The sequence below is a fragment of the Talpa europaea genome, assembly GCF_964194135.1.
Source record: "Talpa europaea genome assembly, chromosome: 4".
NCBI classification, from domain to species: domain Eukaryota; kingdom Metazoa; phylum Chordata; class Mammalia; order Eulipotyphla; family Talpidae; genus Talpa; species Talpa europaea.
This window is the reverse complement of record NC_140070.1, coordinates 145807877-145875666: the sequence shown is the minus strand read 5'-3', so window position 1 is coordinate 145875666 and position 67790 is coordinate 145807877. Positions and strand designations below refer to the sequence as shown.

The window sequence follows — 67790 nt, the reverse complement described above, 5'->3', positions numbered from 1 at the left end:
TCCGTCTCCGCGCGCCGTCCGGTCTCTCGGCGCGGTTGGCGGAGGCCCCGTTGCCATGACGGCGTCGCTGCGCGCGCTGCCTCCCCGCCCCGCCCCCGGTCTCCATGGCGACCGAGCACGCGGCGGCGGCGGCGGCGGGACCCACCCGCGGCAGCCGGGGTCGGCCGTGGGGCTCGCGGCAGGGGCGCGGCCATGTCGGACCTGGGCTCGGAGGAGCTGGAGGAGGAGGGAGAGAACGATCTCGGGGTGAGGCCCGGGCGGCGGGGCTTCCCGGGCGCGGGGGCGGGGGGCCGGGGCGCGCCCTGGGGCCCGGCGGCGGGGACCGCTGGCCGGCGACGCCCGCGCCTCCTCGCCGGGCTCCCCGCGGCCCGGCCCGGCCCGGCCCGCCCGCTACGGGCAGGACCTCCGTGAGCGGGCGCCGCGGGGAGAGGGACGCCCCCCTCAACCCCGCACCCCAGGCCCCTGAGGCGGGCGGCTCCCCTGAGGGCGCTCGGCGTCGCCCTCCCGGGCCGGGCCCCGGGCCCCCTGGCCATGCCCGTCTCGCCCAGGAGTACGAGGGGGAGCGCAACGAGGCGGGGGAGCGCCACGGGCGCGGGAAGGCCAGGCTGCCCAACGGGGACACCTACGAAGGGGACTACGCGCAGGGCAAGCGGCACGGCCAGGTGGGCCCGGCGGGGCGGGGCAGGGGGGGGGTCCCCGCTGGGTGCCCCGCGCGGCCTGACGCGCGCGGCGTGTTTCAGGGCGTCTACAAATTTAAAAACGGCGCTCGGTACACCGGGGAGTACGTGATGAACAAGAAGCACGGCCAGGGCACCTTCATCTACCCGGACGGCTCGAGGTACGAAGGTAAAGTGTCACCACAGCCGCCCCGGGGGTCCGGGGGGCTGGAGGGGGCTGCACCCAGGCTTGGGACGCCCGCAGCGGGTCTCCGTGAAGCTGCGGTGGCGCTTTCCCACTCCTGACCCACGCCCCGAAGCTCGCCGGCCTCTGCTGCTGGCTCCTCCCCGGCCTCCGCAGAGGGGCCTTCTGGCCAGGGCCGCCTCTCCGGCCTCATGCTGGTGCTCACGCTGCCTTCGGAAGGTGTGGATGCCTCGTGTCCAGGCCCCTCCCAACGCTGCCCCTGGGTCCAGTGTCTCATCCCAAGGAGGACAGACAGGTGATTCGAACCTGGGGCGCGCATGAGCGGCAATGATGAGAAAGTGTAGGGTTAGGGCAGAAAGTCCTTTGCGAAGTTAAGTGCAAATGGAAAGCCTCCGTGACAAGTTTCTAAATGACTGCGTGACAGGCCCCGCCAGAGGAAACACACTCAAGGCTGCCGAGGGTCTGGTCCAGCGGCGCTTCCTCTCGGCAACGGTCTGGAGGTGCAGGGGCGGGGTTGGGGGGCAGGGATCACAAAGAGCACTTGCTGCCCAGTCTTCACCAACTTGGGGTCTAGTGCATTGTGTTGCCACACTGCCCTGAGGTCAGCTGTGTGCTGGGCACGGGAGGCTGTGATCCCTTGTCTGGATTTTGCTGGGAAGGGGCCGAAGACACAGGCTTCCGCCCGAGCTCCCTGCCCGCTGCCCAGGTCAGCTCGCACAAGCCAGTCTGTACCTACAGAACCAACACCCTTGGTGTTCCCAGCTGGACACTTAGGTGAAAATGGACTCGGGGGGATATTTATACCAGGGAATGTGACCCCCGCTACAGATCAGGCCGCTTCTTTGTGCTCCTCCAACTGTTAATTCACCAGGACACCACTGCCCCCCGAATCCGGACCAGCCCTCTGAGGCCTCGCCCACACTGCCTGTCCCGGGGCTGCGTTGGGCGGCAGCCCCAGGCGGTGCTCACTGTCCCTGGCTCACGCCACACGCCTCGTTGCTGCAACTGCCCCTTCCTTCTCTTTGTGACTTTTGGGCAAACCTGCCCTTTGCTGCCCTGCTGCCCACTGGCTGGAGGGCCACGCGCTGCTCTCCTGGAGCCTGAGTGCTGAGGCCCCCGTGTCTGTGCTGCCCCCCAGCGTGGGGCATGCTTCTCCAGTGCACCCCCAATACTTGAACAGCTGCTCCCCTCACTGCAGAGAGCGCTCAGGACGCCGTAGGGGTGATGGGGCAGCCGTGTAGGAAATCCTTGTAGATGAATGTTGGGGTGCAGTCACGTGAACACACACTTCTTGCACAATTATCGTGTCCTTACCATGCCGCGTGTTCCCTGTCCTCGTGAGAGGTGGATCCAGGTCTTTCGTGTAAGCAAGATGCTTCTGAGGGCTTGGGGGCCTCTCTCAGAAAACGAACACAACGGTGGCGTGTGGATTTTTATTGGTAGTGAGAAATCAAAATAAATAAAAAGCTTAAAAATACTAAAAACACCATTCGAAGAGTGACAGGACGTTTTAAAAGTGCTTGACGCCCCCCAGCCGGCTCCCGCCTCTGCTGGCGCTGGTGGAATCTTCGCTGCTTCCGTATCAATTCACTTTCTGTAGAGAAAAGTCGTCTTTTGGAGGGGTCTCTTCGCGTCCATCGACAAATTGAAATCAGTTTTTCAAATGCTGGTCCAGAAAAGCGTCATCCAGCTTAACGTTACGTTCCTGGCAAGGCCGTGTGCATTTCGGGGAGTTGCTGACGCTGGAAACTTCTCTTAAGCTCCTTCACGGGGGAGCTGCCAGACTTGAGGACACTTGAGTAGTTAAGGTGGGGCTCCGTCTTCAACCCCCTTTGCCGATGGCATCCCTTGACTCATTTGTGCCGCGGCAGGGGAGCTTGGCCGGTTTCCGGGCTTCCTGTCACGTCAGTGAGGAGCGAGCGGGCGGCGGCCCGGGGGAGAGCGGCAGGGCAGAGGCAGGCGCCACGCCGGCCGCGTCCACTCTTGCGGGGTGTTTGTGGCTGCCCGCGGGGAGGCTGGAGCCGGGGGCGCGGTGGGGAGGGGCAGGGCGCTGGCAGCAGTGGAGGAGAGATGCTCCCACCTGCAGGTGCGCTGCGTGCTGTGAGCCACGGAGAGACGTCGGCTTTGCGCGGGCTGCTGGCCGGGAGGCAGGAGGGTGCCCAGGACCTGAAAAAGGGAATGAGGTGGCGCGGGCTTTGGAGGCCGGGGCTGAGAGGAAAGGAATGACATTGATTGGCTCAGGGGCGGGTTGGGCACAGAAATGTGGACTTGGCTGAAGGTCTCTGGGGGTCATGAGGCCACGGGGTGGTTCTGACCTGGACGTGTGTGCACAGGCTTCCCCCCAAATCACTGGCATTCAGGGCCCTCACCTCTGGGGGGCCCCTCCCCTGTGGTTGCACCTCCAGACACCAGACAGCACCGGGGCTCAGCTCACAGGCTCAGCTTGCACCGCGGTCGGCCCCCAGCTCTGCTGCAGCGAGTCTGCAAAGCCTCCGGGAGGCCCAGATACGTTTCCCTCGCGCTGAGGCCCGAGAGCAGTTTAACCATCTAACCTCAGCGACAGGACGGCTCCCCGCACCCCCGGCGAGACGAGTGTGGGAGCGAGGGGAGCCCAGCCACGGGGCAGCGGGCCCTGCTTTGAGTCCCGCCAACCCCGACCTGCTGTCCGCACTGCGACCGGGAGACCTGCACGCCAGGCCTGTCCGGCGAGCCCCCTCAGCCTCCCTCAGCCGCCCCTCCGGGTCACCTGCCCCAGAGGCGAGGACAAGGGGAGTCGGCCCCCCTCTTCTCAGCCATCTTCCTGTGCCCGCAGGAGAGTGGGCAGACGACTTCCGGCACGGCCAGGGCGTGTACTACTACGTCAACAACGACACCTACACGGGGGACTGGTTTGCCCACCAAAGGTGCGGCTTCGCGCCTCCCTGGGGGAGGCGGGGCGGGGCGGGGGTGTGGGCGAGGGTGGCGCCCTCAGGCTCCCAATGGTGACAGAAGCCACCAGCTCGCCCGGCCCAGCCTTGCACGGCCTGCAGGGAGTGTCCGGGCGACGCAGGCTCCCGCCCCCACTCGAACCAGCTGCCATGCAGGGCGGTTGCCGCCCAGCAGGTGATGCCCGTCTCAGGCTTGGGCATGGCCAGTGGGCACAGCCAGGGGGAGGCACGCTTTGACCGCGCACATCCCGGCGCCAAGCGCACGGCTCAGCACCCCCGGCTCGACCGTCTGTCTCACGGGCCTGGAGGGGCTTCGCCGTGGTGGGCAAACGCACCGCGCTTGTCTCGCACAGGCACGGGCAGGGCACCTACTTCTACGCGGAGACGGGCAGCAAGTATGTGGGCACCTGGGTGAACGGACAGCAGGAGGGCGCGGCCGAGCTCATCCACCTGAACCACAGGTACCAGGGCAAGTTCCTGAACAAAAATGTAAGTTTGCGGGAAGCAACCCTCGCCCCAGCCTGGCAGACGTGTGGGTGAACGTGCTGAGGACTCGGGGGCCCCCCATCCCATCTGACTCCGGGAGCAGGACGGCTCTGAGTCTCCTGGAGCCTCTCTGAGCCCACAGACGCCCCGGGTGGCCTGGTTATCCGCATCTCGGTGGACCCCTCCTTCCAGCCATGTCCCCCAACTTGATGACCATGGGGGGTGGGGCTTCCTGACCCCCGTGTGCCGCCCCTCACGGCAACATAGACGTAGACAAGAGACCGGCCACTCGCGTGGAGGGGAGGACAGAGGACCTTCTGAGCGAAGCGAAGGAAACGCCAGTAGCTTTAGGCCGGTGTAGACTAGACAAGGTGTAGACAAGAGCGAGGGGGTCAGTGACAAGCGGGTTAGGGGAGCTGCAACACGGCACAGATAAAGCACCAGGCCCAGTGGGGCGATGTCGCCGTCAGAGCCTCAGCGGCTGCTCGTGGCAACAACGTCACCATACCCGGCTGGCGGGTTCTGCGCCCTGCCTGCCGGCCGTACCCCTGGGTTTTTAAGTCTTGGCAGAACGCCAGGCTCACTACCCTGGAGAGACGCCTTGAGGCGCGACGCCCTGAGGGAGGCGCGGGTGTTAGGACCAGGGCTCAGAGGTGGTGACGCGGGGATGAGAATCTCGAGAGCCTCCTCTGGTTACCGCAGACGCGTGCCGTGCACACACCCCACACATGCATGCTGCACACACACACCGCACAACTGCGCGCGCACTGTGCGTGCTGACCAGACGAGGCAGCACATACGCTCTTACACGTGTGCAGTGTGCGCGTGGCGCCTGTGTGTGCGCGTGGTGCCCGTGTGTGCGCGCGCCTGCACGTTTCCAGCATCTACTTCTAGCGTCCGGGGACATGTCCTGCGGGAGCACGTGATCTGACTAGAGTGCTGACGGCGCTTTGTCAGAGAGCGGCGCCCCGAATTCAAGCCTGGGAAATGCGTGACGCGGCCCATGGTTCACCAGGGAGAGGAGGCCGGCCCTGCGGGCAGGCACGGCCAGGCCTGTGCAAGCTGGGGCGGGTCGGCCGCGGGTCCGAGGCGCCTGAGCCTGCTAGTGGCGTCCGTCTCAGCCAGTTTGTCCTCGGGTGTGTGACTCGGGTGTCGGATTAAATAAGTTACTTTCATAGAGAAACAAAATGTAGCCGAGGGCCCTGCAGTCTGCAGCCTGCAGCTCACAGGCGTTAGGTGGGGGTGACCCCACAGGGTTGGCGTGGGCTCTCTGGAGTCCGGTGGGGGTGACGGGGCGGGTTCTCTGCACCTGGTGGGGGGACCCCGCGGGGTTGGGGCGGGCTCTCTGGCTCATGCCGGCCCACGCTGAGGCGCCCGCCCCGCTGCAGCCCGTCGGGCCCGGGAAGTACGTGTTTGACATCGGGTGCGAGCAGCACGGCGAGTACCGCCTGACCGACGTGGTGAGTCGGGGCCCCGCTTCCTGACACGCAAGCTGGAGGCACATGGGAGGCTCGGGGCCATGGCCAAGTGGGTCCCCTCGCTCACTCCAAACGTGACGTTGCCAAATGCCTGACTCTTGCTAAAAAACGAGGCCCCTCCAAGGTGAAATATGTGGAATGTGAAAGTCTGACTGTTTGGGACGTGTCAGGCCTGGAGGCTGAGCTGGTCTGGGCCGTCCACCTGCTCTCGTTCCCCCCCCACCCGGCCGTGTCCGACCCTCGGCTCACACCCTGGAGAGCCCCTCAAGGGAGAGCTCAGCACCCCCCCCCATGTTAAAGTCCCCCCGAGGGCGGGGGGGGGCTGGCTGATGACATACCTCTCTAGGGGTGTGAACCCGACCCCCAAGTCGTATAGGATGCTGTCAGTCAGCGGTCCCTCGACCATAATCAGAGCAAAACGCGCACCCCACGCCCGGTTTGCACACGTGACGTCTGACAACTTGAAACAGGAACGGGGAGAAGAGGAGGAGGAGGAGGAGACGGTCGCCACCGTCCTCCCCAAGTGGAGAGCCACCAAGATCACCGAGCTGGCCCTGTGGACGCCCACCCTCCCCGAGGAGCAGGCCCCCGCCGAGGGCGCTGACCAGGAGGAGGGGCCCGCGGCTGAGGGTGGGTGTGGGGGGCAGCCCGGAGGGGGGCTGCTGCCAGGGCGGGTGCTGGGGCAGCGGGCTCCTGTGTAGGATGTTAGGGAGAGCCCCGGCGGATCCCTGGGGGCGGCAGGAGGGCGCGGCCCCTCAGCGGTCTTGGTGGGCCCCAGGGGACCCCTCTGGCCGGTCACCACTCCCGGGGCCGGCAGAGGGGGCGAAGGGGCCCGGCGCCCTGCTCCAGCAGGCGAGTGGGCCTGGAGAGGGAGTGGGGTGGGGGAGGCTGGGCTGCCAGGCCTGGCGCTGACTTGCTGGAGGGGTGGCGGCCCCCCGGCCCGGCTGGACCAGGCTCCCCGCCGGTCTCTGCTCTCCAGGCCCCGGCGGGCCCTCTGGGCGCCAGTGTCCGAGCCTCAGTGACAACCCCTGCGGGGGGGGGGGCGCGGGCGAGAGCGTCTCCCCCCGAGCCCGGGCGCTGGGCACAGGCTGCGGCCTGCAAACCCGCTGTGCGCGCGAGGCCCGGCAGGCGGGCGGGGGTGCAGGGCGGGCGGGGGTGCAGGGCGGCGGGCCTGGAGAGGGGGCGCCCCGGGAGCGGCCCGTCCAGCAGCCTCACAGCCCCGCGCCCTGCATCCCCGCAGGGGGGGCCGCGCCGGCGGAGGAGGCGCAGGGCCCGGGCGACCTCTCCGAGGCGGAGACCGAGTCCCTGAGGCCCGGGGAGGACGACGAGGCCCCCAAGGACGACGGTCGCTTCGACGGCCGCGAGGACCTGCGCGACGACGGCGCGGACCCCGGTGCGGACCCCGGGGCGGGGCGGGGCGGGGCGGGGCGGGGCGCGGGGCTCCCCTGAGGGCCCCCGGGACCCGCGCAGATGGGCGCGCGCTGCCCGCCTCCCCCCACTCCAGACGGGCCTGCCCGGGGCCGGCACCGACACGCGCCCCGCCGCTCCCGCAGGGAACCCCGGCTTCGACGAGGAGGAGGCCGGGCAGTGGGACACGCCCGAGTGACCGCGGCCGCCCCGCGCCCCCCGCGCCCCCCGCACCCCGCCCCGCGCCCCGCCCGCGCCCCCCGCCCCGCCCCAGGCTGGCGAATAAACGGTCTTGCCGCAAACGCGTCGCCCCGTCCCGCCCGCAGGGCCGCGGCTCGGCCGGCAGAGGGCGCCCGCGGGTCGTCCCGGGCGGCCTTGGGGCTCCCCGCGCCCCGGCCGGGCCCCGCCCCCCGCCGCCCCCGCGGCCCCTCCCCGCCGCTGAGGGGGGCGGCCTCCCGCCTCTGCCCGGTGCCCGTGCGGCGTGCGGGGCGCCCCGCCGTGGGACCAGGCCCGCGCCCCCCCCCCCCCCGCGCCCCTCCGCGCCCCCCGCCGGAGCCGCGAGCGGGTGGGGAGCAGCGCGCGCTCCCCCAGGCCCGAGCGGCCGCAGCTGCCCTTGGCGCGGCCCTTTTCAGGCCATTTCAAAAAAACTTTGCACCCAAGAGCCGGGGCGCAGGCGGGAGGTGCGGGGCGACAGCACCCACCGAGACGGGGGGCGGGGCAGGCGGACGGACGGACACACTGCCGGGGGCGCCCCGTGGGCAGCTCCCGGCCCAGCCGAGCTCAGGCCGCAGCGGGGCAGCCCGAGCCCGACCCCTGGGCCGCCAGGGGGGCCCGCGGGCCGTTCCCCAGCCTCTGTCCCCCGCATTCTGAGCGAAACAGACCGTCCCCTGACCGTGGGCTCCAACGCGGCATCCAGCAACACAGACAGCTGCTTCAGGCCTTCGCGCCCAGCCCCGGCCCCTGCTGCCTTGGCCCTCGCAGAGGTGGCACCCCTGGCAGGTGTCCTCGCCCTCCGTCCTGCCCCGGCCAGGAGGGAGCGCTGGGGAGGCCTCGAGGGGATCAGTCCCAGGACAGGGGCAGGAGGCCAGACGCCACCTCCAGGCCCCGCGGGGACGGCCGCAGCTTGGACTTACGCGTCTTCCCAAGTCAGCGCCAGAGCGTCCTGCGGGCCACTGACCCACTGACCGGGCCGGCTCCTTGCCAGCTGCAGCCACCCGCGCCGCCCCCAGAGGCCGCAGACAGCCCCGAGGCCTCCAGCTCCGTCCTGCTCTGGGCTCTAGGTTTGCAGGGCGGACGAGGGCAGCGCTTGGCCAGCCAGACCTCTGCTGCCCTCCCCTCCTGCGGGTCCTGCTGGTCCCAGGGCTTCCCACCCCAGCTGAGACGCGTCTGCTCTGAACGAGGAGCAGCTGGTGCAGTTTCTGTCTCAATAGGCCACGGGGCACTGGCCACGCTTGGCTCACCTGCGGCACTTGAGGCCGGCGGTCTCGAGACTCCTGTGCCCCGGCTCCCGGGAGCGTGGGCGTCCTCCCACGTGGGCGGCTGCTCTGCGGGCTGGGGCTGTGGTGTCAGAGATCACCTGCCGCGGTGGGGCTGGGAGGGCTGCACCCCCACCCTGCAACCCCACCCCTCCCGGGCAGACCACCCACACTGCAGCTGCTTGACCGGCAGGCCCGAGGCGTGGAGTGGGCTGGGGGCGCAGGCCTGGCTCTGGCTGCTCTGCGTGGTCCAGGGGTTCCGGGGCCCCACTCCTGGGCTGCTCAGGGTGCCAGGCTCTCGCTGAGCCCAGTGGCAGTGACTGGGGAGGTACCCCGCCCGGTGACAGAGGGCGGCAACTTTCCTCAAATTTGAGAAGATGCCCCCACTGGCTGGACCAGCCTCTTCAGCATCAGAGGCTCTGCTGCAGGGCCACCTGGCAGCCCCCCGTTTTGCTCCTGTGAATTGGGGCAGCAGCAGTGGCTGTGTCTGCAAAGGCCCCTGCACCATCCGTGATTAAGAGACACCGGAGAAGCCACAAAAGACCTGTGCCGGGCGCTCTCAAGCCTGTACACCTGTCCCTCTACCTGCGGCTTGGAAGGACTTGGGTGAGGGGCAGAGAGTGACCTCTGCAGCCCAATCCCACGACTTGTGACCGTGGCCCCACATGCAAAGGGCCTCCCTGCGGGTGCGTCTGCATTGATGGGGAGCGCCTGCGCCCCGCACCATCCCCGTGGAGGCAGAGGGCGGAGAGCCCTAGCAAGGAGGGGCGGAGACACGCACTGCCCTGTGGGAGGCAGGGAGGAGGGCAGCTGTGCTCCCCTTGGGCCCTGGAGGCACGGAGCCTGCAGACTCTTTCCCAAGGGCTCCCCTCCGGACAGTACAGCACGTGTGTGCGGAGAATGCGTCTTGGTCACGATCGCTCCTTCGCAGCAGCAAGGAGGCCGCACGGGCGTGGACACGGTGCAGGGCCCGGCCTCTGCAGGGAGGTGATTTGCTGGTGGCCGGGTGACCACGGCAGCGCTTGGGCCTGTGCGTGCAGAGCCGGAAGCCACGGATGGACGGAGCAGATGGGGCGGACGTGTGTACTTGAGCAAGAACGGGAGCGCAAAGTGGACAGACACCGTGGGGTGTGTGGTGGGTCTTTAATTCCTGCAAACGAAGTCCGGCTCCGCACATCCCTGTGGGCCCCTCGGCGTCCACCTGCACCGGGAGGCCCTGCCCAGCCGCCACCGCACTGCAGCCGGGCTTTGCCCAGCCCCGTGGCCTCAAAGGGGCCTTTCGGGAACAGGAAAGTGCGCTGTGCTCCTCCAGGTCACGCAAGGCCAGCCCAGACGCCGTGGACAGAGCTGCCTCTTGCAGCCTCCGCGACAGCGTCGCCGCCGCCGGCCCCTGGCAGGACTCAGGGCCCCGGGATCCAGTCCCTCCAGTTAAACGCGGAGTTGGCGCCGTGGGTCAGCGTCTTCACGGGGGGCGTCGCCAGCTCCCACCTCCCGTTCTCCTTGTTTTCTTCACAGAAGCACATCCCCAGCGATGGGATCTAGAACAAAGCACACGGGGGCTCAGAACAGACCGGCGTGGGCTCTGGAGCACAGGCCGAGGGGATCGAGAACACACGGCACAGGGATCCGGAGCACGAGACGAGGGCATCCGGAATGTAACAAGAGGGACCTAGAACGTAGCGTGCCGCCGGGATCTAGAGCACAGGCCGAGGGAAGCCGGGACGGAACTCAGAGGGCGTCTAGAGCGTGACATGGCGTCGGGCTCTGGGGCACAAGGCGTTTTGTTCCCGGTCCGTTCATGGTAGAAGCTGACCGGCAGGCGTCTCTGCCCCCTGGCTGGTGCTGCTGCCCTCACTGCAAAAGCTGCAGTTCCCAATGGGGCATCCCCTCCCACTGCCTCCTCCCACCCCTGTGCCCACGAGACAATGCCTGAGACCCTGACGCCACCACTGGGGTACCAGCCTACAGTGCGTGGGGTGGCTCCACAGCAGGGCACTTGACGCCCCAGATGCTAACGGGCCTCGCCGAGAGCCCCCGGGTGCCCGGGAGAGGCTGACGTCCCGGAATCTGGCATCACACAACGATGCAGGGGCTGGGGTGTCAGACCCAAGGGGGGCGCTGACGGGGGCTGCCGGCCTCGCTTCCTCCACCTGTGGAGTTGGGGTGCTGGAGGCCCTCGTCTGTACGGCTTTACGTGCGTGTCTGCTCCCCTTGTCATCCCTTCTTTCTAGTGTCTAGAAATTTCTCGGGCAGATGAAATTTGCAAAAATTCCAACATGCAGGGGGTGCAGGTGCAGGGGGGCCCGACTCGGCAGTTCCCTCCTGCGCAGAAAGATGCGCACGGATGCGAGGGAAGATGGCTGGGGGGGGCGTCTGTGCTCCACACATGGCGCTGGACACTGGCTTCCGCTCCCGCCGGCCGCCTGACTTGGTGACCCGGGGGGCAGTGGGGCGCACCTTCCTCACGAGCTGGGTGAAGTCTCCGCACTCCCTGGGGGGCAGTCCGAGCAGGGGCCGCGTGCAGGAGTCCAGCGCCGAGCCGTGGGCCACGATGAGGATGACGCCGCCCGCTGCAGCGGAAAGAACACCAAGGTCAAAGCAGGCGCGGAGAGGCCGTGAGATGGGGGTGGGGATCCCCACTGCTGGGGCGGGACCAGCGGGCTTGGGTGCCAGGGTCAGAGCCGGCGGGTGTCAGGCTCAGTGATGCTCACAGCGCCACTCCCCCAGCCTCGGGGCGCAGCAGATGGCACACTCGGGGGCCTGGGGGTGGCAGCGCAGGCCGCGAGCTTCAGAGAGGGGGTCACCCTTGAGCTGAGCCCCAACCCGCACCCACCCACCCAGCCGGTGGAGGCTGCCCTTGCCGGCTGCATTAACGTGAGGACCATCGTGGCTCGCTGACGCCCAGGAGCATCCCAGGACCGTGGGGTCGCGGGTGCCTGGAGGCGGGCAGCCAAGCTGGGGGTCAGGCGTGGGGCTGACGTCCAGTCCTCAAGCTGACTTAGGTTTTTGTCAGGTTGACAGAGACGGGCCTCCTCGGCAGGGTTACGGCCACCCCGGCCCGCTCCAGAGCGCGCCTCAGACCCCATCTACAGTGAGAAGGGCTTTTCCTGCCCCCCATCCCGACCTGCCCTGTGCCTTTGCGCCCCCAACCCCAGCGCCCTCACAACGTTTAGCAGAGTCCACTAGTCACGTTTCGCTTTGTCCAAGTGTCCTTCGGAAGCATCCAGTGTCTGCCTTGTCCTGACTTGCTCGACTGCGTGGTCCCCCGAGTTTCCTGCCCTTCCCATGAGCGGCAGCATCTCATCTTTCCTTCGGCTGGTCAGCACCCCACGGCAGGGAGGGACCCCTCGTCCTGACCCCTTGTCCACTGACGCGGCTGTCTCGGCCCCGGCCGCTGCGGGCCTCGCCGGGCCTCCGCTCTGACATAACCGCCGGTCACCCCAGGCCGCGCCAATTTCACGCATTTCTTAACTCCCACGCCCCACGTTCCAGGTCCTCTACCGGCCTCCAGGCTGCTCAGGCGGGGCTGTGGTGGGCCCGGCTCTCGGCTCTGTCCCCGGGAAGGGGCGCGGGTGGCGTGTGTCCTGGTCCCACCCGCTCTCGGCCTGGATCTGGCCCCGGGCGGGCGGTGGGGGGAAGGCCTGGTCTCCGCAGCCCCGGGGGCTGTGGCAGGCAGTGGGGGGAGGGGCCCCCTGTGCCCAGCGCCGCTGTGGGCCTGCCCGCGTCCCAAGGCCGGCGGCACTCACCGTCTGCCGGGCAGGAGCTCACGATGCGCCGCATGCTCACTGCGCACCGGTCCACGTACTCCTCATAGCTCTCGGCCGGCAGGAGGGACGAGAGGGGCAGCGCGGGCCTGGAGGAGGACAGGGGAGTGGCCGCCCCGCCTGCGTGGCCAGCAGGGCTCACGGGCCGGGCAAGACTCTGCCCGTGCTCCGAGCGCCCCTTCCAGCAGGCACGGTACCGGGAGCTGCTGGAACCCCAAGACTCACCCCAACGCCAGAGCCCTGACGGCTGAAGTCCCCAAAGATACAGACCCCAACGATCACAGTCCTGAGGTGCGCACACCCTGACCAAAGGCCCCCAAGCCTCTGGGCTAAGAGGGTGCAGCGTCGCCTTGGGAGGTGGGGGGAAGGGAGGGTTGGGGTAGAGGGGGTCAGAGAGATGGTTCTGGCCAGATGCTGCATGAGAGGGTCTTCCTCCCACTTCACCCTCTGGCCAGACCCCACACTAGGCCACGGGGGAGAGACCCAAGCCACTGCCCCTCCCTGGAGGCCGCAGGAACCGGGTGGGCCTCACGGGAAGGGGAGTGGCGACAGGAGGGTCTGGTCCGTGTTGCGGCATCACATGGGCTCCCTGTGACCCCAGGCTTTCCAGGGGACACCTCTGAGCTCTGCCGCTGCCCTCCCCGCCCCAGGGAACACGCCCTTCAAAAGGAAATCCCGGTGAGAATTGGGGGTTGTGTCTTTTGTGTATATTTTCAGGGCTTGGCTCTTTCAGGATTTCCTGCTTAGGGGCCTGTAGGTCAAGATGCTGGGGTTGGGGTGATGTCTTCAGGACCGTGACCCAGCCCCGTCCTGCCTGAACCCCAGAAAGGCTTTGAGGCGAGAAAGATTCGGGGTGGGGGAAGAGAAGGACAGACGCTACTCGGGCCCTGCGGGCCATCCTGGTGGAGTCAGGTTTGGCAGGAGTCCTGCGAAGTCGGCTCCGCCGGTGCCCCCGCCCCCACCGTGTGAAGGGGCAGCTCCTGGCCCTGGCCAGCCCTCAGCAGGGGCCTACGGGTCACTTCAGACAGAACCACCTGCCTGCCTCTGCTTCCCGGCCGCAGAACCCGCTCTCCCCGCCGTGGCCGTGCACCCTGGAACTGAGCGTGGCTACCCACCCGGGGTGCGGGAGGGACGCCCCGTGACGTGCCCAGCCTGGCCGCCGCGCCCACCTGTACTCGGTGCTGACGTTGAAGCCGGCTTCCTTCAGCTCCTCGGGGGTCATGAGGGCCGGGGCCGTTCTGCCGGCCTCCCACTTGGTCCACTCGAAGAGCCCGGGCTCCACCCGGATCTTCATTTTCTTCTCCAGCCTGAGCTCTGCGGGCGCCAGCACGTCGGCATGTTCAGGGGCCGCCAGGTTTCCCGGACAGACGCCCCTCCAGGGTGCGGGGAACATGTCCCGGGCACTGGGCCTCCGGGGCCAGCATCGCTCCGTGAGGGCTCAGTTGTGCCGTTTCAGAGACAAGGCCCCCGCCCGTCCCCAGGAGCAGGAGGGGCCCCTGCAGCAGCTCCCCAGCCCCCCAACCCAGAGCGGCGCCTCCTGGGTTCCTGGAGTCCCCTCCCCGAGTGTGTTTTGTTTCTTTACAAAGCGCACAGCAGAGCAGGCGAGGCGGACGGTGACACAGGCCTCCGGCTGCCCCCCCAAACACCGCCCGTCCGCTCGAGAGGCTGGAGGGCCTCCCTGACGACTCAGGACTGGACGGGGCGTTTGTTACCACCCTCCCAGCCGCCGGCTTCCCTTGCCTCACGAATAGCCCAGGGCCCGTGGGCACCTCACCCACCTTCCAGGATGTGCGTGGCTGTCTGCACGCAGCGGAGGGCCGGGGAGGAGAAGACCGAGGCGATCTGGACACTGCTGTCCAGCAGCGCCTCCCCTGCGGGGAGCAGACGGGCGTCTTTTCACAACGGCGGCCTCTGTGTGGCCACGGACTGCCTGGGACGGCCAGGATCTGTGGCGTCCCCAAGAGCCCCTCGGGTGCACGCCTGCAGGATCGCCTGAGTGGGGGGGCCAGCCACCAGGAGGAGCCAGCACCCCCACTTGGCACCCCCCAGAGCAGGTGCTCTGGCTCAGCGAGCCAGCAAAAGCGGAGGTTTTTTCTGTCCAGTCACAGGAGAGGACAGAGGCTCAGAGGACAGAGACTGGCCGTGCCGGAATTCCCGGTGCTGGACCCCAGCTGCGGGGCGGCAGGCTGCACTCCCCTGAGCCGGCCAGCACCCACGTCGGGGGTCCCCCTGCAGCCCCGACAGCTGCCCAGTAAACGCTGACCCCGCGCGGGAGGCAGGAGGGCCGGCTGTGAGCGAGGGAGCCTGGGCTCCAGCTTCTGCACTCATAGACCGAAGGCCGCGCGCCCTAGTGACCTCTGTGCTCCCAAAGCCAATCACGGGGAGCCGGAATCTCAGACATTGAACAAAAACCCAAAGTGACAAATTTTGACATAAAATCAAAGGCAGGATGTGGTTTTTTGTTTTCTAAGTGACTTCCCCGGTGCAGGCCGTGGTCACCGGCTCTCCCTCCCCGGCCACCGCCCCAGGCTGCCGTTGTCCCCGCTGGCCCGCCGGCCCAGGGCAAGCCCCGCCATGCGGTGCCAGGACTCGGGGTGCCGCCCCCTCTCGCGCCCCTCAACCGGCGCCCCCCCGCGCGCTCACCCGCCGTCCTGGACTGGAACACCCCGCACGACGACAGCGGCGGGTCGCTCTCGAAGTCCTTGGTGCCGCCGGCGCGCCGGGGCAGGCTGGCCGGGAAGTTCAGGTCCGGCCGGTGGTACTTCCCTGGGGGGCGGCGCCGTCAGTCCCGCTGCGCTGGCCCCCCAGGGCCTGCCCGAGGATGCCTGGGCCTTCCTCTGCACCCCGGGAGCCGGTTGGGGGCAGCCTGGCAACCCGGCCAGGAGCCAGCGGCCCCGGTCCTGTCCGAACCCCCACGTAGCACTCGCCTCCTTCCTGCACCGACTGAGCCAATCCCGGCCGGACCGGTCGGCGCTGGTCACCCGGGCACGCACGCACTGTCTACACACCCCACTCCGCACGCACGCACCGTCTACACGCCCCACTCTGCACACATGCACCGTCTACACGCCCCACTCCGCACACACGCACCGTCTACACGCCCCACTCCCCACGCACGCACCGTCTACACGCCCCACTCCGCACGCACGCACCGTCTACATGCCCCACTCCGCACGCACGCACCGTCTACACGCCCCACTCCAGCACTGCACACGCAGTCGCTCCACGGGAGGCCCGGGGAGGAGAGGACCCGGGAGGGGAGGCCCAGGGAGGGGAGCCCCGGGGCTGGCCGTGCGCCCCTGCCCGGCCTACCGTCGGCGGTGGAGCTCTGTTGCAGCCAGGCCTTCCCGAAGACCTGGTCCACGCGCTCGCCGTGGCGCACCACCAGCACGCTCCTCCTCGCGATCGAGTCCTGGGGGGCGGGTGGAGACCGCGCCGTGAGCCCATCTGGCGCCCTCACCGGCCGCAGGGAGCCCCTCCCTGCTCACGGGGACCTGGCACCCTGACGCCTGCTGCTTTCTAGCCGCCACCACTGTGCCGGGATGGGGGGGTGCACAGCAGCAGCCCAGGGCTCTGCACCCCTGCGCTTCCCTGGCCCCAGGGCTGGGTCCACCTGTGGCTGCCACAGACCCCGCAGCCGGCCAATGGGCGGCCCACGTCCGGGGCTCCTGGAACAGTCTGGCCAGGTCCCTCCCTGCGTCTTGCTGGGCCTCAGGGCGGAGGGGCTGGGGTCGCAGGGAGGCCCCTTGTACCAGGACATGGCCCCGTGGCAGAGGGCGGGCACCTGCTCACCCCCCTCTCGCAGCGGTCACTTAGGGGCTAGCGTTTGAGCAGCGCGTTTGCGGGCAGCACCAGAAATCTAGACGTCACGATGCCCTCCATGGTGACGTCCTAGGACTTACACCCACTTCATCCACGTGGCCTGTGCCCCTGGGAGTGTGTGGGCTCCCTGTGCAGACACGCCACCGTTCCCCCAGGCGCAGGGGGTGCCTGGCGAGGACACAAGCTGAGGGCCATGGGCCCCCCCTGGGGAGCTCCAGATCTCCCTGGGTGGCTGGCGGGGCACACTGGGAAAGGAAGTCACGATGGAAGGTGGGAGGGCCGAGCAGACAATGTGGCCTGGGGCCTGCAAGGGCCTGGAGCTTGTGTGTGCAGGAGTCAAGGTCAGCAGTATGGACAGGCCAAGATCATTAGAATGGATGGGTCAAGGTCACCAGAATGCACGAACCGAGGTCACTAGGATGGATGGACCAAGGTCACTAGGATGGACGGACCAAAGTTACTAGGATAGACAGGCCAAGGTCATCAGTATGGACAGGCCAAGGTCACTAGGATGGACAGGCCAAGGTCATCAGTATGGACAGGCCAAGGTCATCAGGATGGATGGGCCAAGATCACCAGGGCCAGCTGGGCTGGGCAGCGTCCAGGCAGGAGGCAGCTCTGGCCTGTGCTCTGCTTTTCCCTGTCCAGCTCCTTTTGCTCAGGGTGAGGTTTTGGGGTGGGAATGGGAGTGCTGGGTCACTTGACTGCTGCGCAGGGTAAGCATGGGGGGCATGAGCCTCATGCGCCAACCCCGACCTCCCTGTGCAGGGGAGCACGCAGCCTGTCCCCTCCACCTTGGGTCAGCCCTCGTCTGAAACCCGAAACGCTGACCGCCCTATTGGGGCGTGGCTCCCGGCGAGGGGCAGAGTCTTTGCTCACTCCCTGGGAGCCTGGTCCCCAGCGGGGTCCCTGCGGTGGAGGGAGGTAGAATGCCCAAGAAGGGGAGCCCGGAGGGTGGGTGGGCAGGCCCCGCCTGCCCCAGGCCCTCTTGGGGTCACTTAGCAGGGCCCATCACCTGCGGAGCCTGCGGGCTGCTCCTGGGCGCCGGGGGAGGATGGGGCTCCCCGTTGCGTCGGCTGCTGGCTTCCCCATCCTTTTTGGGGTTCAGGTCCAGGGCGAGGTTGAAGGTGTAGGTCCTGTGGAAGGAGAAAAGAGGTGCTGACCTCTGAGGCCACAGCCTCTGTCTGCACTGGGGGGCGCTCAGGAGGGGCTGAGTCGGGGGGGCCGCGGGGGTGGGTTGGGCTCAGCGTGGCGCAGGACAGACTGTTCTGTCACGATTACTGGGGCCACTGGTCACGGCTGGGCGGGGTCCCCTTACAATGCCGAGTCCTAACCCCTGGCCCCTCCAAATGGGGCCGTATTTGGGGTGATCAAGTTAAGCAAAGTCACAGAGTGGCCTTGACCCACCAGGGCGGGATCCCAAGGAGATGAAGGCGCAGGGCCCAGACTCCCAGGGGTGCCCCGTGAGGGCCGGGGGTCGCATCCGCGCACCGGGGGGAGAGGCCTGGGGTGGCCGTCCAGGATGCCTGGACCTAAGCCCTGTGGCCCCGGGACAGGGACCCCTGTCCTGTTGGGACCCCCAAGCCTGTGGTGTCTTGTTCCAGAGCCTGCGCCAAGCACCAACGCTGTCGTAACGGCCGAGCATGGGGGTGGCTGGGGCTGGGGCGCAAGCGTGAATGGGCAGTGACAGACATGTTGGGGGGCACAGGGGTGGGGGTGCGTCTGGTGGGGAGTGGGGAAGCGGCACTGGGGCTGTGGCACCGAGGAGGCGGCGGCCTGTGCGGGGAGGGGGCCCCGGGGCGAGTGTACGGGGTGTGTGTGTGAGAGGCGTGTCCGGGGAGGGACACGGGGCACGTACGAAGAGCCGGGGTCACACGGGCCCTCCTGGAGCCCCATCTCGAGCCCCTGTAAAGTCGCCCCTCACCCTCTCACCCTGCTCGGAGGGCCGTGGGCGCCCTGCGCCTGGGGTGCGCGGAGTCTTGTGCTCCCCTCACTGAGTCATCGCGGCTGGAGATAAGCCCGTCGTGTTCCTTCCGCCGCGTCTGCCCTCCGAGGCCCTCCCGGCCCGGGCTCGGGACGATGGCCGCCCCCGGCTGTCCAGCAGGCGGTGTCCGGCTTCTGTTCCGCCGGGGCCTCTGCCGGGCGCTGACCCGCACGTGGCCGGGGGCGCCGTGTTCTTTCCTGCCCACTTCCCCGTTTCCCACGCGGCCCGTGGCTCCGGCCCCAGGGGCCCTGCGGCTCCCTCCCCGCCCGCCCCGGGGGTGCCGCCTGGCCATCCCCGCCCTCGTGGCTCCCGCGTCCGCCGGGGCGACCGGCTCCTCCCGGTATCTTTATGTTTCGATGTTTTCTCAGTTCTCTCCTGCTCGTCCTTCCGCCTCAACTCTGCAGCCCCTCAGAGACCTTCCAGGGGAACGCTCCCGCGGGGCCGGCCGGCCTCTGGCCCTGCAGAGGCCCCGGGAGTGGTTATTTCGTCGCCATCGAGTCTCCTCATCGTGGCGCTGGGTTTCTGTCTGCTCTGCTTGTCTGTAAACGTTTGCCGCCCCTCACCGAGGCCTCCAGTCCCCAGACCTCATCAAGCCCATGCCAGCCCGCGCCCCCAGAGCCCCTGAGCCCTGCAGCCGCTGCCCGCTCACCCCGCACCGCCAGACCCTGGGGACCCCACGGCCTGCAGGCCGCACCCCTTGCGTGACTGCCCTGTCTGACGCCCTGGGGCTCACACGACTTTGTCCCCGGATCTCAGGGTGTCAGAGGGTGCACAGGGAGCGCGGGCTCGGGCTACTGCCGTGGACGGAGGGCACAGGTGACGCTGCTCTGAGGCGCCGACGCCCTCTCCATAGGCCACGTCGGCGAGCCCGCAGCCTGCACAACACAGGAAAGTGCTGGTTTCCCCTTCCGGGGGCGAGGCGGGCACCGCCCCTCTGCGGCCTCGTATCTACAAATTCCATCTGTGAAGCCGCCGGAGGAGAGGAAGGCTGGCTCAGCGCTGCCGACGGAACGCAGCCAGACGCGGTGGGGACGCCAGCGAGGGGCGGAGAGGACTGGACACCCGTTTTCATGTTTCTGCCTCTCCCTGGGACAGGACACCCGCTCCTGGCTGGGCCCGGCCACACAGGTGGATGCCTTGAAATTGTCCTGGCTTTTCACAGGGCGTGGCTCATCCGGGGTCGAGGGAGCTCGACCAGCTCCACGGCAGACGCTGGCCCGCATCTGGCTCCTCAGGCCTCTCCCCGGGTGCCTGGACGCGTGCTCTCCCCCGTCCTCTCGCGGTGTCCCCGGAGTCTGTGTCCATCTCCACCTGCTGTCCCGTTCTGAGGTGTTGGGCGTCAGGGCTCCAACGTATGGATTTTGGGGAACCCAGTTCCGTCCCTGGGAGTCACATCGCTGCATCTGAGCTGCTTGCTCCTAGCTTGCTCCGTGGTTCTGGAAACTGGCCGGCAGGTGTGGACGGCTGCGGTGTGGAGCCGCCCCGTGCTGGCTGGAGGACGCTGACTGCCCCCAGGCCCACCTCCACGACTCTGGCCCCATCTCTCCTGTGCCGCGTGCGTGTTTCTCTGTGGAGGATGGGAACTCTAGGGGTTCACAAATGCACCCCTCCAGCCTGTCACCCCGACCCCCACGCTCTTCAAGGTGGTGCTGGAGAGTGGATTTTGTTGTCAAGTTGATCTAGAAGCTCCTGGAACCCCTGGTGTCCAGGCTGAGTTGTTCTGGGGTCCCGCTCACATGAGCCCCATGGCAGGTGGGGCACCCTCCCGGAGCACTTGCTGCCTCTCCTCGCGCCCCTCAGGCCAGCGGTCCCCGCTGCTGGGATGGTAGCGCCCGGCCTGATCTGGCACCTGACATCGCCCAAGGCAGTTCCCTGTGATGAATCCGTGTGCACGGGCATGCGTGTGGGTGTGACGCAGGCACACACCAACATACACCCCCCAGAACGTGCAACACAACGTCGTTACGGTACTAACACGGTTACTGTTGAGCTCACCTGTGTACTGTGTGTGTGTGTGTGAGTGTGAGTGTGAAAACTAAAAATGATTGGTCCCACTTGTCTGGTTCAGTCTTTGCAGATAGTAAATTTGGGGCCAGGGTGCCTCTGTAACAAGCACCGCAGACATGGCTCTGGATTTGGGGTCCTCTAGTGGGGCAGGAAGCAGCGAGCCACCAGCTCTATGGCCACAAGGAAACGGATTCCGTGAGCTTGGGAGGGACCCCGAGCCTGAGACCAGTCGCCAGCCCCGGCCGGATCCTGGCTGCAGCCCCAGGAGGCCCAAGCAGAGGACACAGCGATGCCCCGTCCTGACCCCGGAGCTAAGGTTGCGCATAGTCTTAGCTGTTCAGGTCAAGGTCGTGTGTCACGTAATTGATGATCTGGATTTTACACCTGCGCTCGGCCGGGGGGTCACGAGGACCCTCACCTGCACTCAGCGGGGGGTGGCGGGGGACGCTCACCTGTGCTTGACCCAGGTGTCGCACTCGCTGACGCGCTCGGTGTAGTTCTCGGGCAGGAAGCCCCGGCAGCCGGTCTGCCGCGAGGTCCCGATCACCCAGCCCTCGCTGGCCTCCTCCTGCTGCGTGGGGTCCACAAAGATGAAGTCGCTGGGGCTGAGCGCCAGCTCGTCCACGTTCTGGGGCTGGTACTGGAACAGGACCTTCAGGGTCTGCGGAAGAGGCGCGTGTGTTCAGGGGTCCGTGCGCGACCGTGGAGAGCCACAGCCGGGGTCCCCACCCCCTCCCCCCCCCGTCCTGCCCCCCCCTGCCCCCCCCCCTCCGCCCACCCCGCGCTCACCTGGTAGTGCACAAAGCGCATGTCCCGGGAGTACAGCGCCGCCGTCCACTGGCAGCTGAGGCCGGGGTGGATGGCCCTGGCCAGCTGCTCCAGCGTCCGCTGGTGGTGGGGGTAGAACTTGTGGGCCAGGGTCAGGTGCAGCTGCTTGGAGCAAGGCTTCACCGTGCAGTCTGCGGGACCAGGGAAGGGCGGGTGAGCCCCGCCCCCACCCCCGCCCAGCCACCGTGCCCCCACACCAGGCGGGACTGCCCGGTGGCGCCCGCGGCAGAGCTCAGCCCGCAGGGGAGATGGTGCGGGCGGCACAGCAGTGGGCGAGCCGAGGGTGTGGGGTGTGGCCTGGCGTGCTCGGAGCCCACCGATTTGTAACCTCGTTGGAAAAACAGTTGATCGGCATGATTGGGGGACGGTTCCTTCCCTGGGCTGCTCATTACTCAGCGGCGGGACCGAGGCTCAGACCTCCGTGGGCAGCTCTGTGTTCAGCTGCCCCCGAGTCTCGGGGAGACACGCCCTGGGCAGCCACCCCGTGAGCCCCCGGCTCTGCACTGCCGCCGGCGCTGGTGACTTGGGAAGCCTTCGAGTGCCCCCCATCTTTTGGGGCCTCGTGTCCCAGCCCTCCTGGCCTCCTCCCAGGGTCCTCAGGCCAGCGGGCAGGATCCGACTGCCCTGGACCCCGGGCCGTTTCTGCTCGAGTTCGCTGTTTCGACCGGAATGGCTCAGATTGGGGGTTTGCCGGGCAGGCAACAGACCCAGCTGTCCCTGGGGTTGGGGGGTGACTCAATACCTGAGGCCCCGGCCGCAGCGGGGCTGCTGGGGGAGTGGTGTCCAGACCCCAGCCAGGAGCCCGCCAGCAGCACCAGTGCCCGGCCCTTCCTGGCTGCTCCCCCAGGAGCCACCGTGCCCCCACGCAGAGATGCGTGGGCCACACTTCCTGGGCCCGGCCCCTCCTGCCCGGCGGCCTGCCCCGAGCCTGCCTGGAGCCATCAGCAGCCGACAGCACCCCCACCGCGTGTGGGGGAGAAGCCGAGAAGTGTGGGCGGCGGGGAATTCCTTCTGGCACTGGTTTCAGTGGGGAGGCGGCCTGCGCGAGTCAGCATGGACGCCAGGACGGAGCCCTGGTCTTCTAACTCCACGTCCCCAGGGGAGCGCGGCTTGCACCAGAGGGACCCAGCTTTCCCGAGCCAGCTGGCCCCTCCCAGCCCCCAGGGTCAGGCCCACGCGCAGCGGGGGGCGTGGCCCCCTAGGTTGGTGGGGGACAGCGCTGTTCTCTGATACCCTGGCGGTCTGGAGCAGGACAGTTTCCGTCCTGCCTGGCGGGGGAGGGCCTGGGGCGTCTGGGCGGCCTCAGCATGGCCACAGACGGGTTGGCCTAAAACAACAGAGGAGTCTGCTCTCGCAGCTGGGGGCAGGGGCCGAGGTCCAGGGGTGGGGGCCGAGCTCCCTCTGGAGGCCCCAGGCAGGGCCCCACCTGCCTTTCCCAGCTCCTGGGGCTCCTGGCCACGGCCGTGTCCCTGCAGCTGGCCTCTGCCTCACACGGCCCCTCTGTGTCTCCGTGTCCTCCGCTTACTAGGACACAGCCACCGCCTTCAGGGAGCACCCCACTCTGGTGTGACCTCATCTTAACTAATTACAACCAGGCCCTCTGCCAAGGCTGTGGGTAGACAGGGGCATCGGGGCCCCACTGCCCTGACCCTGGGCGAGGCCCTTCCCTGGACGGCCTTGTTCCACCCACTTTTAAAGTGGACGGTGAGGCCCCTCTCGGGGGTGTGGAGCATGAGCAAGGCGCCGTGTCTGCGTGAGGTGGCCTGGAGTGGGACGGTTAGCCATGCAGCTCCAGTCCACAGACATGAGGGGTTCGGTCACCCAGCATGGGGTGACTGGGCCCAGATTGGGGGGGATCAGGATCATGGGCCCAGTACGTGGCTGAAGCGCGTCCACAGGTCTGGGCGGAACCACCCTGCCTGCCCCCTCGTCCCATTTCCGACCCTGCAAATCACAGCTGTGACCCTGGCTTGGTGCTGAGACAGCCCTTGGGGCGCATCGCAGGGAAGGAAGACGAGCCCCTTGGGACACTCACGTGACACCTGCCAGACACAGGAGGGACACAGCCTGTCCTGCTCAGAATCTCTGCCAGCCCTGAGGCCGGCCCAGGCAGCGGGGGGCCTGCAGACAGGGACCTCGCCCCACTGCCCCTGGGGCTGAGGACAGAGGCCACGCCTGTGCCTAAGAGCCAGACCACAGCTCGTGATGTGGTGCTGACCCTGGTGGGGAGGCCCAAGGTGGACACGGGCTGGGGAGGCCCTGGCTGCCCTGCACACGCCTGGCTCACGTTGGGGCGGCGTCCAGGTGGCTGGAATATGGCCATGGTCACAGCCACATGGACGCCAGCACGGCTCCCCTTGGAGCTAAGGCCACGGGGTCCTGAGTCTGTCCACTGGCCTCTGTAGGCCACCCTGGCCCACTGGGGCCCAGCCCTGTGACCCCGCCTGGCTCAAGGCTACGTAGAGGAGCTGGAAGGGAGATGGGGACGAGGGCTGTGAGACCCGTGCCGGGAGGGGGGCCTGTGTGCTCGCCCCAGGCTGGACGTCCACTGCCAGATGCAAGGGTGGCTCCCCGGGCCTACCTGCCAGGACGGAAGCCTCCGAGGCGAAGGTTGTGGCGAATTCCCGGATGATGTCGGCAGGGCCATCGTTGATGAAGAAGCCCAGGTAGCTGACGGAGGAGTGCAGCGCCAGGGGCACCACCGCTGGGAAGACCCGCAGCGTGCGGTCCCCCGCCCTCCGCAGTGCCTCGTACAGGCTCTCCACCTTCTGGTCCTCGCACTGGAGGGATAGAGACGACGGTCACCCCGCTGGAGGCCCACTCCTGCCGCCTCGGGGCAGTGGCCCGGTTCTTCCCAGAGCCTCTGAGATCCGCGTGGTCATGGGTTTGGGGCCTGGCTCGCTCGGTCCCTGGCCTCACGCACACAGAGGTCCAGGGAGAGGCTCCTGGGGACTGTGCGCCCTGCAGGTGCCCGGCTTGGAGATCCTCGTGGCTTCGCATCCTGGCCCTTGGTGCTGTGTCCTCCTGACCCCACCGCCTGCTGGGCCAGGGCCCTGCCTCATCCCTGGGCCCACGCTGTGTCCACACCGGGCCATTCTGGAGGCTTCTGCAGACCCCTCAACCCTGTGTGGCGGCTGCCCACTGGTTGCGGTGGGTGGGCCCAGCCGCCTGACCCCTGGCTGCCAGCCCCTCCCCGCCCAGCCCCTCCTGCCTCACCCTCGCAGGGCTTCTGGCGATAAGCCTGGGGCTGCTGACCCCACGTTGAAGGGGCTTGACCAACACACACTGACCCCCCCCCCCCCAATTAATTGCACACAGAGCTGTCTGCCTGCCCGTCCTGAAGAGGCCCCCGGGAAGGCCGGCACTCCCCGGTCACCCAGCGAGCCCATCGCTCTGAGGAGGGCTGTGGGCCACCCTCGCCCACCTCCTTGCCCACACTCTGGCCACACCTGAGCCCGGGCCATGCTGAACCCCACTGGCTGCTGGGAGCAGGTGAAGCCCGCATGTCCCCGCAGGAAATCCGTCCCTGTCCCACGGGGCCCGGTCATGCCATTGTCCAGGGCCAAGGGCCAGGAGGCCCCGCCACACACTTCTGCCCTGAGGGGTGCCAGCCAGCCGGCCGGTGGGAGCAGGTGGGGCAGAGGTGAGTGTCACGCGTGCCTGTGTGTGTGAGGACGCCTGTATGTGCCGTGCACCTGACGGGAGTCTGTATCAATGTTTCATGCGTGTCTGGGTGTGGCATGTCTGTGTGTGAGCACGTGTGGGGGCGTGAGCACAGCTGCCCCCGAGGGCCATGGCTGAGTGTGGCCCGGCGTCCCCAAGGCTTGCCAGCGCCGGCTCCGGCACCGCCCCTTTCCCTGCTGCCCCCAGGCCAGGTCGGGATGGAGTCGGACTGGCACAGATGTCCTCGCGGCAAAGCAGGGCAGCCAACTCACTTTTCTGGTTTTAGCACAAAAGTCCTGTGTCTAGAGAACCCACCCCCAGCCCTGGCAAACGGGGTGCCCTCCGAGGCTCTGGCAGGCGCTGCTCCCTGGGGTGCCCCTAGAGCCTTCCCTGGAGAGGTCGTGTCCTCTCTCCTGGCAGCCTGGGGTGGGGGGTGCTTGGCTGTGGTGGGACCCTGAAGTGGGTGAGCCCTGAGAGGTTGCTGATAGCAGAGATGGGGGGCTAGGTGCACCCTCAACAGGCTCCCCCCTCACACCTCCTCTCCCTCTTTGAGCAGACCCAGGTCCTTCTCCCCTTCCCAGGACCCCAGAACCTGCCAATCGATCATCTACTGAACGAGAGGGCAGGTCCCGGGCCAGGGAAGGTCCTGCATGGGTGCCTGGCTGACACCCCCTCTCAGCGGACCCAGCACACACTTCTGAAGCTCCGACTGCTTCAGGTCAGAAGCTAGACTCCAGGGCACAGAGACGGCTGACGCACCCGCCTTCCCTGGAGCGGGGCAGCCAGAGAGAGGGGCGGGGAGCACCACTTGGGAGGCAAACAGATGTGGGGAGCATCAACAACAGGGAAGGGCAAGCACCCCTTCCTCCAGGGGAGCTGGGGAAGACTTAGGAAAGGGAGGGGGTAAGTGAGTTGGGTTTTGAGGGATGAATAGGAGTTGACCAGGCAAGGAGGAAAGACTGTCTGACACAAAGAGGCCGTCAAAGCCCCGTTGGGTGCACCCCCAGAGACGGTCACGTCCCACTGCCGCCCAGTTCTCGCCGAAACGAGGCTCCGCTTGCGAGTTAGCGAGCACCAAGGGTTTGGGGCAGACTCACCGTGAAGAAGTCGCAGAGTGTTATGTGCGGGAAGACCTCGTGCGCCCTGTTCCTGGTGCACTGCCGCTGGCTCTCTCTCCAGAACTCCTGCAGCTGCTCGAGCAGCGGCCCCGTGGGGCAGAGGAAGAGCGCGTACTCCTGGGGGATGGGGTCGTCCAGGGAGGGGTCGTCACGGTGACAGCGCAGCCTGCAACACACAGGGTGCTGTCACCCGCGTGCGGCTTGGCGGTCCTGTCCCCAAGGAGGCGGGCGGCAGCGGGACAACAACGTTCACATATTTACATGTAATATAAAAGCCCAGGCCACAGAAGAGAAGCCAGTTTAGGGGGTTCATGCTCGTTAAAAATAAAAAATAAAATAAGAAAATAAATGAAAACGCGAGACATCCTTTTTCTCCTCTGCCCACTGACACTTTGCTCCCCAAAGCGCAGGCCAGGTGCTCTGCTGCGGCGGGGCGCAGGCTTGGAGGGGAGCGTGCGATTGCCTCGTGTGTTTAGAACCTCAAATACCAACCCCGCGCCAGCCCCTGGCTCCACTTCCCGCGTCTCTCCCAGGGAGAAGACAACGCCACACACAGAACCGCACGTATGGGTTATTCCCTGTGGGGTTCATGACGGAAGAAGGAAAAACCAGATCAGTGATGGTGACTTGACTTGCCACGGATGGTTGCCAGCCACGGAGGCACCGGCCCCGGCAGGCTGGCCGTGGGCTGGGCTCCCGCCCCAGGGCAGCGCAGCGAGAAGCTGCTCTTTCTGGGTCCCCGCACACTGCACCCGGCGCTTTGTACCAATCAAAAGTTCTGTTCAGATTAATCTCAGCTGGCGTCAAGTTCAGCTCAGCAACACGTTTTTGGGGTTTTCTCACATTGACCCGGGCACGTGCCGTCGAGCTCCCCTCCTGGACGCCTCCGTCCTCTCTGCGCCTGCTCCCTCCGTCCACTCCACGGGAGGGCAGTTCAATCGCCCTTTTAGAAGCTGCCCGGCGCTGGGGTCCAGACCCCTGCCTGTGTCTCTCCGGGCAGGTGCTTCCTGGCTGCTGGCGGGCGCTGCCCCCGCCCCTGCTGACGGCACCCGGCCGGCGCCCTCACCCTCGCCAACCCCAGGTGGCATCTTCACTGGCACCTCCCGACTGGTAAGGGGGTCTTCCCACGCACGCTGGTCTCGGGGACCCTGCCTGCTCCCTGGTGGGGCGCCTGCTATTCCTGCCGGTCTGGAGGTTGACACGGACTGGAGGTCCGGGAACCAGCGGGCTCCGGGTGGTTCTCTGTCCCTGCCAGGTCACCCCCTTTGGCCTGGCCTGAGCCCGGGGAGGAGGAAGGAGCCCTGCAGGGGACCGTGGTCGGAGCTTGCCCTCCTGCCGCAGGGAGGCGTCTGCTGGCGGGACCTGGTTTCCCGCTGGTTTCCACGGGGCTCGCAGGGTCGGGGGCAAGGGGATTTCCCCCCTGTGGCCGCCCCGGGGCTGGGCTGGGACGCCAGCGCCCTTTCCTGCATTCTGAGCAGAGTTGGCGGCCAGGTGCGGCGGGGGCGGGCGGGGGCCCACAGCTGTGGGAGGTGGGGGGGCCGGGCGCCTGGATCCGTGCCCGCTGCAGGCACCCAGCTGAAGGTGCAGCCTCTCATGCGTGGGGTGGGGGGAGGTTCCCCACCCCGAGGCCACTCTCCCCATCAGCGGGAGCCCGCGAGGGTGCCAGCCCCATTGACATCAGCAGAACGGCACTTCCCTCTTGACTCAGCCGCTCACATTGGGATTGAATCAGACTCTGAAGCGAAGGAGCCTGGCCGGGCGCTCCTCGCGCTGTCGGCCCCCGCCCGTGCCGGTGGTGGGCTGGGAGCGCCCCGTCTGCGGCCAAGCCCTGGCCCAGTGCCCCCGCCTCAGGCCCCACTCACCACTGCAAGGCCTCCTCCGCCGTCTTCCTCCCGGTGGCCGCCAGCGCCTTCAGCCTGTGGAGCAGATGTGGGCACACTCAGGGCGAGACGTGGGCACACTCAAGGCAAGCGAGGGGCGCCCCGCGGCACATTGGGCCGTCAGGGACCACCACGGACCCCATTCCCAGAAGGCCTGTCAGCCTCCGGACCCGAGGGGTCCCGGCCACGCCCTGTGCTCTGGGTCCCGGCAGCGTCACCGCGGGCCCTCTGTCCCTGCCCCCGCCCTTCCCTCCCGGGCTCCCGCCTCCACCCTGGCCCAGGTCTGAGGGCGGCACCAGCTCCACCTGCCGCCATCCCGCCGCCCCACACGGGCCCTCAGTGCTGCAGCCCTCAACCCTGCTGTCCGCATGGCGGGCACACTCGGCCCCGCACCAGTGTGCTCTAGAGAAGCACCTGGATCGCCCCCAGGACCATCCCGAGCCCCAGGCGATGGCCGGGGGACGGGTGCTTGGGAGGCCACGGCTTCCTGTCACAGGGATGTGGCTTGGCCCCCTGACGGGCGGTCCCTGCGGCCAAGCTGGGCCCACTCGTCATCGTCACTGGCGGAGACACACCGAGTCCAGCTCAGGAGACCGGAACACGGCAGGCGAAGCCTCGGGACGGCCTCCCGGACAGGCCTGGCCGCAGCGCCCCTGAGACGTGTCAGACGCGCCCTCCCCCCGACCTGGCTGGGCTGCGGGCGAGGGCCGGGTGGACCTGGCCACCTCTCCTGGCGGGGCATGACCCGTGGATTCTAGGGGTGTCCAGAGTGGGCACAGGCCTGCCTCCCCCTCCAGCCCCGGGACCTTGCACCTGGGTCGGCCCGGGGAGGCGTGGCCGCCCCATCACGCGCGGTTCTGCTCCCGCACACAGGCCCCGCTCATTAGGGCCGAGACAGCCCACGTCCTGATTCGGGCTGAGAGGAAAGGGGCTTGCTTCGAAGGCGTTCATCTCATTTTCAGGTTTTTTCCAGTTGCCCCCACTGCCCAGTCCGCGTCCTCAGGGGAGTCCGACCTACGCCCCGCGAGCAAGCATCTGAAAAGGGCCCCACAGAGATCCTGGCTCCTCCTGGAAGCCACTCCCCAGGGCCAGCGCCCTGCTCGGGGACTCCCTCTCGGGAGAAGCCTCCTCGAGTGCCCCTGCCCGGAGCCCCAGGCGCGTGCCCGCTGTCCGGTGGCCTCTCGGCTACTTCCTTTCTGTCACCCGTGGGCGCGGGGCTGCCTGAGGACAGAGGGATCCGATGGGGCCCCGTCACGGACCCCTGGGCCCTGGCCCGAGCACATGTGAGTCTGGAAGCCTTAACAGTCACCTCAGAGTCACTGAGCTGCCCAGAGGCTTCGCCCAGGCCGGGCGAGGAGCCAGGGCGGCAGGCGGCCTCCCATCCCACAGCTTTCAGGCTCCCGCCCGCCAGCCAGAGGCAAAGGCCATGTTCAGAAGAAGCAGCGAAGGCCTCCCTCCAGGCTCGTCTGGCCTCGCGTGGCCCCTGGCAGGAAGCTGGCGCCCAGCTCCCCGGGGCTCACGCAGGCCTGGGGGCTGCGCCGGGACCCGCCAGGCGTACTCACGCGGTGTGTGCCGGGAAGCCCATCCCCAGGAGGGAGTCCAGGAGCGCGGGGGTGCTGCGGCCCCTGAGCTTGTTGGTGACCTTGGCGTAGAGCTGCGTCTCGCCCGCAGCCATCTCTTCCTGCCTGCAGACTGAAATGAGTAGATAAGTGAGCTCGGCAGGAGGAGAGGCTGAGGCTGCGCCGAGAAACCTCAAGCCCTTTTTGATCTTCCTGACAAAAGCTGATATCCTGTTTGCATGAGGCCTTGGTCTCGGAGTTCTCCCTGCAGGGGCTGGGCTCAGCCCTGCTCCCCTGGGGGGCTGGGGATGGACGGGCCCCGGGGCGGCCTGTGCGGTGCCTTGGCCTGTCTGGGGCACGCGTCAGGCGCAGAGCGGGGATGCGGGCAGGGAGTGGGAGGCCGGGGTCAGGGTCTCTGCTGGGCCCCGCTGGCCTCAACCACCAGTGACCCTACCCTGCGTCTCAGACGTCAGACCACACCGAGCCTCGGCTGCCCGGCGCCGCTCAGATGTCTGGGCCTTCTGCTTAAGCACCTGCTTTTACAATTTTGGAAACTTGAAGTTTAATAAGCCTCAGAAAAGTTGAGGAATCTCAGGGGTGCATCTCAATGAGTTTTCACAAGTGAGCTTAACCCCTCAAGACGGGATGTAAAGCGGGGTCTGCGCTGCGGTCGGTCGGGGGCCTCGCACCACCCCACCCCACCTCTGGCCAGGTCACAGCCGCGGGGTGTCTGCGCTGACCTCTGGTGGTGGAGCCCAGGAGTGCAGCGGCGCAGGCCCCGCCCTCCCCGCTCCCGCCCGCCCCCGCCACCCCCCAACCACCTGCCCCAAAGGTCAGGGGTGTGAGAGCGTTGTCAGAACCTCCCAGTCACCCCCTCCCGCAAAGGCCACTGCTACGCTCCTTTGCATTTTAATTTTGCCTCCTTTCAGCCTGATTGAAGCCAAGCATCTAGCTTGTGCTGGTCTGTGTTTGACTTTTTTTTTGTCCAAAACGATGTTTGTGGTGTGTCCCCATCCGTGGGCAGGCGTGGCCAGCTCACCGAATGGCCGGTGTGTTCTACCAGATCAACAGCCTCCTCCGCTGCTTCTCCACTCTGCCGCCACGTGCACTTGGGGTCCAGCTGCTCTGCCTCATGGGTGTCCTGGGGCTGGCCTCTGTGCCCTGGGCTTGCTCCCAGGCGTCCAGGAGTGGGGTTGGTGGCCACGCCTGGGTGCTGACGCATCAGACACTGCCTGGGTTTTGTGAAGCTGCTCTTTCAGCCTGTCCTGTCCTAGCGGTGGGAGCATTTCTCAGCCCTGCATCCTGCCAGGGCGCAGGGTGTTGCCAGGCTTTTCACTGTGGCCGGTCTGGGGTGTGTAGTGGCGTCTGTGGCTCTGCTTTGCATTTTCCCAAATGGTGATGGCACTGAGCCTTGAGGACGACGTGAGAAGAACATTTGGCCACTTGGACACCCTCTCCTGGGGAGGAAGAAATAGCCGTGTGCGTATGTTACATGTACACACGTGTGCGTACACACTGAGGGGGGACCTGGGTCCTAGTGTAGAGTTTCTCCTTAGCTTTCTTTCACTCAGAAGCTAACGCAGAGTCTGTCTAACCTCCGGGACCTCCAGGCCTCCCCAGGCCCACAGGCCTCCTTGGGGTTCCTCGAATGCCCCCAGCTGGTCCTCTCCTCCAGCATGCACCTGTGCTTGGAACAAGCTCCCCAGTTGGCTCACAGGATCTGCTTTGTCCCACCACCAAACATTTTAGAGCCCCCCCCCCCATCACTCTGGGCAGCTCTCAGCCCATCTCTGATGAGCCCTCGCCACCCCCTGAGCTCACAGGTGAGTACCTGGCTCCAAGCCCAGCCCCTGGCCAGGGCCCACAACACCTGCTGAGTCAGTGAGTGTGTGTTTGCCTCCAGCTCCCCTCCTGGGCTTCTGGGGCGCAGGCCCCATGCCCGCAGCCCAGGGCTCTCTGCAGATAAGCTGTGCAGCGAGCAGATGCCCAGGCCCGCAGAGGCGGCTGCCTGCTCTCCCCCCCGCTCAGAGCACGCCCAGGCTCCCTGCCTGTTGTCCACAGAGCGGCTGCACGGCTGGCCTTGGGCTGGGTCTCCTGGACAGGCAGAGACCCCTTCAAGGCTGACCTGCCCCCTCGGGGCTGCCCTCTCGGGCCCAGATAGCCCCTATTTGCTCTTCTCAAAAAGGAGCAGAGCGAGGGTGACAGGAGGTAGTGAGGTTTGCTTCCCTGGCTCCCCAACAAGGGGCCTGCATCCCCGCGGTCCTGCCTCCTGCCGCCCGGGGCCACCTGATAGCCACCCGCGGCTTGGGTTACATCGTCCCTGCAGCGATGCCACAGCTGCGACGCCCCAGCGGCCAGGCTGAGCCTCTCGGGGGACTCTCTCCCGGCTGGACTAACCCGTGGGTCGCTGATACCCATCACGCTTGTTTGTAGGATGAAAACGGAAATTACTTCTGTTTTTAATGATGGCGGCTCCAGAAATAGTAAGTGGCCGGGGTGGGTGGGGGGTGGAGAGAAGTTGCTGGGAGAAGCTGAGCTCTCGGCATTTCTGGTGCGGCCGCGCCGGGCGGGGCCTCCGTGGCTCCTGTCCCCGGGCGATGGCCATTTTTTCTTACTCTTTTTGGCGAGTTCAGCTGCGCCCGCCGGCTGGTAGTGAGCCTGGGCTCCAGCCAGAGCAGGGCAGAAGTGAGTGTGAGTGCCCCAGTGCCCGAGGCGCTGGCCAGCGGGGTGTGACATGCCCCTCAGCCCTGGGCCGCGGGGCTTTGCCGAGACGGGGACAGGGACAGGGACAGGGCGTGACAAAGTGCTCCGGTGGCTTTTCCGTCCGAGCCGCCACATCACAGCAGGACACGGGCAGCAGAGAGAGGGCTGAAGCCTCCCCTTCCCGGGGTCGGGCCACCGATTCAGGCTCCTGAGGGAGTGGACTCCCGGGGAGGCAGCCCCAGGGCGGGAGCGCAGCTGGGACACCTGCCCCCTCCCAGCCCCCTCCAGGCCCCTCCGCCCCTGAGCGAGGCCTCCTGGCCCGGTAGGCGGAGGAAACCGAGCCCGGCGGTGGCTGCAGGCGGCACCAGCCCCTCCACCGGCCCCTCCAGGCCAGGCCCGCAGGCCGGGAAGGGGCGTCTTTACGGGGCGTGGCAGGCAGCATGGGTGCGGGCGCTCACCCTGGCATGATGTGAGGGTCTCCCCCACTTCTGCGCTGGCGGTGGGTGGCCCTGGGCGGGGGGCGGGGGTCGCACTCCTGGGGCCCGTCGGGCAATGAGAAGAGAGAAGGAAAGGGCTGTGGAAGGGACTTGTCCTCTGAGAAGGAGCGCGGTGCCCTCTGCAGGGCCAAGAGCCAGGGCTGCTCGTGGACTTCCAGGTTGGCCGCCGTGGGAGGCTGACCCTTAGCGGGAGGGGGCTCCTGGGGCTCCCCAGCTTCTCTCTGGCCTGGCTCCGAGGGAAACGCGCCCTCCCCGGCAGCATTCTCCGGCAGTGCCGAGGGTGTTAAGTCTCAGGTGCCGGAGGCCACGCGCGGCTGACCACGGTCCCTCCCCAGGAGGTGGAGCCGGAGCCTGGCCCCAGAGGCCCTGAGCTTGTCACCCTGGGGGAGAACGACCCGCCGGCCACAGAGGGCCCCTTCTCCTTCAGGTCGCTTTTTGGCCTCGATGACCTGAAAATAAGCGCCGTTGTGCCAGGTAGGTGACCCTGCGCCGGAGTCTCACACCCACGGCTGGACACAGCTCCCCTGGGCTTGCGGGTTCCAGGGTGCAGGGCGACTCGAGGGGGTCACTTTGTCCTGCCCCTTGCCTGGAGGCAGGAGCTTGCGGCCTCTGGATGGAGGTTTCTAAATCTGTGGTTCTGGCCGCCCCGGGAAATAGAGGTCAGAGCCCGCCAGGAGTCCTCCGAGCACCCCCTGCACCCCCAGGTCCTGAGGACCAGCGCTCCCCGGGCCTTCCAGGGAACCTAAAGAAAGCGGACGGCGCTGAAGGTGTCGTGCGCAGAGTCGCGCCTCACCGGGGGCTGCGAAGGACGTTTCGTAAATAGGTCACAGGTGCTTCGGCAAAGTGCAGGCTCCAGAAGGTCTGTCCGGCGGGATCCTTTGGCACCAGCCCACGAGGACTTGTTCCTTGTCCCCGGGGCTGCGGCTCGAGGTCGGGGTGCAAATCAGGAAGACTGACTTGGCTGGGAAGAGGGTCATGTGGGGGATGAGCTGGGGTCCCAGAAAGCATGGAGTGGGGCTGCCCTCGGGCTGACCTGACATGGGGGCAGGGAGGCAGAGTGGGAGGGAGGGGAGAGGTTTCAAGTGAGGGCGCGGTGCCCAGCTGAAGACTGCGGCTCAGGAACTAGGTGAATGGAAATGGAAAAACACCACGCTGCCCCTACCCCCCACGCCCACCCGGCCTTCCCAGCTGCATCGCCCACCCTCCTTCGCCACCCAGCGTTCCACCAGGCGCAGTGGCACCCACACCCCCCGACCTTGCCCGACATGCAGTCGTCTCGGAGGCTTTTATAGTACGAATAGCGCTAATTTGTTATTATTTCTTTGTAAGGAATTCCCAGAGCTGGGCAGGGAGGCTCTTTAAAGACATGGGAGTGTTCATTCTAAAAATTTAGATAACATCACTCAAGATTTTTGAGAAAATGACCAGCTTTACCAGCGCGCTTAGCCTGGCGGTTGCTGTTCTGCTGGCGGCACGTCTGTTTCTCTGGCCTGGCACTTGCTGTTTGTGCTATTTTGAAGCTTTAAAGAAAACTTCACAATATCAGGTTCATTTTTCCATGGCATTAAATAATTAACTATTACGTGCATTTCTTATCAATGTACACATGCATTTTAGAAGGACAGGGGTATTAGGAACAGGCGAGAAAGAGGCGCCCACATAGTCACAGGCGGGCGAGAGAGCTGCCTGTTTAAATATTCTTCAGGGGCTGAGGAATTCTGGCCTCTACCTGTTTTTATAAATAAAGCTTTATTGAAACATGTACCCGGACACATGTACTCGTCCTGGGTTGGCACCGGCCGCCGTAACAGAGAGCTGAGTTGTGCTGCAGAGCTCCTGTGGTCCGTGAGGGTTGAAACAGCCACTGTCTGGACCTTTCCAGGGCACCCAGGGCCCGGCCTCCGGCATCTTACATGTCTCTGCAGCTTGTTGTTTTACCATTTCCCTCTTGGGTCACTAGGTCATGCTCTTCTCACGCGTGCTATAAGCGTCCGTGTAGGTAGAGTCTGTGCCTCTGTGATGACATCGTAGGAGAACTTCCTAGCCCGAAAATTCCATTCGTGTTTAAGCCCTTTGGTATGTATTTCCGATTTGACTCTCCAGCAGTTTTATTTTTGGTTGTTTCCAGAGAAGTCTAAGGCTTCTGTGCTTGCGCATCATTGGCACTCCTTAGAGAGACGCAATCTTGGGAGATACACTTTGCTTTTATTCCGGCTCATCCTCAGACACAGAATGAGGAGAGGGCCCCACAGGAGCCCCTCTCCAGGGCACCAAGGCAGTGGGGGGCGGTGAAGGGGCCAGTGTGAGCTGAGACTGAGGTTCTGGCTGAACAACAACCTTCAAATCCGCAATCTGGACTCATTCCACTCTAACCTTTGACTTCGGAACAGCTGGAATGATGGGGGGTCACGCCTGTGGGTGGTTAAAATGTGAGTGGTGCAGGCTCCGGGAGTGGAGGAGAGTCTCTCTGCTAACTCAGGACCACAAATTGGTTGTCCTGAAAGGAAAGGCTCTCTGACCCCGAGAGCAAACAGCCATCATTATCTTGGCGTCATTCATCTACTCATTTGTCCATAGCTCCCCTGATCGATTGATCAGTCGACCCATTTGTCCATAGATTTATCGATGGATCCACCCTCCCACCCACCCATTCATCCACCCACCCTTCCACCCACCACCTATACATACACTCATCCATCGATCCACCCCTTCTGGGGCTGTGAGTCTGAAGCCAAGATGCCGGCTGGGCCAAGCTCCCTCCAAAACTCGCAGGAAAACCTTCCTGGCCCTGTCCTGCCGGTGCTTGGCTGACAGTCTCTGGGGCTCTGCCCTCTGGCTCCCCCTGCGTGTGGCGACCTCCATGTGTCTCTTTTTGTCACTCTCTGTGTGTGTCTGAATCCCCTGTTACAAGGACCCCATCATATAGATCAGTGCCCCCCGAATGGCCTCATTTTAACTTGATTAGGCCTGTAAAGACTGTTTCCAAGTAAGACGGCATTCTGAGTACTAGGAGTTAGAACATCAATGTCTTTTTTTTTGGGGGGGGGTTGGTCCAGTTCAACACGCAGCACCATCCTGACCCCAGGAAAGACAGAACTGGGTCACAGTTGGGGAGAGCCGGGCTGAGCTTCTGGGGACTGTGTCCGGGCGAGGCCCTTTCTGTGACCCGGGCAGGACGGCACGAGCACTGACTGTCCAGCCCCGACAGTCAGGGCCTTACGCGGCTCCGCTGACCTGGGGCTTCTGTCCGTCTCCCCCTCTGCTTTGCAGATGCAGATGCGGTGGCCGCACAGATCCTGTCACTGCTGCCCCTGAAGTTCTTCCCTATCATCGTCATCGGGGTCATCGCCTTGATCCTGGCGCTGGCCATCGGCCTGGGCAGTAGGTACCATCCATTATTCAGTGGGCTCTCGAATGCCTGCCCGGCCTTTAAACTTTCAGGAGCTTACCCAACACGCGCCGCGCCGGCTTAATTACCGGAGCAGACATGCTTCTGCCGCCGGGGGGTTTATTTGCTGGTGTGACCGTGAGGCCCAGCTGGGGCCCCGCAGGGGCTGTTGGCCGGGCTCGGGGCCTTGTCACCGAGGAAGCTGCCCAGTTAGACGTCCGAAGGCAGCTGATGAAACAGGATCCCACGCAGGGGAGCAGCGGGCGGAGGAGACAAGGGGCCATTCATGTGGGCAGGCGCCTGCTGGTTTTGAGGTCAGGTGCCTTGGGGGCCGCGAGCCCTTGGATGGTCTCCAGTGGGAAGTCACCTCTCTTTCAAATAGTTGGGAGGTTTGTCCATCCGCGCGGGAAACAGGAGGTGGACGGGGCGTGTCCTCGCTCGGGGCTCTTGCTGGGCGCCCGGCCGCTTTCTTGACCTGGAGCCTCTGGAGTTTCAGTTCATCCAAGTCATGGCTGAAGTCCACGTTGCGAGTCAAAGTGGGGTGTAGCAGCCCCACCCCTTGGAATCTGGAACAGAAACTGGGCGGAGGAAGCAGGCTGCTGGCAGGGGTGCCGTCTCAAAGCGGCTCCTCCGCTCATGGGGAGCCACAGGCGGGTGCATGGCAGGGGGACGGCGCCGTGCAGTGACCGCCCCTCCCTCTGCTCGGCCCAGTCCACTTCGACTGCTCGGGGAAGTACCGGTGCCGGTCGTCGTTCCAGTGCATCGAGCTGGCGGCCCGCTGCGACGGGGTCCCGGACTGCAGGGACGGGGAGGACGAGTATCGATGTGGTGAGCCGCGTCCTCCTCAGAGTCCGGCCCGACGTCTCGTGTGTAAGGGGGTCTCGGCGGATGCCAGCGAGCGGCGTCCCTGCCGGGGCCCAGGCCGGCACTTGCCGCAGGAGACACGGAGTGTCAGGAGGGGCCGTTGCATGGCGTGAAGTTTTCTGGGGGGGACACGGCAGTGAGAGTGCGGGGCGCAGGCCGTCAGCACGGCCGTGGTCTGCAGGCCGCGTGGGGGCACTGTGGGCCAGGTCGGGCTGGGCAGCGGGGCCACTTAGATTCTTGGCCACTAACTGGACTGTCCCCGGCCCTGGCCAGTCCGCGTGAGTGGTCAGGACGCCGTGCTGCAGGTGTTCACGGCTGCGGCCTGGAGGACCGTGTGCACCGATGGCTGGAGAGGCCACCACGCTGGCGTGGCCTGCGCCCAGCTGGGCTTCCCCAGGTGAGCCAGTGCGTCTGCCCCCTTGTTACTGGGGCCGAGCCGCGGCCCGGACACCCTGAGTGACCACTCGAGGGGAACATTGTGTTTGGGGGTGTCTCGGACCAGGCCAGGACTCTCTGGCCAACACAGTAACAGCCTTGGAGCTGAACTTGAGCCCCTTGTTCTTCATCAGGCGTGTCAGCTGCGTCCAGGCCTGCCCCGCTGCGCTCCCCCCGAGGGCCCCACAGAGCAGGGCCGGGGTGCAGCCACCATGCAGGCAGGCGGTCGTGTGGCCACAGGCGGGGACCAGCCATGTTCTGGGTTGTCTGCTTGTGCTTTGGGTCACTTGTCTTTGCCCTGGGGTGGCCCCTGCCTGGCCCGTCCTCTGGCTCCTAACTGCTGCCCCCCAGGGTCATCCGCAGTGAGCCCAGCCCCCTTCTCTCTGCAGGGCCAGAGCCGTGGCTCAGGGAGCCCCCCGCCCCTCGGGGCTGGGCTTGGGCACGGGAGGGTTTGGAAGCACTTCCCTGTCGGCACCCCAGGAGAGGGTGCCTCGTTTTCAGGTTAGGTGCTCAGCTCCTCTCCAAAGCCAGTGAGACACACACGTACACACACACCATGCACATACATGCACACACCAACACACACACACTTATACACACATGCGCACACACCATGCATGCACATGCGTACACACGCACACACCATGCACACGCATACACATGTACACACGCACACAAACAGGTGGAAACTTGTTCAGCATCTGCGTCCCCTCCAAGGCCCTCCTCTCAGTCACGGGGTGTCACTGTCTATCCCGCCCCTCCCCCTCAGGGTTACCGGGCCCCCAGCCTCTCCTGTGCAGGGACCCCTCCGGCCCACCCTCCCGGGGCCCCTGGCTGGGATGGCGCTCCTGGGCGGTGCTCCCCCTGGGGCCTCCCGTGACAGCGCCCTGCCCTCCCTGCTCTCCAGCCCTGTGCTCTTCCTGCTTCTCTCTGAGAGCTGCCTGGGCCGCTGGGGGCACTATGGGCCGGCCGGGCTCACCTGGTCCCCGTGTGCTTGCAGCTATGTGAGCTCGGCCTCCCTTGGGGTGGGCTCCATCGAGCAGCAGTTCCAGGAGGACTTTGCGTCCATCAACCACCTCTTGTCGGATGACGAAGTGACCGCCTTGCAGCACTCGGTGTACGCGAGGTGCGTGGCCAGGCCGCTGCAGTCCGCAGGGGACATGGCCCCCAGGCCCGAGGGCGGGGGTATTCCTGCAGGGCCTGGGAGCATGGGGGGCTGGGTGGGCGTGCCAGGCTGGGGAGCAAAACCTCCCCCCAGACCTAGCAGATGGGGTCCCACAAAGAAGGGAAGCAGGATGGTGGAGGGGAAAGGTGGGGGGTCCCCAGACAGTGCCTGCCACTAAATCAGGAGCCCTCCGGATGTTGGGGGGCAGAGCAAGAGAGCAGGAAGGACAGTACCACGTTAGAAAGAATCAAGAGAGAAAAATATCCTTTGCGCCCAAAGCTGTTTACCTCCATCATGGTCTCCCCTGCTCCCCAGCAAGTCGGGGGAGGGGGAGCAAGAGGAGGTGCCTCAGATCACAGCCAGGCCAGGAAGCGCTGAGGTGTGTCAGTGGGGGGCGGGGTCCTGGGAGGTGTTGTGGCCCCAAGTCCTGCCTGCTCTCCCCACCTGGTGGGTCAGCCTGGAGACGAGTGCACCCCCATCCCGGGAGGCAGCAGGCCCGGCCCCCCCCCGTGAATGGATCAGCACCTCGGACCCATTTCACCTCTGGGCCCCAAAACCTCAGTGGGGTGACCCTAGATTTTCCTGTGTGATTACCCGTCGGACTGAGCTCCAAAGACAGGGTTGGTTACACGGGAGTCCCCGGTGGATGGTCAAAAGCATGTGGCCGGGCCCCCACCTCACAGAGGGGAGCTTGCATCATTTCTGGGGTTCCGTGGCTTTGCTCCCTGAGGTGTGCAATCCCCAACTGCTGGCCGGAGAGCCGGCCATGCTGCTGCTGGGCACCCCGTGTCCCCCGGGTCCGGTGAGCGTCTGCAGCTCATTAGCGGGGCTCACCACGCCCACTGTCCTCCCAGCCGGCTCTCTGCGTGCCGTGCCAGTGTCGCTGCCCATGCTCAGCCGTGGCCGAGAGTCTGACTGTGACTGACGGTGATTAGGAGGGGGAGGGGAGGGGAACCCACCCACTGCAGCATTTTGCGGGGGGGGGGGGGGGAGGGGGTTGTTCTGTGCTACTGTTCGTCTCTGCCTGATTTGCAAATCAAATTCGATCGTCGGGACGGCCGGGGGATGTACGGGGGGGGGCCGTAGGCTTTGCGAAGTCATGCGCAGTTCCAGTGTCCACTGGGGCCGTGTCGTGTATCCCTGGGTAAGGGGGAGCACCCCACAACCTCCCTGCAGCTGTGTTTCCTAAGGAACAGGTGACCTCACTCTCGCGGGTTGTGTTTTTTTTACCTGCACTAAAACCACACTCTGTAGTCAAGAGCAGGGGAGTAGCTTATTTTTCTTCTACCCCAAATTAAGTTTAAATAGCAGGTGACATCTCACGGCCCTGGCTGTTTATCACTGCGCCCCCTCTTTTCCACTCAGGGAGGCATGCGCCTCGGGCCACGTGGTTACCTTGAAGTGCACAGGTGAGCGCTCTCGAAATGCAGAGGTGACAGAAGGCAAGCCCGTCTCCCCTCCCCTCCTGGGCTGCTCAGGGGTCCCTTCCTCCCGGGGCTGGGGGGCTCTGTGGGCCCCAATGGCGGAGGAGGGGCGCAGCACCAGCCTGGTCTCACTGTCAGGTGGGGCAGCCGTGTCCAGCAGCAGCCAGGCCCGTGGTCAGGGCGTCCCGTGGCTCCGTGGAGGGCAGAAGCCTGACCCCCTGTGCCTCCAGGCCCCCCGGAGATCGTGCACAGGCGGGAGCCGGGCCACAGTCCTCCCAGCCCTGGCAGGCATCCCTTGTTCTGGTGGGGGTGGGGGAGTCATTCACAGGCCCCCGTGGGTGCAGGGGAGTCAGACAGGGCCCGCCAGCCCCTGGTCATGAGGGGCTGCAGAGGCCCTTGTTCTGGTGTTGGGGCTGGGGAATGCCCATGCCCTGTCACCCTCCTGGATCGTGGATGGCACAGGAAGGGGGGCACCACCAGCCCTGGGCTCTCTGCTCTGATCAGGGGCCACTCCCCACTGTACCTGACACCCTATCACCCTGGTCTCGGGGAGCCTGTCCCCCCACAGCCCCAGGGCCCTCTCCTGCTGCGTTCTCCTGGGGCCGTGAGGCCTGGGGGGCATCAGGGGGAGGGGAGGGTGGCACAGGAAGGCCTGTGAGTGCCCTTTTCCCGGCAGCCTGCGGCCTGCGAAGGGGCCCCCGCTCCCGCATCGTGGGGGGCAACGTGTCCTTACTGGCGCAGTGGCCCTGGCAGGCCAGCCTCCAGTTCCGGGGCTACCACCTGTGTGGGGGCTCCATCGTCACCCCTGTGTGGATCGTCACCGCTGCCCACTGTGTTTATGAGTGAGTGTCCCCCCGCCATCCTGGCCACGCAGGGAGGGGCGGGTGGGGGTGTCCGCAGCCAGTCCAGACAGCAGGCAGGCAGGTGGGGCACCCCTGCTTGTGATGGACCCCAAGCCACCACGGGGACCTCAGACCCGGGCTCTCGGGCAAAGACTGAAAGAGAAGGAACTCTGGAAGCAGAGCACCGCCTCTGGGGCCTGGGGCCACTGACCACGCAGGCCAGGGCGGCTGGGGCCATGAGCTGGAGGGGCCCGAGTCTCCCCGAGGACCCGCTCTCAGAGAGGAGCCGGGGGGCGAAACCACGGAAATGCTTCCAAAGTCAGCGGCCCCAGCCGGCCGGGTTGAGCTCAGCCCCGGTGCTGGGTGTGCCCAGAGCTGCAGCGGGGAGCCCCTGGGGGTGTCTGAGCTCCTTGGGGCTTGGCTGCGGCCAGTTCCGAGCTGGACAAGCAAAGCTAAAAATTTCGAAATTTTTAGTTGAAATAGAATAAATAATGTTATGATAGTTGCTAGAATGAGACCACACCCCCCCCACCCCCGTCTCCCTGGCGCTGCTTCCACAGCCGCGGTCTCGCGCCCCTTCCGTCTCCTCGCAGCCTGTACCAGCCCCAGTCATGGACCGTCCAGGTGGGCCTGGTGTCCCTGCCGGACAGCCCAGCGCCCTCCCACCTGGTGGAGAAAATCATCTACCACGGCAAGTACAAGCCGAAGCGGCTGGGCCACGACATCGCCCTCCTGAAGCTGGCCGGGCCGCTGCCCTTTAGCGGTAGGCGCTGCTCCCCGGGCCGCCGGGCTGCGCGGTCGGGGAGTGTTTGCGCTGCTTGCGGAGGCTCGTCCGGGCGCTGCCTGCGGTCCTGGCCGCTCAGTCCCAGTGCCCGGGGCCCGTGGCTGCTGCTGCCTGCGGTGGCCCCTTCTCCAAGGGAGCCAGGCCCGGCCCAGGCCCTGGCGGGCGGCGGCGTCAGCCTGTCCAGCGCTGGGCACACGTGCACGCTGCCCAGGACTCTCCGAAACAAGTATTTCTAGAGAAACAGAAATGGTCACGGCCGTGTTCGCGTGTTAATTATCACAACACCCCTGGTTTTAAAAACGCGGCCTCCACATCTGCGCGTGGGTCAGCCGCCGCCGCCTGCCCTGCCTTTCCTCTGCTCCACGCCGCCCCGGGAGCTGGGCAGGCTGGGCGCGTCCTGCAGAGGCCACGGTGGCCGTGACGCTGTCCGGCGAGCTCGCGTGCCAGGCGCGTGGACGGCCCATGTGCCTCCTGGTGTGTCGGGGATGAGACGTGCCCGGTGGTCCCGGAAAGGGCGAGGCCTGGTCTGGACGGGGCGGGGGCACTGTGGCCACAGCGCCTGTTCCCATGGCTTTTTGGAGCACAGTCCCTCCTTCCCCGGCCAGAGTCCAGGGGCAGAGGCTGCTGGGCTGGGCAGCCGGCCCTGGCGTCTCCCACGGAAACGTGTTCCCGGCCCAGACGCCGTCGCCATTATTCAGAATGTCTGGGAGCCTCAGGGCTGCGTCAGGAGGGGCCCTGCTCTGAGCTGACCACTGTCCAGGGGCCAAGCGCTTGACCTTGAGGGCATCTGAGCTCCTCAGGAAGGGAGCACTGAGGGGATACCACTCCCCGCCCCCCTATCCGCTGCAGCGGGTTGAGGGGTGCTGTTCCCTTCACACAGACATGGTCCAGCCAGTCTGCCTGCCCAACTCCGAAGAGAACTTTCCAGATGGAAAAGTGTGTTGGACGTCGGGGTGGGGTGCCACGGAGGATGGAGGTCAGTGTTCTGAGGTCAAGGTTCTGAGTCCCGGGGCCACCTGTCCTGCTCAGGGGGTGCCCGTGCATGTCGCGCGGGGCCCACCAGTCGGTTCCTTGCCCACCCCTTGGTGATGGCCCCGTCCACCATCAAGGCCACAGTGCAGTGTCCTCAGGTTCTCCCCAGCGCTGACCTCTGCGTCCATCGTCACCTCCTCCTATTCTCCGAACGACCCTGTGCGGGCAGGGCGCCCCTGGCCCCATCTGCGCCACCCCGCTGCCCTCTAAGGGGGCTCGGCCCCTGGCTGTGGGACTGGCCATGGCGCCCCTGGGGCTGTGTCCACCTGCCCACCACCCACAGTCCTGCCGGAGCTGTGTGTGCCTCCCGAGCCCCGTTTCTCTGCTGTGAGCTGGTCATTCTGAGGCCAGCCCTGCTGCTGTGGTCAGGAGGGCCCTGGGGGCCCATGTTGGCTCTCAGCCCCCACCTCCTCCACATTGGTCCCCTCGGGAGGCGAGGACCCCTGGCCAGACCGCGCGCCCCACGCCGACATGCCCCTCTGGGCGGGCGCCCTCACTGAAACTGCTCTGGCGCAGGCGACGCCTCCCCCGTCCTCAACCACGCGGCGGTGCCTCTGCTGCCCAACAAGCTCTGCAACCACAGGGACGTGTACGGCGGCATCATCGCCCCCTCCATGCTCTGCGCCGGCTACCTGAAGGGCGGCGTGGACAGCTGCCAGGTAGGGCCACGCCCGGGCGAGGCTGGCGCTGCCCCGCCTATGGACAGGCCCCTGCCAGTGTTTCCCCGTGACAGATTGAAAAGCAAATTTACAGGGTGTGGGAAGGAGTTTGCTCAAGATATCACTCCCTCGCCTGCAGGCCAGCCCGTGTGCCCAGTGCGCCCGCTCTGCGGGGCCCGGCCCGGCCTCCCGGCGCCTCTGTCCTCAGCCCGGGGCAGGCTGCTCAGGCTGGGGGGCAGTGGGGGAGCGGTGAAAAGGGCCTCCAGAGCCACAGCAGGTGACACACCAGCGCCGCCGGGTCCAGAGGCCACTGGAAACCCATGGCCAGGCAGACCCTCCTCCGGGGGCTCCCCCAGCCGTGCCCCTGCTGTCGCCTCCTAGGGTGCAGGGCCAGGGACGCGAGCAGGCGGGAGATGACCCCAGAAGTGCCCCGCGCCTGGGAGGCCGCAGTCAGGCTGAGCGCGGGTTGAGGTCCTGTGCGGGACAAGGGGCGCCCTGCGCCGCCCCGTCCTGCTCCCTCGTGTCTTCCTGCCCTCTAGGGAGATAGCGGGGGGCCCCTGGTGTGTCAGGAGAGGCGGGTGTGGAAGTTGGTGGGGGCCACCAGCTTTGGCGTCGGCTGTGCTGAGGTGAACAAGCCCGGCGTCTACACCCGCATCACCTCCTTCCTGGACTGGATCCACGAGCAGATGGAGGTGGGTGCAGACGCCGCCCCACGGCTGTCCTTCCGCCTCGCCCCTCCTGTGGCCAGGCCCGGGCCACGCAGCGGTATCCCCGGGGCGAGCAGTGACGCCGTCCTGGGGCCGGACACCGGGCGGCGCCTCCCGCTCCGCCCACGCGATGCCCGCTGGCCCGGCTCAGCTCTGGTGGCCCCCGCCCAGGCCCCGGCCCCCTCCCCGAGCCGCCTGCCCTGTCACTCAGGTCTTGAAACGCTAACCCGCTGCGTTCCCTCCAGAGGGACCTGAGAACGTGAAGGGAAGGTGCGAGCCGGCCTGAGCTCCTGCCAGGGAGACTCCCCGCCTGGATTCTGGGGAGGACCGGCCCCGGGCTCGGCTCCCCAGCACCACGGCACAGCCAGCAGGAGCAGCTTCCCGTCTCTCCGCTGCTTCTAGAACACTCTGCATCTAATACGCCACTGAGGCTGGTGACCTTGAAGCTCCTCGTCGACCTCCATGAGGACAGCAGGCGCACCCCAAAGTGCTGCCTTTCCCTCTCGTCCGCTTGCTTTTCTCCACAGGATCTTCCAACACCCCACAGGACAGCGACGCCCCACGTGGGCCTGCCTGGTCTGGACTGTGGGTGGACAGCCACTGTGGGTGGCTGGGGGCCCCGTGTAGGTTCTGTCCAGGGACCGGCCCCTCCTCCCCAGATCGCCTTTGCCCCAGACACAGGGGGGGGAGGGGCTTTCCCGACCTGGGCTCTGGTGCAGGGGGAGCCCGTAGCCATGCCCAGGACTGGTGTGATGTCAGCCTCCTGGAAGCTTCTCTCTGTCCTCTGGATGCAGCAGAGGAAAGGGGAGGGAGGCCAGAGCGGGAGCAGCAGGACAGTCCTGGGGCCCTGCACCCCGAATCTCCCTCCAAGGAAGCTGACTCTGGCCTGCCGCGGGGGGCTCTGCAGAGGCAGCCACTCCCATGCCCCTGGAAATTTCCAGGTGGGCGCCAGGCCCCAGGCAGCTGCCTCCTGGGCCAGAGGTCCTGGGGAGCACTCCCTCTTCCTCCTGGCTTGTTCGATTCCCTGGGAAGGAGGAGGGCAGCCCATGCCAGTGCTGTCTCCTGAAGCCGGGGGGCTCTAGAGTCCGCAGCCCCCCATCCCCAGCAGGTGACCTCAGTGCAGCCCAGGCTCCAGCTGTGACTTCTGGGGGGCCTTTAAATGGGGGCGGGGACCCCTGTTATCTCTCGGTACAGTCACTCCTGCTGCTGGCCTGGGAAGGCACCGGGCTGGGGGGCTGGATCCAGCTTAACCACTTCCAGGCACAGTCCAGGCCCAAGACAGGCGCCTCCGGGTGACACAGAAATGGTGTTTGGAGCGTTTTCCTGCATGTACTCACGGCGCTGTGCTTCCCGAGATTCCTCCCCGGCGGTCACTCTCTTCAGTGGAGACTGCACTGACCAGGCAGAGCCGCCTGTGGCCCTGAGGCATCTCCCCAGCGGGCCTCGGTCCCGGCAGCGCTGTGCAGGGCAGCAGCACAGCCGCAGCGCGCGGAGCGTCCACTGTCCACTTGACCTGTGCCTGTGTGCGCATCTCGAGGGAAAAAAAGAGCTGCTTTTAGTCATTAATAAAAGGGAAGTAGCTATAATTCATTAAAAAAAAAAAAAAAGAAACGAACCGACATATCCTACAGATGGTAAACAAACAGGAAAGTGTCCAGCACCACAAGTGCCTAGGGAAGGGCCACGGAGGCCACCACGTGCTCGTTATGAGGCTCGGGCACGCGGGGGGCAGAGACGGGGGAGCTGAGCTCGTTTACCCCTGCGGGAGAGATTCTCTCACCTTTTCAGGAAGAGGTTGTGCACCGTTGGTGTTAATTCCTTAAAATCTGGGTGGATTTTGCTTTCTTCGAGATTTGAAACGAGGAATTCAATGCCTTTGATGTCTGTTCCACCTAAGGAGAGTTTTGGTAGTTTGTGGTCATGTCCGAAGTGACAAATTTTGAAGAATTTAGTTTATTCCTTCGCGGTTGTCCCTGCCACGCGCACCCAGTCCCCGGGATTCGCAGAGCAGCACGGAGGAAGCGCACTCAGGCCAGCCGGCCCCCAGCCGCACTCGGGGAGGCTGTGCCTGCGAGGAGCTCACCCTGGTCGTCTCGCTCTCTTCTCTGTAGACTTGCTGGTTCTTCACTAGCCCCTCATGCCTGAAACGAGAAACTCACGCACATCGGGGGCAACATGGCTTAGAGCCCGCGGGACACTGCAGATCAAAGGGCTCCGGGTGTGGGCCCGGCTGCGGGTGCTGGTGGGGGCAGGAGTCTGGTTCTGCCCAAGCAGCCCAGGGCCTGGGAGGTGAGGTGCTGACGGCCCAGGAGGCAAGGCAGGGGTAGAGGGTGCAGCCAGCTTTAGGGGAGCGAGCTGACCCATCCATTTACCTCGGAGACTGGGGTGCAGACTCCCCGGAGGCCTGGGGAGCAGTGACTTCCCAGCTTTCCTGCTGGGGGAACCAGGGTTTTGTTCAGAGCGCCCTGAGCGTGGGTTTCCGTGGGCCCAGCAGAGTCAGGGTGATGGAGGAGATTGGGGAGACACGGGGGTCCTGACTATGCCAGCTCAGGTGTCCGCTCCCCGAGAGGGTGGCTGGGGATGGGCTGGGAGGTGTGGGTGGATGCAGCTGGCGTGGGCAGGGATGGGCGGGGATGGGCGGCTCGCTGGGCTGAAACCTCAGTGATTACAGGCTCACGCCACCCAGCCCCGTGTTTGCCTTCAGGGAAGGTGTGAGGAGGCAGGGCAGGGCCAGCTGCTGGAGGGCCCCGGGGGCCTGTGCACTGACTCACGGAGGGGGGGCGCGGGGTGCTCCTCTTTCTTCTGGGGGGAAGCAGAGGCGTCACAGCTTATTCCTTGAAACACGGTATCCTCAACCCAGAGGCAAATCATGCTCTCTGTGGACGCTTCCAGGGACCAGGGACGAGGACCAGGGTGGGGCTCCTCCCGCCTCCTCCGTCCTGACCCCCCCCAGCGTCTCCCCTAAGTCCCATCGACCTGGTGTCCTGCGTGCTCTGATTTACCGCAGCGGCAGGAAACCGGCACGTGGGGGCGTCCTCGGGTGTCTCTGGAGTAGCCGGCGGGGCGGGCGGGGGTCAGGCCCCAAGGGTGCTGGCCCACCTCACGGGCACCTGCTCACCTCCGCGGGGCTGCGTCCCGGGTGCCCAGTCTGACTTGATGACTCTTCATTTTTCTCATTCTTCCTGTCATTTTTAGGTATTTTGGTGTCGCTTCTAGGAATTTTGGGTAATGTTTTTGCTTTTTTATCTATTGGACGCTTCTCTTCATGTCTTCACTTTTTAAACCTTTGTCTATTGTCAACTTTTAGTTTTTAATTTTTCTACATCGAAAGTTTCAAATATTTTACACTCAAACTTGCTCACTGCCTACAAATGTCATCACTGATTTCTTTTACTATCACAAGACTGAGAACCCAACTCAGACCTTCCAGAAGCCAGCTAAGCGGCCCTCACCTGGCGGGTGGCCACGCCTGGACATCCGTAGGATAGGACTCGAGCTCTGGCTGACCAGGACTGCTGTGTGAGCCGTGGGGACGGTGCCTCCTCCCCCGGCCCCCGGACAGCAGTGGACTTAGTGTGCTCCGGGGACCAAGTTGCTTCCCTTGGTCCTTAGGACCAGCCCCTTCAGGGACACCCGCTCTGCCCCAGACCGCTGGCTGCCGGCTGCCCGAGCACATGTTTCCGGAGGACGCCAGCCGACCGGCCAGGCCCCGTGGCGGGCCTGGAGACAGTGGTTCTTCGAGGGAATGATCCTTCTGATCATGAGAAAAGCCGCTCCCACCTCTGTGGCTTGGTTTCTGGACGCTGCATCTCAGCTGAGGCGGCACCACTCTGGGCTCCCCAGACCGTCCAGCGGTGGCTGCTGCTTTGACCGCCCCTTCAGGCTCCCGCTGTGCTGGCTGCCTGGCCTGGGCAAGGTCGGTGACTTTTCTGGATGGTGCTGTGATTCCTTGCCCCGAACCGCGCTGGGGGCACCTCGCTCGTGGGCTGTGCACCCCTGGAGCCCGCACGGGGGCATCGCCTTGGCCACCCCTGGAAGATGTGTCCCTGGGTTCTGCGGGAGGCCCATGGCGTCAGCCGCTGCTCCTGGCAGTTACTTAAAAGCTTCCTCCTTGTAAAAAGGCACCACAAGCAAGGTGCCCCAGTGCGTTTCCTCTGCCCCGCGGTGGGGCCTGCCTCGGCCCTGTGGCGTCGCTGGGCTGAGTCTGCAGCTGCGACTTTTGTGAACACCCCCTCGCCCCCAGCTGGCCTGCATTCCCCTCCCACTCCTGAGCACCCCCATTTGGGCCTGGGTCTTGGGAGACCTGGAATTCGCCATCATCATGAGCACCGCCAGGCCTGGGGCCCGAGGTGGGGGATGGTGCCGCCAGGACTTATTTCCGAGGTTGCCCAGAAATTAAGTGTCTCTCCAAACTCAGGTCCATTTCCTCAGAGCTGACGTCTCACCGAAGAAACATTGTCCCGTTGTTCGCCATCCACTCATTCTCAACGATGTTTCTGGAGCAGGGCGGTGGCGATGGCCTGACTGTCCCGGCCCGGCGGGGCAGGGGCTGTGGGGTGCAGTGGATGAGACGTGGGACAGGGCCGGGAGCTGGCGGAGGGCCGTCTTGACAGCGGTGTCCCGGGCAGGGAGAGAGAGCCCCGGGCCAGGGAGGGGGCGCGCGGAAGAGCCCCTCGGCTGCCCGAGCTGCTCCTGTTCACACATCTCCGTTTGCACAGGCTCCACGGTGACTGGAAAGGGAAAGTTGAAAAGAATATTCAATAAATAGGTAAAAAACGCCCCCCTTTCCTCTGCAAGTTTCGGTGTCAATGCCACCCCCAGGGCAGCCCCTTTGGGTGGGCGCAGACCCGGTGAAGGACCTAAGGGCCTGTGCGCACCCAAGCGTTGCCAGGGAAATGTCCCCGCCCCAAGGGCAAAATCAGGGAGAAGTTCTGGGCTGTGGAATCTGGTTCCCTCCGGGTGCAGTTCCAGGAGGGGGCGCGCAGAGTCTTGCTGGCCTTCCCCTGCCCTCCGGCCGGGCACAGCTGGACAAGTGTCCAGAGCAGCTGAGATCCCCCTACAGGGGCGTGAGAGCCGTGGGCGCCTCTCCCCTCCCCTGAGTCTCTAGTGACCCTGAGCCCAGCTGGCTGCTGGCCGGCCGTGAATCACTGTCAGTGAGTGTGATGTTGACATTGGCGGGAGGCGCAGATTAGTGCCTGGATTAGGGATAAGGAGGGCTGTTCCCCGCCCGGCCCAGGGAGCCCAGCACGCGTGTCCAGGCAGGGAGCGCCTGCAACAGAGCCGCTGGCCGGAGAGGACTAAGGGTCCTCCTTAGGCAAACGTCATCTCACCTTCTCTGAGCAAACAGGGCCGGTGGTATAAAGCCCAGGGCTGGGCCGGGCTGTCATCCCTGCTCGGTCCTTCCTGAGTAGAGTGAGGAAGGTAGCAGGCGCCATGGAGCCCAAGGTGGTCTGTGTCCTGCTCCTGGTCTGTGTGTTGGCCGCTGGCAGCCTGGCCCAGGGCATGGAGGGTAAGACACCCCTGCCCCGGTGCAGGGCACAGCCTCACGGGAGGTATTGGGGGTAAAACCAGGCAGAGGCTGGCAGGCAGAGGGGGTGGGTCCTGGAATATTATGCAGCTCTGAAGAATCACAGTTCAAAGAGCTGCCTCTGAGGGGGAGCTAAAAAGCGCTCTTCCAAATGCCCTAGACAGACCACCCTGGGGGTTGCCCCCTGGGCCCCACAGATGTCCACGGCCTGCTCTAACTCCAGAGCAGGCAGCCCGAAAGCTTCCCGCAGGTCCCGCGGGCTCCTCCCCTGCACAGCCCACTGAGACTTGTCCCTGGCGAGTGTGATGGCGGGAGGCGTGGCTGCTTCCCTGCCAGCAGGGAGCCCAGTGCTCTCCCCGAGAGCCCAGAAACGGAGTGTCAGTGTCGGGGAAACGCCACTTACTTGCGCCAGACATGGCTTTAAAGGGAGGGATGGGGAGGAACTTGCCGCATGTCCGAAAGGGGAGTTTCCTGAGAGACTGCGGGAGAAGGGGGTTAAAGGCGTGATTTCCGTGGGTCTTCCGGCCCTTTTCAGGGCCCCGGGCCAGCCGGCCCCACGGCCTGGGGCAAGGCCGTGTGTCTTCGAATGGAAAAGGCGGCTGCTGCGCGGCTGAAGGGGCTGGCCAGGCCTGCCCGCTCCCCTCCTGGGCCGCAGGGGCCCGACGCCACCCGCCTGCTCCTGCCCCACGGCCGGGGCTCCACCTGCCGCGGGTCAGCCAGGGTCACCATCCTGCGACAACGGGTCTAGAAGACCCGACTCCAAGTGACGCCCCCAGCGGAAACCGTCTCCGCTCCGCCCCCGTGTGGGGCAGAGGCGGGCAGGCAGGAGCGGCTCCCGCAGCGGCCTGGGGACTGTCAGCTCCGGATTAGGAGTGACAGCTGGGAGGGGTCGGGCTGCCCAGCCCCGCCCCGCCCCTGGGGCTCTGCGCGAGCCTCCTGTTCACGCACACGCTGCCCCCTTGACCGGGTGGACAATGCCTCTAGGTGGGGCCGGGCCCTGGCAGGCAGACTGCACCAGGCCCACCAGACAGTGGGAGACAGGTCCAGACCTTTGCTGCAAAGCCCCAGAACCTTCTCTTCAAAGCAAGCTGCGGCTCAGCGTGGGAATTTTGCCAGATAACCTGCCCACCTCCCGCCCTGAGGAAGCCTGGGCGCCCTGTCCAGCTGGGAGAAGTGGGTCCTGGATGGACTGTTTTTTTTCTAGAGCGCCCAGCGTGCAGAGGGCCTGGGGCCCAGGTCCAGGCCAGCCTGTGCCCACTGACCTCCCCCCCCACTCATCTGGCCCGCCCGCCTCTGCCACCTCCCTCCTGCCCCTCCTCCCAGCCCTGCTGGACGGCCGAGCTCCTGCTGCTTCATCCTGGCCCCCCCTTCTTGCCTCCATCTGCAGTGGAGAGAGACTCAGGTTCAGAACCACGGAGCCTTGGCCCCAGGCCTCAGAGAGCCCAGCTGGCGGCCAGGTCCACAGGGCCTCCCTGTCCTTGAGCAGAGGGAGCCTGTGCCTCTGCCCAGCCCCCAGCCCCAGATAGATGGTGGAGGGGGGCTCCCCACTGCTCCTCCCCGCCCCACTGTTCCTCCCCGCCCCACTTATCACACCCCATCCAAGGCACTTGCCTTCTTGAGCTCTAGACTCTGCTTCCTAGTTCCAACCCCACACCACTTGTGGGATCATGCGGGAGCCTGCTAGCACCCATGGGCCCCTGCTTTGGGTGAAATTCGCTCCCCTGTTAAAGCCTTGCTCTGGAGCTGAAATCACCCACTGAGCCTTCAACCTGGCCTTCCGCACCCCCGATCCTGTCCTTTCCATCCTACCTGCAAATGGCCACACCTCCAACCCAACCAGTCCCCTCCTACAGGAAGCCCACCTTGCTTTGCTCAGCCACGTTGCCCTGTGCTCACCGGGATGGTTGTGCTGTGCTGTTTCACAGTCACCTGCTGCTCCTCCACTGGACGTTAGCTTCTAGCAAGTCTCTATTTTCTGTGTCTGGGTCCCCATCACGCACCACAGGTCAGGCGTGAGCGTGACCCTGGAGACCTTCACCAGCTGCTTGTTCTGTGCCAGCTCCTGTTTTTCACACACACAGCTCTGGCTGATATTCTTTTTTTTTTTTTTTTAAAGACTTATTTATTTTTATACAAGAGCTGGGGTCTTGGGGTCCAGGCCAGAGGCGTGGGAGGGCAAGAGGATTCACCAGAGACAGAGCGGGGAACAGAACAGGCAGACGACAGAAATACACTGCTGAGGGGAGCAGCGGGGAGACAGGAGAGGTCTGCTGCGCCATGTGGGATTCTTGCCAGCCGGCCGGGATCGAACCGGCGCTGCCGAGGCTGCGGACAGCTTCACAGTGCGGCGCTCAACCGCCTGCGCCACCGGGGAGGCCCTGATATTCATTTATTCGTGAATAAGTTTAATAACTGTTCATTGAAGCTAGTGGGTAAAGGCCAGATTTTCCAAGTGGGCACAAAACTGACAAATCCTGTCACCCTGCATCCCTGGAGCGGACGGGCGACGCTGTCCCGAGCTGCAGAAGTAACTGAGAAGGACTGCTGGTGTGGGGAGCCCAGCCAGGAGCCCGCGCGCCGCCCTAACCCTTGCCTCTTGCTCCCCACCCTTCCAGGGACGTGTGAGATGGAGCCCAAGGAAAGAGAAAATTGCGGCTACCCCGGCGTCACACCTCAGGACTGTGCAGACAGAGGCTGCTGCTTCGACAACAGCGTGCGAGGGTTCCCCTGGTGCTTCCACCCCAGGGCGCTGGGGCCAGATGAGGGTAGGCGGCTGCGGGCCTGGGCACGGGCTCTTTAAGTCCGGGCAGTCTGGGGCTGGGCATCGGCGAGACGGCGACTGGGCCACGGCCCTCCGCATTCCAGCTGGGTCTGACCCTGGACCATGGCCGGAGGACCGGGGCAGCGGGGCAGCTCAAGCCAGGCAGGGCTCAGGGGTGGGGGTGGGGAGAGGAAGGGGTGCAGCCTCCTGCACCTTGGTTCCTGGGCTTCTCCACCCCATAGGGGCGGAAGCACCCTGCAGGCACGGGGGGAAGGGGTGTGGGGTGGGAGGGGCGGAAGCCGCGTTGACTCTAAGGACTGCCCCGTGATGCTCCCCGGTCAGTGTCTAATGACCAGCAGCCGAGGCACCGCCTCTCTCACTGACCCTCCCGCACACTCTCGCCTTGTAGAGGACTGCGTCTTCTAGAGGGGGCTTCGCCGGAGCAGATGGCCCCACGCCAGGAGCCCCGACGCCAGGACCACCCGGCGCACCCCACGGCCCACGTGGATGCTGATTGCTTGATCTCAAAATTGGCCTAAAATTAAAGGAGATGAATGTTCTGTGCTTTCAGCTCTTTGCAAAACCACAAACAAGCTTCCTTCCTTGCAGGCGCTTCGCCTCTGGCGTCTGTCCTGGGTGGCACGTCCGAGGCAGGGGGCGGGTGGGACTCCAGGGGGTGCGTCCCGGCAGGCCGGCTGCGGGGTCCCTGTGCCCACCTCGGGCCGCGGCCTCGTCCACCCTCGAGAGTGGGCCCCCACACTCCACCGGCCCTTAACCAGTGGCGTGGATGCCCCGACTGCCACGGAACAAGACAACCCTTGGGGTCCTCTACTTTCCCGCGTGGAACCGCCTTAGGAGGTGAAGCCTGAAGCGCAGCGTCTGAAAGGGTGGAAATGTGAGACTGTGGAGAAGCCCCAGCTCGAGGAGCCCTGCCGCGCCCCCCACCCCGCTCTGAACCCCAAACTAGAATGGAGGGGAAGGATGGGAGGTCTCAGTGGCTCGGTCTTGTCACCGACCGAGGCTGGGTAGGAGGGACAGGGAGGCCACGAGGTGGCTGCTACTCTTGGGGACTAGCAGAGTCCCAGGACAGGGCAGAACTAGGCAAATGCCCCCAACCCCCCACCCTCGCAGTGACAGTGAGGGGTGGGCGCCCCCTCCAGACCGTCAGCCCTGCTCTCCATCAGAGATCCTGCAGGGTCAGGAACACGCAGGTGCGGGCCGCCACCCAGCACCCTGAGATACGTGGCTGAGTCAGAGGGGCACACACCCTCGTGGTCCCGTCCCCTCTAAGAGGCAGCCTGTCCTGGTGACTCCTGCAACTCATGTAGCAATGCTCCCTGGGGGGCAGTTGCTCAGCTCACCCCCCTTTGCTGCTGCGTCCCTAGCTGGGTTGATGGGGGCCTCCCCTCAACACCCCGACTGTGAGGGGTTGAGCTGTGTCCTTTGGCTTCCTGTCCACCTGTGGTGGGGCTGGAGGTTCTTGGGAGTCCAGCTGGCTGGTGCCCTGTGCCTCCTCCCTGCCCCCAGAGAGGTGGGTTCCCATGTGGCATCTGTAGCAGGTCCGTTTTCAGGACACCCACCCCCACCATCCATGACGGCCCTTCTTTCTCCCCTGAACTTCCACTCATAAAGAATGGGGAGGGGGAGGGCAACTTGCTTTCCCAGCCTGCTCTGCAGCTGGAGATGGCCATGCCACCCGCTCTGGCCCACAGGCGGGAGGAGGCATCTCCCTGGAGGCTCTGGAGAAAGACTTTTCCTTCTTGGTAAAATAAGCCTGGTGGCCTGGTCTGTCCCTGCAGTCTGCCCATGACTTGTGGAATGAGGGTGTGATACGGTGCCCTAGGCAGCCATTCTGTGATCATGAGGCAGTGCCCAAGAACTTCAGGCTTGGCATCCCACAGTTGCGGATTTGGCCCCAGCATCACCCACCTCCAGATTTTGAATTAAATAAACCCAAATGCCTTTTTGGATAAAATCACTGTGAAGTAGATTTCCGTTCCTTGACAACACATTGCCAAGACACACAGCATTCCTGTACCCAGAGCAGCAAGCCCGTGCCCAGCCACCATGGGCAGGGTGAGCTCTTGCTGGAGGTAAGAGTCCTCAGGGCAGTCCTCCAGGCTGGCCCTTGGTCTGTTCAGAGAAGGGAGGCCGCTCCCCTCTCCCACTCCTGGCGTCACCCAGCTTCTTTCGTGGAGGTCCTGCCCTTCAGCCTCAGGCCCTCGGCACATGTGGTGCTGAGAAGTGTTTGGCAGTACTGGAGGCCCCACCCCGCGCCCCTCTTTGGGCTGCCCCAGAACACCCCCAGCAGATCGAGGGCACCCAACACTGTGTTGGGAGGCAGTGTGAGCCTTGAGTTCTGGGGGTGGGCAGAGGTCACACTTGTGACATAGAATGGGGTCGAGGAAGCAGGGCAGGGAGCCTGACACAGTGGGGCCGAGGGGGCGGGGCAGGGAGCCTGCAGCCTCCTCACTAGGCTCAGAGCAGGACCTGGCGAGATGACAGAGTGGGGAGAGGGGAGTAAGCTGGACGCCCAGATGCTCCCGCAGCCCAGGGGTGTCGGCTGGCATTACAACCCACCCCAGCCTCACCTGCAGCTCCCCCCACCCCACTCCCATCCTCCCAGCCACGTGGCCATGAGCCTGCTGCCCGGGAGGGGGCCGGCCGCTCAGGACCCCGCACTACCACTCCGGACCGCAGGTGTCCCTAAGTCACGACTCGGTGTGCCAGGGCGGCCGGGGAGGACTTCAGGGTGCAGTGGACGCTGCTGCAGCCTGGAGTCCCTGAGGCGTCTGGGAGGGCGTGGGGCCAGGACGGCCATGCAGACAAGGGCCTGGGTAAGCCGGGTCCTACGGACGGGCTCGGGGGTTTCTCGTGCACGCACACGAATGCACACGCACGGGCACATATGCACACACAGCTCTCAAAGAGCCAAGCCCCTCCGTTCCCCAGTCTTGAGGAAACCAGGTGAGGACAAGATGTCAGAGGTCAGCTCAAGGAGCCTTGAAAACACTGAATTTCTGGGCGGTGGCATAGGCGTCCTGTAACCTTGTGCACACCGCGCGGGCGTCTCGGAGCGTCTGGAAACGGCTCCTACGTCAGGACGGTGTGTGGGGCTGTGCACCAGCTCACGTCCTCTGTGCTCCACCGAGGTGTGGCTGAATGCTGGTCTGGCCCATTTAGTGCCAGGCACTGGCAGAGCTGCCAGGAAGGTCCCAGTTCAGGAGACCTTCTGGAAATTTCCATGTCCTTGAAGCTCCTCAGACAGAGGCTCAGGAAGTCTCTCCTGGGTGTCAGGTCTGCTGTAGACTCGCAGTGTGGGCGCAGACCCTGCATGCATCCGGGGGGCCGAGGTGGTGGCCTGAGGGGCAGGTGGTGTGAGAGGGGCACAGGGGCAGTCCTCGAGGTGGCGGGGCTGCTGCCCTGGCTTCCAGGGATACCCTGTGGTCACGCAGCACTGCCCCTCTTCCTCAGCCCGCGCTGGTGCCTCCATCTGCTCTGGCTGCCACAGCAAAGTGCTGGGCTGTGGCCTCCCAGCAGACGCGCTGTCCCACGGTCCTGGAGGCTGAGGCCAGGGCCCAGGCGTGTTAGCTCCCAAAGCCTTTCTCCTGGGTGGTGTCTCCAGTGTCCTCACGGGGCGGGCACTGGGCGGGCCTGTGTCCTTACCTTTCCTCAGGACCCCAGTCAGGATGGACTGGCCCCAACTACAACCCTGTTTGAGCTCAGCTACCTGTTTACGGCTCAACCCCAAACTAGGCCCCTGGCCGAGGAGCTGGGAGCTGGGGCTTTGGCCTGGGGACATGGGCCAGGTGGTGCCTGACTGCAAGCGGCCAAGGGCAGCCTGGCGGCGGGGGGTAGGCAGCAGGGGTGGGGATGGTAGTGGGGGCCTATAGCCTGGGTCTGGCTGGGAGCTGGGGGCGTCAGCCTGGGGGTGTCCGGGGGCATCTGGGGGTAGTGGCGGGTGCGGCTTGTGCTGTTGCAGACGGTAGCAGAACAGCAGGGACCTGTGAGCCTGGAAGCGTGTTGGGGGGATGTGGCCACCTCGGGGCCCGTGAGACATGGTGGTGGGAGGGATGCGCTGATGGGCGGTGGCCCGGGATGAAACGGGTGGAGAAGCTGCGGTGGCACCAGAGCTGTGCGCTGGCCAGGCGAGCCGTGAGGGGCGGACTGCACATCTCCGGCTGAAACCCCCTGCCCTGAGCCGGCCCCGGGACCCCCGCGATGGCCCCACCAGTCTGTGTGAAGCCCCGTCTGACTGCACCAGCCTGCGGGTCACGGGGCCTCAGCGTGGCCTGGTTCTCACCTGCCTCCCCAGGAAGGCGTGTGCTGCCCGACGCCCTCCCCCTGGCCCCAGCTCAAACCGCAGTTCTGGCCTCGCCACCAGGCACAGCCCGAAGGCCCAGGTGGAGCGGGGCATGGGGCCCCACCCGGGGAGTGGTCCTCCCACCGCGCCCGGGCTGGCCCACCTCGCTCCTGCCTGTCCTTGGATTTAATCAAGTCTCTGGCTCTAGCACTTGGATGGGAGCCCCGGGCTTCTGGGCTGCAGCTGGTAGTTCTCGATCCTTCCCCACTCAACAAAGGGCTCTGCTCAGAAAACACTGCACTAAGGACCAGACCGGGAACCAAATCTTGAAGCCAACTTGTGACTTAAGAGCCTGTTTGTAGGTTCATGGAGAAGGATATTGTTAGCTTAAGAAAACTGGCCTGTCGGGCCTCCCCTGGTGGCTCAGGCAGTGAGCGTTGCGCTGTGGAGCTGCCCACAGCCTCTGCAGCGCCGGGTCCATCCCGGCTGGCCAGCGAGGGTCCCACAGGGCACAGCAGACCTCTCCTGTCGCGCCCGCTGCTCCCCTCAGCAGTGTATTTCTGTCGTCTGCCTGTTCTGCTCCCCACTCTGTCTCTGGGGAATCCTCTCACCCTCCGGCACCTCTGGCCTGTGCCCCGGTTCTTGTATAAATAAATAAATGAATAAATCTTTAAAAAAAAAAAAAGAAAACAAAACTGGCCTGTCTGTGGGAGTGGGAAGGGCAGCTAGCGGAAATAGTGGTGAGAGTCAGGAGGACGCCTGAGCTGAGAGGGAAGAGACACCCCCAGTGGACAGACAGTCCAGCAGCGCCGCCCATGCGGGGTCAGCGGCTGCCGGGAGCCATCCCCCCTAAAGCTCTGAGCACAGGTTACATTCATGGTGAGGGATTGATGGTGCCACTTTACAGCTATCTCCAACTGCTCTTCTTGGCTCTTAATGTTGCCCCGAGTGGGGCATTTTGGGGCTGGCAGGTAAAATTAGGCAAGATTCCACATGCTTATATGCATGTTTGGTACAGTGAGGCCGCGTGAACCTAACACAGAACATCTATTCTGAAGCAAAGGACTTTCTCCGCTTAATCTGGCCTAGTTGAGGCCTCAGAGGGCCAGGAACTGACCCACAGCCCGGCTTTGCGGACGCCAGCCCAGGGTGAGTGCCTGGTTCCGAGCAAGTGCTCGTCACCCAGCACAGCAAGCCGGGGGTGTGGGCGTGCTTCCTTGCCCGCAGCCCCCTGGGTGACACTGTGGGCTGAGGGGTGTCACACCGGGGCTGTGTGACAGGAGAGGAGCCCCGGCCGCTCCAGGGGCTCAAACCTTGAAGGGGTGGTGAGCCGGCCTGGCCTTGCTCCAGAGGGAGACACCCTCCCCACGTGTTTGCTGCACAAACATCCTTGAGAAGATAGTTGGGAAGAAAGGGCCGAGTTGGTCAAATCCTATCACTTCAGGGGAGAGCCACGGCCACGAGGGCTGCCCTGGGAGGGAGGGGGCTCCCGAGCTGTGGGAGGCGGGCTGCGGTGTCAGGGGCGCGGCACCCCACCTTCTCTTGGGAGGAGAATTGTTTGACTTGTTTGATTCTGGGGCTGCAGGAAGTGAGATTACTAATCCCGTTACTCAGGGATTAGCAGGAATCTTGCTGGCCCCCCGATAAGAGGGTATTTGGCTGGGGCTTATCTGTGGGCACAGCGTGGGGAGAGAGGACCTTGCGTTGGGCGGCTGGAGGCCTTCCAACTCCCCGGAGGGCCTGTGTCATGGCCCAGCGACCGTCTCCCTCGGAAGACGTGCAAGAATGTGACAACCTCGCGGGGAAGCATCTCCAGCCATCAGCGAACTGAGTTTGTCACTTCAAGGCCAGATTACGGAAGAGGGGAGAGAGCGTGGAGCCGCTTCTGTAACAGCACGCTGGTGGGTGGGCTAAAATACACATACTTTCCTCCATCTTTGTTTTTTTAAATCAACTTTTAAACATCATCAGAGGGGGCCTCGCTGGTGGCGCAGGTGGTTGAACGCAGCCCTGTGAAGCTGTCCGCGGCCTCTGCAGCACAAGTTCGATCCCCGGCCAGCCAGGGAACAACCCACATGGCGCAGCAGACCTCTCCTGTCTCACCCGCTGCTCCCCTCAGCAGTGGATTTCATCAGTCTGCTTGTTCTGTTCCCCACTCTGTCTCTGGTGAATCTTCTCACCCTCCTGCGCATCTGGTCTGTACCCCGGCTCTTGTATATTAAAAAAAAAAAAAATCAGAGCTAGGCAGACATTTTCTTAAAGAGCCAGATAGTAAGCATTATAGGTTCTATGGGACATAGAGTCACTGTTCTCCATCTGGCTTGAAGGTGCCCTGCACAACATGTACATGCAGGGCAGGGCCGTGTTTTAATAAAGCTTTATTTAAAAAAAAAGCAGAGAACGCATGACAGCTTGCCCGCTCTTCCTAAGTAGTGTTTCCCTTGACATTAGGTCACCTGATGCTTTCATTATGTTTAGGTCTTTAATCGGCCAGCATCAGACACGACAGCATCCCCCAGACATGACAGCATCCCCCAGACACGACGACATTCCCCAGACATGACAGCATCCCCCAGATACGACGGCATCCCCCAGGCACGACGGCATCCCCCGGACACGACGGCATCCCCCAGGCACGACGGCATCCCCCGGACACGACGGCATCCCCCAGACACGACAACATCCCTCAGACACGACGGCATCCCCTCAGATACAAAAGTGAGGCAAAAGAGACATATGAATCTTGACTCAAATGTCCCCAAAAAGCGCAGGAGTTAGCAGCCCATCCCCGGAGCCCTGTGCCAGGATGTGTGTGTCCGGTTACACCCCTCGCATGTCCCCAGCTCCCGGGGAGCATGGAGCCCTGCGCCACGACTGCTGAAAACGCAAGCGGTGCAGCTGTTTTGGAAGGAGACCTGGGTTCGCCTGGAAAGCCAGGAGCGGAGATACCGCGACCCGACACCCGCTCCTGGTACCCGGTCAGCGCACACGGAGCTGCTCAGAAATGACGTGCCCTGCGGCGCCAACTGCAGCGCTAGGACAACAGCCAGGTTGGAAACCACCCGTGCCCGCGCGGGGGGACTGAGCGGGAGGACGCGGCCGCCGTGCCGGGAAGAGGACACGCCAGGCTGGCGCGAAAGCAGCTGCAGTGTGTGTGCCAGCAAGTCGGGACAGAGGGACACACGCTGGACATGCTCGCAGGGGACGGCGGGAAAGCACAACAGCTAAGACCTGCTGGGCCCGGATAGGGGAGTCGGAAGGGCAGGAGGAAGGGCCCAGGGGCTGGGGAGGGAGGGGGGATAGGGTCGCAGCACGGGGACACGCTGGGGCGTTTCCTCCCCGGAGCGTGGTTTTAGGAGACCCCACCACAGACTGAAGGAGCAGGAGGACTCAGAGGGAGGAAGTTGCCAAAACGTATCAAGTGAAACTACCAAAAAACAGCTGAATTTGACTTTCAAAAGCTCTTTGGGGGTAACCTGTCAAAAAGAACATCTTGAGAGTATGGACAACCCCACTTTCATACCCTCCCAGAGCCTCTCCAAGTTCTCGTCAGCATCGGCTCACCTGCGTCCCCGCCAGCCGCGCCGTGTCCTGCTGCAGGCAAGTTAATTCTGGGAATCAGCGCGTCCATCCTGCGGCCAGCCTGGCCATCCGCCCCCAGACTCCGGGCTGCAGGGAGCTGAGAGTTCGTGCTGGCCAGCCCCCCTCTCTGTTTAGGGGCTCTTCTTTATTTAGGGGCACTAAATTGATTTAAAAAATATCTTTTCCTGGGGCCTCCCTGGTGGCGCAGGGGTTAAGCATAGCACTGTGAAGCTACCCTCAGCCTCTGCAGCACAAGTTCAATCCCCGGCCGGCCAGGGAGCTACCCACACGGCGCAGCAGACCTCTCCTGTCTCCCCGCTGCTCCCTCAGCAGTGGATTTCAGTCAGTCTGCCTGTTGTGCTCCCCACTCTGTCTCTGGTGAATCCTCTCATGCCCGCATCTCTGGCCTGTACTTCGACTCTTGCAGCATGAATAAATACATCTTCCCCGGCCCCACAGTTGTGTGAAATGCATAAAAATGAGGTGCTGCCCTTTTCAGGCCTCCGGGGGCCTTGGAGGCCCTGAGTGGCCCCGGGCTGGCCCCCTGCGGAGTGCCAGCTGCTTGCTTTCGCACAATTGATAAAAGGGAGCAACAAGTGAAAACCACTTCAAGTGTGGGTGCGGTCCCATCGTGGGCATCCTGGGCAAAGATGTGTGAGGGCCAGTGTACACGTGGGGGCATGAGGGAGGCTTCCTGGAAGTGACCCTTGACCTGGGGGCTGGCACGGGTGCTAGTGGGCGAGGGCCAGTGGCGTGGCAGGGGGAGGGGCCTGGGCCAGCCTGAGTAGGGTCAGGGAAGCGCCCGGTGCTTGGGCCATGGGGAGGGCCCAGCTCCTCAGGGGTCCTCTGTTGACCCTCAGGAAGCCCATACGGGGCCTTCGCCCCTCGGGTCGTGAGGAGGTAAGCTTGGAAGGCGGCAGCTGTCCGCGTGGGGACTGGACTGTGAGCTGCGCGACTGCGGTGGGGCGGGGGGACAGGTGGCCAGGGCTTGGAGCGGGTCCGGCTGGGCAGGAGCTGGCTGAGGCCCCGCCAGGCCCTGGGCCACTGCGGCGCCACCCAGAACTCAGGCCCTGGCACAGCCTTGCCATGACAGCTGCCCCCAGCGTTTGCTCATCTAAAAGGAAGACATTTTGAGTTCATTGTGCCTTCTGCTCCACTTTGCGTTGAGCCTAGAACTGCTCTGAAAAATAAAACCTATTTTCGAAAAGTATTCTGCCTTTCTTTACGGAAGACTTTCCTGAGGGCGGAATTCCGGCTCCTGAGGCTCCTCTTGCGCCCTGCACTGTGCAGCGGCCGCTCCCTGCTCGTTCAGGGCCGGCCCAGGCTCAGTGCGGAGGCCCCCGCGTGGCCCCGGTGCTGCAGCCTGCGCGTTCCCTGAGCCTCTGGGCTCCTTGAGTTAGTGAGGAACCTGCAGGCGAGCTCCCGGGACGCTGCCGTGGGGGACTTAGGGCCCCCTGCGCCTCCTGCCCGAGGGCCTCATGTTCCTCTGGGGCGCGCCCCCCACTCCCTTTCTTCACTCCTTTCCGTTCTCCCGCCGAGCCTCAGCCTGGTGGAGCCCACGGCAGACAGACTGAGCCCTCTCCCGGGGAAGGGGGCCCGGTGGGCAGGCGGCCGGCAGGGGGCCGGGAGGCGGCTGGGAGGCAGGCAGCCGAGCCCCAGCCCCCCAAGCTGTGAGCTCTCCCTCCGGCCTCTCTGGCCTTCTGTCTCGTGGGCGCCCCTCAGAGTGGCCCCCGCCGAGCTGCGCCGGCTTTAGCCTCGCCTGCGGGCACAGGTGTGAGCGCTCACACCCCTCGCGCTCTGGCCCAGGTGTCCGTGGTCACGGGCGAGCGTGCCAGCGCCCACGCCTCCTGGCCAGTGCGGGTCACGCCACCCAGGATCACAGGGGCAACTTCATCCACCCCACACCTGGGCACAAGGGGCTGCTGGGTTCTGGCTTCTAGAAACCCAAGGAATTCCCAGGGAGGCAAAAAGTGGTGAATTTTAGGGCCTTGCTGACGGGAACCGGTGACTTTTGCCCTCACCTGGGCCGCCGTTCCCCGGCCAACCTGTCTCCATGCGAGCAGACCCCTCCCCGGAGGAGAGCAGGGGCAGGAGACCTCCCGAGTGGCCCCGGGCACGGCCCCGGGAGCCTCCTCTCTGCCCGCCGGGCTCTCCCCTCCCCCGGCGCCCTGCACCCGGTGCCCTTAGAGTCCCGCGGCGGCCATGCACTTCGCTGCGGGGAAGGCTTCCCCCTTCCTGGGCGTGACCCTGTGGGCACTGGCAGCCGACGGGAGCACGGCCAGCTTTCCACGCTGGCATCCTGGCACGACCCGCGGGGCAGGGGCAGGGGCACCCCGGAAGCCCGACCCTCGCCCACGGCGGTCTTGTCCCCACTTCGCTCCCGCGGGCGGCTATCTCGGCTCTGCTCCAGCCAGAGGGCGCGGGGCGGCGCCGGGCGGGAGGCCTATCTGTGCTTGCTGAGCAAACACGGGCGCCTATAAAGCCCAGGCCGCAGGCGGCTGCAGCATCGGACGGCTGCGTGGACATGAGAGCTCTGGGCATCCCACTCCTGGCGGCACTCCTGGCCCTGGGGCTGTGCGCCCTGGCGGGGGCTCAGAAGCCTTGTAAGTGACCCTGCGGTCCTCCGCGGGGAGATGGGCCTCCTGGGAGCCGCGGGAACCCAGAAGGCTTCCAGCCAGGGGAGGTCTGCGCCCCTGCTTTCTGTCCCCCGCCCTCCCTCGGCGGGCGCGCCCCAGAGAGGAAAGCAGCCGGGCTGGCTGGCTGGAGAGCAGCTACAGGCGTCCTACCTCTCGGGTCCTTGCCCGCGAGGCTGGTTTGTGTCCCCACGCGCTTTCCGGGAGGGACGCCTGGACGCTTCCGGAAAGGCCTCCCGGGACGGTGGTGACCGCAAGGGCTGGGGCCGGCTTGGTGGGGCTGGGGCAGGAGCGGGGACCCGAGTCCCATCTTGCTCAGCCTGGTCTTGAGCTTGGCCTGGGCCCGTCCTCCACCTCTTCCCTGAAGCTGTGTTTCCTTTAACTAATAAAACTGTTTTGGCCAAGGCCTGTCCATCCACCAGAGGACTCGGCCTGGCTGGGCAGGGTGGGGGCGCGGCCTGGGCCGGGGTGTCCCGTCGGCCCCTGGGGCAGGTGCGGGGCGGCGGCTGAGCCGGGCTCTCTCTGCAGCCCCCTGCCGGTGCTCGCGGATAAGCCCCCAGGGCAGGGTGAACTGCGGCTTCCCGGGCATCAGCAGTGACCAGTGCTTCCAGTCCGGGTGCTGCTTCGACAACAGCGTGCCTGGGGTCCCCTGGTGCTTCTACCCGCTCCCGAAGCAAGGTACGCCCGGGCCGGGAACCACCCGTCTTACTGTAGTTGACGGCAAAAGACAGCCTCGGGTGCCAGCTGGCTGGGGCGTCACTGGGGAAGGGGCGGCGTCTGGGGGACAGCCCCGGGACGCCAGGGTTCTGGGCCATCTTTGGGGGTTTTATGCCCATGTGTGTTAGGCTAAAAAGTCCTAATTCCAAGGGGCTCCCAAAAGGGGGTTCAGTGTGGAAGCACATGAGTGTGTGTGTGGGGGGCGCCCATGCCTCCCTCACTCCTGGCACTGTGGTGGGGGGGCTCTGGGCCTCCAGGGAGCCGGCCCGGCATGTTGCAGGCCCCCAGCGGTTGCTAGGGGAGCCTGCACCATCACGGCCAAACAGGACTCGCCCGCCTCTCAGGGTAGGACTGTGGGCCCCCCGTTCTGCAAGGGACCCCAGATCTTCTGACTCGTGAGCCTGGCGGGAAGGGCAGCCCCACCCCCACCACCCAATGGTCCTGGGGGTCAGCCCCCAGCAGAGCCTCCCTGGCCCAGGCCCCATGCCCAGCGGCGGCCTTGGGAGGATGGGGCAGAAGTTTCTGGGGAGCCGGTGCCCCTGACCGCGTGTCTGTGTTGCTCCCTGACGGCGCCGAGCAGAGAGGCAGGCGTGCGTGATGGAGGTGTCGGCCCGCAAGAACTGTGGGTTCCCGGGCATCAGCCCCGAGGAGTGCGCCTCCAGGGACTGCTGCTTCTCCAACGAAATCCGCCAGGTGCCCTGGTGCTTCTACCCGGAGTCCACCGAAGGTAGGTCCCAGGGCCACCGCTGGTCTCACCCCCAGGCCTGCCCATGCCTTCCCGGGAGGGCTCCCCCTGCTCCCCGGGGGGGTCTCCAGACCCCCTGGCGGGAGGAGCAGAGATTACAGTCCTCATCCTGCGGAAACCCCTGGGCGTCCCCCCACGGCCTGGAGAATGGCCCCAGCACGGGGCGGGGGTGCAGGGGTCCCAGAGGGCTGCCTGGACTGAGCCCTGTCCCTGGGGGCCTCGCCTCCTGAGCCCACTGACCAGCTTGCACCCTGACTTTCCAGACTGTCACTACTGAGAGCGGCAGCTTCAGGGCCCGCCCCGCGGGACTGCGGGATGTTCTGGAGAAAATGGAAGAAACTCACTGTCTCAGTTTCCCGTGTCTCGAATTCCTGGGTCTTCCTGGTCTGCTTTACAGCCACGTCAATGTTTTGAGACACTATTTCTTCAAATAAAGAAAGCCTTAAAACCTGCTAACTGTCATGTTGTCTCCATCCACACAGAGGTGGCCGTGCTAGTGTGTACGTGTGCGTATGGGTGTGCATGTGGTACATACGCACACACGCGTGTGCACACAGGTACAGGCACTGGGGTGTGTCCTGATGTGTGGCATGTAGGGTGTGTGAGGTGTGCGTAGGTGTGCTTGTGTGTGCACGTGTGTGCGTTCCTCATACTCACCTACCAAGGAGTGGCCTCTCAAGTCTCCCCGCCCGGGCTCCGGCTGCCCGCAGCAGGACCGCGCTGCCCGGAGCGCGCCGGGGCTCCAAGGTCACTTGCTCACTCTCACGCCCAATCATTTTCATAAAGTCAAGTGTTTGGGTGGGAAGCAGAGTGTGGGGCGACCCATGGACGGGGTGGAGCACGTGGGGGTGGGTGGGATGACCTGCACCCCGCATCTCAGTGCTGTGAGCCAAGGTTACCTCAATTAAAACGATACGATCTTTCAGAAAAGCAAGACCTTGGGTAGAGGTGGCTCAGCCCGGTGCCAGGACCTTCCTGACGCCCCGAGGCTCAGGCTTTGCCCGGGGCCAGTGCCTCAGAACTGACTGCTCGCCCTGACCTCACCTGCTAGGCGAGGGGCGTCTGGACACAGGTGGCAACTGCTCTGTGATGACGTTTTTCCTACAAGGAGATCCACTGGCAAGGGCCGCCCAGCCCCTAGCAAGGCTTCACTCTTTCTGGGCTCTCTGGCATTTTCTCACGTTCTCTCTGCTTCTCTGCTCTTTTTTTTTTTTTTTTTAAGATTTATTTATTTATACAAGAACCGGGGTACAGGCCAGATTCGCGGGAGGGTGAGAGGATTCACCAGAGACAGAACAGGGAACAGAACAGGCAGACTGATGAAATACACTGCTGAGGAGAGCAGTGGGGGGGGGCAGGAGAGGTCTGCTGTGCCATGTGGGACCCTCCCCAGCGGCCGGGGATTGAACCGGTGCTGCAGAGGCTGCGGGCAGCTTCACAGTGCGGTGTTCAACCGCCTGCGCCACCAGGGGAGGCCCTGCTTCTCTGCTCTTTTAAGCCCAGTCTCAGCCCAGGTGAATCCCATCTCCATTAGCCCACCCCCCTCTCCAGGTGCCCCCGTCAGGCATGCATTCAGCACCGCAGGGATCCATCATCAATCCCAATGGCAAGAGGGCAGAAGAGCCTGATACCACTTACCCTACAGAGGGACGGCCAGAAAGCCCTTGGCAAACTCCCTGGCTTAGGGCCGGGAGCGGAAAGAGCTGGACCTTGACGGCCAGCGTGTCAGATTCTCCTCTACGTGAGCATGGAGCTGCTCTTGTGGCTTGCCTGAGAAACTGCTTACACCTGTGGCCAAGAGGAGTCAGGCCTGCCTGTCGCCGTGGGCCGGCCTCCCTGTGGGCCAGCCAGTGCCACGGCCTGGCCTGTGCTGGAGGGGAGGGTGGAGAGAGGAACAGGGGTGTGTTCCAGGGAAGGGAGGGTGTCCAGGAAGAGGGTTTTCCTCTGGAAAAGGAGGGGAAGAAGAAAGGAATGATTGCTCCTGAGTGAATAAAGGACAGGACGAAAGGGAGGGAACACGGTGGGTCCAGGGGCCTGTGGGAATGACAGGGCTTGTGGGGAACGGGCCTTTGGAACAGGTTAAATGGATTTATTTAATTTGGTTTTTCTTTCTCTATTAAAAAGACAAAATTTTCTTAGATGGCCGGTCTACTCATAACAAGAAACAGAAGGCCTCCCTGGAGACACAGGGGTTAAATCTCAGGACTATGAAGCTATTGGCAGCCTTTGTAGCAGGAGTTCGATCCCCGGCCAGGGAGCTACCCACATGGCAGCAGACCCCTCCGACTCCCCACTGCTCCCCTCAACTGCATATTTCAGTAGATCCACCTGTCCTGCTCCCCACTCTGTCTCTGGTGAGTCCTCTCACCCCTGCACCTCTGGCCTGCACCCCAGTTCTTGTATGCATGAATAAAACTTTTTTAAAAAAAAATAAGAACAATGTTTTTTTTTTACCTTTATGAAAGTGAAAAAAAAAAAGGGTTTTTCCTTAAACCTTGCTTTACGGTGAGGGTTCTCCTTACCTTTAATGTGATCTGCAGCAACAAGACTGAGCTTTGTCTTTGTCGGGTTGGGCTCAGGGAAACCCAGTCTGCTCAAATTAAGATTTGCGCAGAAACATGCAACTCTTGGCATTTATTTTAAAATCTTTCCTTGTCACTTTAATTAAATAGGTGATTAACCATTACATTGTAATGATCTGCAATCCTAAAAAGACCCCAGTAGTGACCTCAAAAGATTTGCTTTCTCTTCTGATAAAAGGAAGGACATGATTTGGTATATTAAATTGCATAAAAAGCATTGTCAAATAAAGACTAATGCTGAGCTCTGTAGGCTGTACTTATATAAACAAGTAATCTTATAATGTTCTAAACATTACGTGAAGGGGCCTCCCTGGAGGTGCAAGGGGTTAAGACGCAGTGCTGTGAAGCTGTCCACAGCCCCTGCAGCACGAGTTCCATCCCTGGCCAGGGAGCTACCCACACGGCACAGCAGACCTCTCCTGTCTCCCCGCTGCTCCCCTCAGCAGTGTACTTCGTCAGTCTGCCTGTTCTGCTCCCCACTCTGTCTCTGGTGAATCCTCTCACCCCTCCAAACTTCTGACCTGTACTCCAGTTCTTGCATGCATGAATAAATAAATCTTTAAAAAAAATAAACATTACATGAAATTCCTGGAGTTTGATCCACCTGCTTTGATGCTCCCAATAGCATGACTGTAAATGCCGGTCACAGAAATGATGCAGTGACGTGTCAGCTACATTACAGGCCCTCCCAGCCTGAGAGGTCACCAAGGACACTGGATCCGCTGCTGAAGGGAGAGTCTCTTCAGTATCTTAAGGGCCCATCACTTCTGCTGAAAACAAAACCGGACAAAGCTCTAGAAGAGCAATCTCCCCAGGGAGCGCCCGGCAGACTCCTTCACCTCCGCGCACAGCCACGTCTTCCGTCTGTCGGAAGAGACTTGGACACGGGCAAGCCGTGGACGGGACTGCACAGTCCTCTGCCCGCCCTGTGGCTCAGCACCGGGTCCTGGATTTGGGCCTCTGCTGCAGGAGAGCTCCCTTAGCTGCCGGGGCCGCTCTCCCAGGACCTTGAGTTCCAGGACAGAGAAGAGGCAACATCTGAGAAGAGAGCTGCATTTGCTGGTTCCCAAGAGCTGGCTCCCAACAGGCCTGTGTCTGACGAAAAATTGAATCGATTTGTTATAACATGTATAATTCTTATGTCTCTTACTGTATCAACACTCTTACATCACGAACCCAAG

General features: G+C 64.7%; 4 protein-coding genes across 4 annotated transcripts; 3 read left to right on the top strand and 1 right to left on the bottom strand.

The window, feature by feature from the left end:
* Positions 1–192: 192 nt before the first annotated feature.
* RSPH1 (radial spoke head component 1) lies at positions 193–7358 on the top strand (the record flags this gene model as incomplete). The annotated part of the gene is made up of 9 exons (XM_084232769.1): positions 193–246; positions 549–662; positions 741–846; positions 3674–3764; positions 4142–4277; positions 5663–5734; positions 6223–6382; positions 6993–7145; positions 7306–7358. 9 exons carry the CDS (start codon positions 193–195, stop codon positions 7356–7358), a joined length of 939 nt encoding a protein of 312 aa, XP_084088895.1.
* A 2676-nt stretch (positions 7359–10034) lies between these two features.
* UBASH3A (ubiquitin associated and SH3 domain containing A) lies at positions 10035–29375 on the bottom strand (the record flags this gene model as incomplete). The annotated part of the gene is made up of 14 exons (XM_084231436.1): positions 10035–10172; positions 11092–11204; positions 12381–12487; positions 13568–13712; positions 14177–14269; positions 15042–15164; positions 15711–15810; positions 17236–17356; positions 20664–20872; positions 21001–21170; positions 23621–23819; positions 25800–25986; positions 27683–27736; positions 29263–29375. 14 exons carry the CDS (start codon positions 29373–29375, stop codon positions 10035–10037), a joined length of 1872 nt encoding a protein of 623 aa, XP_084087562.1.
* A 2346-nt stretch (positions 29376–31721) lies between these two features.
* On the top strand, positions 31722–44022 carry TMPRSS3 (transmembrane serine protease 3; the record flags this gene model as incomplete). Its single annotated transcript, XM_084232228.1, has 13 exons — positions 31722–31742; positions 32795–32933; positions 35730–35840; positions 36559–36675; positions 36985–37108; positions 38147–38272; positions 39677–39720; positions 40412–40577; positions 41171–41340; positions 42242–42337; positions 42910–43052; positions 43592–43744; positions 44005–44022. The coding sequence occupies 13 exons, from the start codon at positions 31722–31724 to the stop codon at positions 44020–44022; spliced, it is 1428 nt and encodes a 475-aa protein (XP_084088354.1).
* A 5170-nt stretch (positions 44023–49192) lies between these two features.
* TFF1 (trefoil factor 1) lies at positions 49193–52554 on the top strand (the record flags this gene model as incomplete). The annotated part of the gene is made up of 3 exons (XM_084231666.1): positions 49193–49268; positions 51902–52051; positions 52457–52554. 3 exons carry the CDS (start codon positions 49193–49195, stop codon positions 52471–52473), a joined length of 243 nt encoding a protein of 80 aa, XP_084087792.1. The 3' UTR covers positions 52474–52554.
* Positions 52555–67790: the final 15236 nt, after the last annotated feature.